Below are 72,089 nucleotides of genomic sequence, written 5' to 3' on the forward strand. Positions count from 1 at the left end.
AAAAGAATTGTATTGTCATCAAAAGAATTGCCACACGTCAAACGAATTTCGCACGTCAAAAAGAATTGTCACGCATCAAAAAGAATTGTCACGCATCAAAAAGAATTGTTTCTCATCAAAAGAATTGTCTCGTGCCAAAAAGAATTGTTGCGTGTCAAAAGAATTGTTGCGTGTCAAAAGAATTGTTGCGAAACATTTTCGCCGTTTGAAAGATTCGCAAATTTTTTGGCAAAGCAAAACAGAACAGATTCGTTCATCACTACTCATAACTACAACCTACAATAATCTACAATACAAAAAACCTAATCACGAATTGAGTGCTATGTGTTATTACTGCCCAGCTGCAAATGTGCTAAGTGTTTATAAATTAGAACCAATGAGTTTACCCATGCCTTTATTTTGACCTACCAATGGGGAGGAGATTTGGGAAAATTAGCCCTAGTTTAAAGGGCTCTTACAGCTGGTTAAAAAACAATAAAAAACTTGTTAGAGAATGTATCTTAGTACCATGGTACTTGTAAAAATTATGCAACGTCCTATTCCTCCTAATAGCTAATGGAAGAAAGTTAAAAAAAACATGGTGCCCAGATAGCTCCTTAGATAGATAGCGGAGGGTTAGGGTGGGCTTCAATTTGATTGGTTGATACGGAAGGCAAGCAATGCATAATAATGATGTCTGCCTTATATTTTGGTGCAAAATCATGTATTTTTATTTCATTTAACAAAATACATAGTGAAATTCTAGCATGGATTCATTAGAAATTTTCCCACTGGAAAAATCAAAATATCAAAATTTGTATCTCTGCAATTTTTGCACTTTTTCTACTTCGAATAATCTCAAACTTTTTAAAAACTCAAATGATACCTTATCCATTAAAGAAAAAAAAAATCTAAATGAAAAAAGGTTATCAAGTAAAACCATTAAAAAAAAAATCACAAAAAATCTTGGCTTTATCATTTTCCCATCATTTTAAATGGGTCATAGAGCATGATTTTTTTTTTTTTTTTAAAAACTCAAATTGACTAAATAGTTAAAATTTTGCCTAGAAAAGCTCCTATTAACTTCTGCGTGACCTCGCAAGCTTTCAGATGCCACATTTTTGCATTAGAATTTTTCAAATAAAATTTGCATTTTTTGAAACCATTATTCAAATTCCTTATTAGAGCAAAAAATTTGAAAATAAAACCCCTACCATTGGTTAAAAATGAAACTGTAAAGGTTCTCTCATCCCTACTGAACAACTAAGCGGCAACAGTATGGGGCACATTTACTAATCCACGAATCCGAATCCCGAATAGGAAAACAAAATTGGAAACGAAAATTTTTCGTATTTTGCGCGAAAAAGTCGCAAAATACTGATCATTACGGAAAAAACGCATTCGGACGCTTTTCGGACGTTCGTGGATTAGTAAATGTGCCCCTATGCTTCAAAGTAGATTGATCGGGCCTAAAAAGTTGGGATCTGTACCCAATGCTATATTAAAGATTAGTGAAGAGTGAATCTGTCATTTTGCTTCGCTGGCAATTTTACAAAATTGCTGAAAAAAATGGAGGAAAATTGTGACTTTTTATACTTATCTGATGCGACTGTGACATGCCCGTGACTTTTTTTCATGGATTTGCTGCGAAATTCTGCATATCTTATTGGTGAATTTTTCCACACTCAACAAATTTTTGTCACAGCAAATTCTTAGTGGCAATTTCTCGGAAAAGTACAGCAACTGCGAAATGCAGAATTTCGCAGCAAATCCATGCCTGCCGGAACAATTCACTCAACACTTCTAGATTATGAAAACTAGGGATGTAGCGAACCTCAAAAAAAAAGTTCGCGAACCTGTTCGCGAACTTCCGTCAAATTGCGAATATTCGCGAACTTTGCGAACCCCATAGACTTCAATGGGAAGGCGAACTTTAAAACCTAGAAAAGCCATTTCTGCCCAGAAAACTGATTTTAAAGTTGTTTAAAGGGTGCCCCGACCTGGACAGTGGCATGCAGGAGGGGGATCAAGGGCAAAAACTTCTCTGAAAAATTGACACACGCCGTTTTTCGAAATGATCGGTAATTTTGCGACTTTTTCGTAATTTCCGGCGCTTTCGTAAAGTTATCGTAAGTTTTGCGACTTTTTCGGAGCATTCGTAACGTTATCGTAAGTTTTGCGACTTTTTCGGAGCATTCGTAACGCTATCGTAAGTTTTGCGACTTTTTCGGAGCAGTCGTAACGTTATCGTAAGTTTTGCGACTTTTTCGGAGCATTCGTAACGTTATCGTAAATTTTGCGACTTTTTCGGAGCAGTCGTAACGTTATCGTAAGTTTTGCGACTTTTTCGGAGCATTCGTAACGTTATCGTAAGTTTTGCGACTTTTTCGGAGCATTCGTAACGTTATCGTAAGTTTTGCGACTTTTTCGGAGCATTCGTAACGTTATCGTAAGTTTTGCGACTTTTTCGGAGCAGTCGTAACGTTATCGTAAGTTTTGCGACTTTTTCGGAGCATTCGTAACGTTATCGTAAATTTTGCAATTTTTTCGGTGCCGGCGAACCCAAATTGCGAACATCACGAAAAGTTCGCGAATTTGCGGACTTGCGAACACCCGATGTTCACGCGAATTAGTTCGCCGGCGAACAGTTCGCTACATCTCTAATGAAAACAAGTGAAATGCTGTTCAGAATTTTAGAATTGCTGTGGTTATGCAGTGTGCTGGAGTTCACTACTTTCTGTACTTATTTTTAGAGATGCTCTGAATCCAGTATTCGTCTCAGGATTTGGCCAAGATTCAGCCTTTTCAGCAGGATTCGGATTCAGCCAAAACCACACTCCAGGCCGAACCAAATCATAATCTTTAAAATCACGTGACTTTTTGTCACATAAACACGAAATCTGGAAATTTTTCGCTATGCGCATGGTTATCGTTAACACTTTTCCACTCTTTTTGGATTCAGGAGAATCCAAAATCCAAGGGATTTGGGATTTGCCCGAATATAAACAGAGTGGATTTGGTGCATCCCTTCTCATGTTACTAGCGTTTGTGTGGATTACAAGAATATAGAGAGAAAACTACCAGCGATGAGCTAAATAATTTGGCAGGTGTTGATTCACAACTAATTTCCATAGGCTGATAATTTTGTGAAATGGGCAACAACATTCAGCGCAGGAAAATTTGTCACTCGACGAAAAATTGCAGCTCATGTCAAAAAATGTTTTTTGATGTGACAATTTTTTTTTGACCATGACATTTTCGCCGTTTCGCAAATCTTTTAAAAGATCTACACATTTTTGGTGAAGCAAAACAGGAGAAATTCGCTCATCACTAGTGATGGGTGAAATGTTTTGCCAGGCATGGATTTGCGGCGAATTTCCGCATTTCGCCATTGGCGGATTGTTTCGCAAAATGGATGAATAAAATTCGACGTGGAAAAATTTGCCGCACATCCAAAAATTGTCTCAAGAATAGTCGCGCTTCCAAAAATTTTGCAAGAATAGTCGCGGGAGTCAAAAGAATAGTTGCACATCCAAAATTGTCGCAAGAATAGTCACAAGAATAGTCGCAACCGTCAAAAGAATAGTCATGCATCAAAAGAATAGTCGCGGGTGTCAAAAGTATAGTAATTTGTCAAAAGAATAGTCGCAGGTGTCAAAAGAATAGTTGCGCGTCAAAAGAATAGTCGTGGGCGACATTTTTTTTCCCGCACAACATTTTCGCCGTTTCGCGAATCTTTTGAAAGATTTCCGAATTTATTGGTGAAATGGGGCAGATTCGCTACTCACTACTCATCACTAAAAACTACTTGTGTGACACCATCACCAGGGCCGGATTTCCCAATTGGCCACTCAGAGGCTGCCCCCCAGTCGCATGCCCCCCCCCGGAGTGCGCATGCGCGCGCGAACAAGGGGAGGCGGGGTTTGCGCGCGCAGACGCATGCGCTGTAGGCCAAACATGGAAACGGAGCAGTAGGGAGAAGTCCCCATTGCTCCGTATGGGGACAAAACTTTTAAAATTTTGGTGCGGCGGGGCGGCATGCCGCACCCAGGTTTCTGCCACCCTAGGCCCGGGCCTTTGTGGCCTCTCCACAAATCCAGGCCTGACGATCACGACAATATTCAACTTGTTGACAAAAATGTTGACTTCATTGTTTTCAGTTTTGGAAGAACTAGTTGGCCTTACCTTTCTCTATAAAGAACTCTAGTATTAAATACAACAGTTAAACCCACTTGAGTTTGTGCGGAAGCCACTATAATGACTGTTTGCTTTCTAACTTCCTGGCCGTTATCTATCCAAATTCAGATCATTTTCACTAATCACCTATTCCTTCATCGTAACCTTTATGGTAACCTCTAATTGTTTCCTCCGTTGCTTGTAAACACAGAAATCAGAAGATTATTAAGATCAAAAACGCGTTCACCAATATTTTAATCACCCCCATTAGTATTTATTTATTGCCTGCAAAAAGGAGCACAAAAAATGAGCAATTGGCAACCAATCTGTTATCTACCCCAGCTGTTTCCTAAGTAGGAGTTTAAAGCTCATCTGTTTAGATTTGCTACACTACAATACCCATGTTTCTCTCCTCATTTGCATTTAAATGCAAATATTTACACAGGTACAAAACGTTCGGCGCCGCTTATTATGTAATATTCTTTGTCCAGAGGTCTCGGAGAAATGGCCATTTATTCCGCGAAGCCGTTACAATCAAACGCTGTATTATTCTTTCGCTCACTCTGGGCTTATGTTAAAATACCTCATTCAAGTGTCAAACGAAATCTAAATTATTTTTTTCTGTTGGACCGCGGTATCGCTTTCGCTTTTTTTTTTTCTTGTTGTTGTGGTCGGTTTTGTTAGCCGAAGAAAGGGAAAAAAAAAAAAAAAAGGCGGTTGACATGTCAGCTTGAGATTTGCAAATAACAGGTGCGGTGTGATTCACTGATACCACAATGGGATATAGCTCTGTCACTTTTATTTACTAAATCAATCCAATAATGTCCACAAGGAAAACAACAGTTAAATGGCCATTAACTCTTGGCTGATGTGCAAATGAAACAATTCTCCAAGGGAACATAAGCCTTTGTTTTTTAACCTTTACTAGACCTCCCTAGCAGACTAATGGCACTTCATCTGTTTATTCAAACAGCATCATACTGCTTGCCCCGTGAGATTTTGACCTAAAATGTTTCTCTCTGCCTAACAACTGCACACTTTTTACTCCATTTGACACAACTACAACACCTTTACAGCCAGAGAGACACTCAACAAAAGTGACTGCATAATCTTTAAATCACCCAGACATAATTTAGCTTTTTCTCTTGTTCATCGACTAAGCCCTAGGACAATGTTTGTTGGAAGCCAAAAGGATTTGCGTTTAATAGTCTATAGATATAAAATTCTTAAAGCCCCTCAAAAAAAATCTGTAATCTAGATCAGTTTATATATGACTATGAAGATTTTCATTCATCCAGGTCATGGTATATCTAGTATAAATAAATCTAAAGCAACTGGACTTGTTAAGTAATCATTGAAGATGTTTCACTACTAGTGATTGGCGAAATGTTTTGCCAGGATGAAAGAATAGCCGCGGGCGACAAAAGAATAGCCGCGGGTGACAAAAGAATAGTCGCTGGCGACAAAAGAATAGCCGCTCCATAAAAGAATAGTCGCGGGCAACAAAAGAATAGCCGTGCAACAAAAGAATAGCCACGGGTGACGAAAGAATAGCCGCGGGTGACAAAAGAATAGCCGCAGGTGACAAAAGAATAGCCGCGGGCAACAAAAGAATAGCCGCAGGTGACAAAAGAATAGCCACGGGTGACAAAAGAATAGCCGCGGGCAACAAAAGAATAGCCGCAGGTGACAAAAGAATAGCCACGGGTGACAAAAGAATAGCCGCTTGACAAAAGAATAGCCGCAGGCGACAAAAGAATAGCGGCGGGTGACAAAAGAATAGCCGCAGGTGACAAAAGAATAGCTTCACTACAAAAGAATAGCTGCACTACAAAAGAATAGCCATGTGACAAAAAAATAGCCGCGCGACAAAAAATAGCCACGCGACAAAAGAATAGCCGTGGGCGACAAAAGAATAGCCGTGGGCGACAAAAGAATAGCCGGGGGCGACAAAAGAATAGCCACAGGTGACAAAAGAATAGCTGCACGACAAAAGAATAGCTGCACTACAAAAGAATAGCCACACGCAACAATTTTTTTTTTGATGCACAACATTTTCGCCCTTTCCCAAATCTTTTGAAAGATTTGTGAATCTTTTGGTGAAGCGAAACGGGACAGATTCACTCATCACTATTCACTACTCATCCGAGCAGCTTCTTCAGTTCAACTGACTGGTATGTGAAGTCCTCAGCATATCTACTCTTCCACTAATCCAATCACAATGGCACTTTGTAACTCTTCAGAGAGGTGACACCTGAAACTCACAGAGGTGAGTGATTACTTAACAAGTCCAGTTGCTTTAGATTTATTTATACTAGATATCAGTTTATATAGTTCTTTTTTAGGGACTACTAGAATGTACCTTGGGTGGATTTAATTCAAAACTTTCCCAGTTAAAAAAAAGATAGGCAATGATTTTTCTGGTTTTTGGAATTTGAATTTTCAAGCTTCAAAAAACAGGTACTGTTTTATTATTACAAAGAAAAGGGAATCATTTAACCATTAAATAAACCCAATAGGGCTGTTCTGCCCCCAATAAGGGGTAATTATATCTTAGTTGGGATCAAGTACAGGTACTGTTTTATTATTACAGAGAAAAGGGAATCATTTAACCATTAAATAAACCCAATAGGGCTGTTCTGCCCCCAATAAGGGGTAATTATATCTTAGTTGGGATCAAGTACAGGTACTGTTTTATTATTACAGAGAAAAGGGAATCATTTAACCATTAAATAAACCCAATAGGGCTGTTCTGCCCCCAATAAGGGGTAATTATATCTTAGTTGGGATCAAGTACAGGTACTGTTTTATTATTACAGAGAAAAGGGAATCATTTAACCATTAAATAAACCCAATAGGGCTGTTCTGCCCCAATAAGGGGTAATTATATCTTAGTTGGGATCAAGTACAGGTACTGTTTTATTATTACAGAGAAAAGGGAATCATTTAACCATTAAATAAACCCAATAGGGCTGTTCTGCCCCAATAAGGGGTAATTATATCTTAGTTGGGATCAAGTACGGGTACTGTTTTATTATTACAGAGAAAAGGGAATCATTTAACCATTAAATAAACCCAATAAGGCTGTTCTGCCCCAATAAGGGGTAATTATATCTTAGTTGGGATCAAGTACAGGTACTGTTTTATTATTACAGAGAAAAGGGAATCATTTAACCATGAAATAAACCCAATAGGGCTGTTCTGCCCCAATAAGGGGTAATTATATCTTAGTTGGGATCAAGTACAGGTACTGTTTTATTATTACAGAGAAAAGGGAATCATTTAACCATGAAATAAACCCAATAGGGCTGTTCTGCCCCCAATAAGGGGTAATTATATCTTAGTTGGGATCAAGTACAGGTACTGTTTTATTATTACAGAGAAAGGGAATCATTTAACCATTAAATAAACCCAATAGGACTGTTCTGCCCCAATAAGGGGTAATTATATCTTAGTTGGGATCAAGTACAGGTACTGTTTTATTATTACAGAGTAAAAGGAAATCAGTTTAAAATGATATATTATTTGATTAAAATAGAGTCTATGGGAGACGGGCTTTCCATAATTTGGAGCTTTCTGGATAATGGGTTTCCGGATAAAGGATCTCATACCTATACTGATTACAGATGCTGATCTGTGTTGATTCCTTATATATAGTAATCTATAGAACTTTTCTCACTCTCAATGTATCCAGTTCTCAGTCGGGGGGAAAAAAACCCTCCTCGTCTTCTCCACCTTTTAATGTAAAGCATTGCATACATTCACTAATCAATAACTGAGTAAAGAAAGGCAAAAATGTTGTTAATAACTACAATTGATTTTTTTACATTGCTCTCAGCAGGGATGTTAGCAGATGTTTTAAAATAAATCCATAATGGTTTCTCTCTCTAAGGGTTTCTGACAATGATGAAGTAGAGCCAATGGCAGACAAATACCCCGGGGAAGGGGGGACTTTTAATGAGTTACTTTATGTAAAGTATTGTGGCATTGACTTTTGTCTGCTTTAAATATGCACCTGATATACCATTTGTAATTAAACAATTGTATCCATGAGCCGGAGTCATGTTAATTAAACCTCGGCGCTTGAATGCAGTAGCATTTGAGTAATTTATAGAGGCCATACTATGGCAGGGACGTATATATAATAAACGATCATTTTCTTGTAAGCCATTCTGTATCTGGTCATATTATCGAAGGGTTAAAATTAGACTGCAATGCAGAAAATGAAAGAGAACATTTCACCTTCAGATTAACTTTTATAATGTTCTAGAATGGTCTGTTCTCAGCACCTATTCGTTTATTCTTTATTTTTTATCATCCTTCCGATTCATTGTCTTTCCAGCTTTTAGCTGAAAATGATATTGGATTGTTAGGAGTTACCAACCCAAGCAACCAAAATAATAAAAAAAAAAAAAAAAGATGTAAGTTTTATTATACAGGTATAGGATCCTTTATCCGGAAACCCGTAATCCAGAAAATTCTGAATTACGGAAAGGTCATCTCCCATAGACTCCATTATAGCAAATAATTCTGCAAATCAATATCTGTTGTTCGATTCCCACCATCCGCTGGAACACAAACTGGGTGTCATTAGAACTCTACACCACAGGGCGGAAAGTGTAACAACTGATACAGAGTCCAAGGACAAGGAATGTAAACATCTCAGAGGAGCACTGAAAGCTTGTGGCTACCCAGACTGGGCCTTTGTCAAAACAAGAGCAACTAAGCCCAACAGGAACACCAAAAGGAATAACCGTCCTGAGGCAGAGAGAAGGCGCAATATAGTCATCCCATATGTAGCAGGAGTGTCGGAGAAACTCAGGAGAATTTTCAGCAAACACCACATCCCTGTGTTTTTTAAACCTAACAACACACTGAGACAAAAACTTGTTCACCCAAAGGATTCAACACCAAAGGAAAAACAAAGCAATGTTGTATACACAGCCCAGTGTAGCGAGGAGTGCACCGACCTTTACATTGGGGAGACAAAGCAACTGCTCTCAAAGGGAATGGCTCAGCATAGGAGGGCGAACTCTATAGGCCAGGACTGTATTTCTACACCTAAAAGACAAGGGACACTCCTTTGAAAATAGCAACGTCCAAATTTTGGACAAAGAAGACCGCTGGTTTGAAAGAGGTGTAAAAGAGGCCATTCATGCCAAAGTGGAGAAACCATCTATAAACAGAGGCGGGGGACTTCGACACTATCTGTCTGCTACATACAATGCTGTTCTAACATCTGTACCCCGGCAGTTTCAGAACTCTTCACACATCCATTCATGCAACTCTAACAAGTAACACCTGTTTTGAAGAGTTGCATGATACTTTGGTAATCCTTTCAAAGTAACTCCACAGCATTCACACCTCTGTGAGTTTCAGATGTCACCTCTCTGAAGAGTTACAAAGTGCCATTGTGATTGGATTAGTGGAAGAGTATATATGCTGAGGACTTCCCATACCAGTCAGTTGAACTGAAGAAGCTGCTCAGATGAGTAGTGAAACGTCTTCAATGATTACTTAACAAGTCCAGTTGCTTTAAATTTATTTATACAAGATATTTTTTGATGTGAGGCAAATTATTCCGCAGTGAATTTTTGGGCCCATTTTGTGAAAAAATCCGTCAATGGCGAAACGCGGAAATTTGACGCAAATCCATGTCTGGTGAAAAATTTTGCTCATCACTAATTATGACAACTGGTGCCTGGTGGAAATGTAAATGAACCTTAGGAACTAGATAAGTAGATAATTAAGCATAAGAATTTGAAACATACTGAAGTGAGGTGGTGAAACCTGTAAAGTAAAACACTCGTAAGGAGTAAGTTGTACAATGAATTCAGTTTTGGAGATCTTTAGTTTAAGGGAGCACTATGTCATCCAGGAGAAGATAGTAGAAAGCAAACATGAGACGTTGGATTAAACATAAGCAGAGAGGTCTAATAGAACATACAAAATATGTAGGTGTCAACTGTGATCAACTGTGTCAAGGGCTGCCGAGAGATCTACAACAATGTATATGGTATAAGCACTTTTTGATTTTGCTAGAAGATGGTTATTGGAAGCTTTATTAAGGCAAGTCTCTGCTGAGTTTGTTGCCAGAAGCCAGGCCGAATGGGTTAGGTATGGAGTTGTACTTTAACCCCAAAAAGTTTTTTAAGTATATTAATAGTAAAAAGATGCAGGTTGAGGGTGTGGCCCCATTGAGTTATAATAACAATATGGTTACAGCGGATACAGAAAAGGCAGATGTGCTTAACCAGTTCTTTTCTTCTGTGTATACAGTAGAGGAGCCAGTGGGCCAAGTCCCACCCAATAGCTTCACTGTTGCCTCAGCTCCAACTATACAGTGGTTGGCACAGGATATGGTGCTTAAAGGGTTACACACGATAAATGTAAACAAGGCACCGGGGCCAGATGGAATACACCCTCGGGTACTGAGAGAGCTAGGGGCAGAATTGCAGTGGCCCTTGTTTCTGATATTCTCAGACTCGCTCTCATCAGGTATGGTACCTAGGGATTGGAAGAAGGCGAATGTCACTCCCATATTTAAAAAGGGAGTAAGATCTCAGCCTGGCAATTATAGGCCTGTAAGTTTGACATCCGTGGTGGGCAAGTTATTTGAAGGCTTGTTAAGGGATCACATTCAAAATTATGTAGTGGAGAATGCCGTTATGAGCAGTAATCAGCATGGCTTTATGAAGGACAGGTCATGTCAGACCAATTTAATTGCTTTTTATGATGAGGTAAGTAAGAAGCTGGACAGTGGGGGGGCAGTAGATATCATCTATTTGGATTTTGCCAAAGCATTTGATACCGTTCCCCACAAACGACTGCTTTCTAAGCTAAGGTCTATTGGTCTTAGTGAAGTCGTTTGCACATGGATAGAAAACTGTCTACAGGATCGGGTACAGAGGGTGGTTGTTAATGGCACATTCTCTACTTGGAGTAAGGTTCTCAGTGGGGTCCCTCAGGGTTCTGTACTGGGTCCACTTTTGTTTAATTTGTTCATAAATGACTTAGGGGAGGGTATTATGAGTAATGTATCAGTGTTTGCAGATGACACAAAACTCTGCAGACCAGTCAATTCTATCCAGGATGTGACATCCCTGCAGCAGGATCTTGGCCAACTGGCAATCTGGGCAGCTAAGTGGCAGATGAGATTTAATGTGGATAAATGTAAGGTCATGCACCTGGGATGTAAAAATATGCAAGCCCCGTATACCCTTAATGGGACTGCACTAGGCAAATCCATAATGGAGAAGGACCTTGGAGTCCTTGTAGATAATAAACTTGGCTGTAGCAAGCAATGCCAGGCAGCAGCTGCAAGGGCAAACAAGGTTTTGAGCTGTATTAAAAGGGGTATAGATTCACGGGAGGAGGGGGTTATTCTTCCCCTTTACAGAGCGCTGGTAAGGCCCCATCTAGAATATGCTGTTCAGTTTTGGTCTCCAGTGCTCAAACGGGACATTATTGAGTTAGAGAGGGTCCAGAGAAGGGCAACTAAGCTGGTAAAGGGTATGGAAAGTCTCAGTTATGAAGAAAGACTGGCCAAGTTGGGTCTGTTTACACTGGAGAAGAGGCGCTTAAGAGGTGACATGATAACTATGTATAAATATATAAGGGGATCATATAATAACCTCTCTAATGTTTTATTTACCAGTAGGTCCTTCCAACGGACACGAGGGCACCCACTCCGTTTAGAAGAAGGGAGGTTCCATTTAAACATTCGGAAAGGATTTTTTACAGTGAGAGCTGTGAAGTTGTGGAATTCCCTCCCCAAATCAGTTGTACTGGCTGATACATTATATAACTTTAAGAAGGGGCTGGATGGATTCTTAGCAAGTGAGGGAATACACGGTTATGGGAGATAGCTCTCAGTACAAGTGAGGGAATACAGGGTTATGGGAGATAGCTCTTAGTACAAGTTGCCCCAGGGACTGGTCCGATTGCCATCTTGGAGTCAGGAAGGAATTTTATCCCCTCTGAGGCAAATTAGAGAGGTTTCAGATGGGGTTTTTTGCCTTCCTCTGGATCAACTTGTAGTTAGGCAGGTTAGGTATAGGCATTATGGTTGAACTTGATGGACGTATGTCTTTTTTCAACCCAACTTACTATGTTACTATGTATGCAGGTGAGATGCTGGATCAGCCTTTTTCAGCAATTTGGAGGCAAATAAGTAAATAATTATATAGAAACTGATATCTAGGCAGGGTTTTTGGAGGATGGGAGTAATTAGCGCTTGTTTAAATGAAGCTGTAAAATACCAGAAGAAAGTGAAAGGTTAAATAGGTAAGTGCTGGGCAAAGTTTATTGGAATGTGGTTAGAGGAGATGAGAACTCAAAGCAGGTTAAATATATAGTCTGTTTTGTAGCAGTAAGGCCTGTATTTGAGAGATATGTCTTCTACTGGCATTTGGTTTACTGGGAGCATCATTAGACTTGGTAAAAAAATAATAAACCTAAGATTCTTATTTGAGTTTCCAAACATCATTGAAGAGTTCTGATACAACTGCTGTCTGTGCATAATATATGTGCAAAAAATTGGAGCAAAGTGTTTTTTTTTCACTCTGTCACTTGTCCCACAGGCTTGTGCAAGAAGGAACAGCACTTTGCTTTCTTAAATTGGAGAAAGCTGTGTCTTGCTCTGACTTCAGTGCTGCCAAGTTATAATTCTAAGTACAATAAGTGTCTGGCTGAAAAACTTTAGAAGAGTCAATGGCTTTGTCAATGATTGGTTGCCACTGCTAAATCTCTTCTAACACAGGTGACAAAACATCTAAAGATACCTTCTCAGTGGTGTCATTAAGTCTTCTCCTGCATTTTTCTGTGCTTATGCAATACGAATGCTTTACAGTCAATGATTGTCAGTGACACCAAGAAAAAGATATGTCTATGCACTGAAGGAGATTTAGAAAGGGCAACAAATTGTCCTGTGGGCCATTGTCCTAAAAGGCAAGAAAAGGAAACATTTCATCTTCTGGAATTTCTTCCAACAGAGAAAAAAAATGTGTTCACCTTAGATCTCACCCTAACTAACCTTAAAGCTCAGCTTTCAGAAGAATCTGAGCCCCCACAATTATTTTTCTAGGGGCCAACCATTCAGTTTGAAGACCATTACATCTGTAGTAAGTCAAATCAACTGGATTTGCTTTGTTTTTCTTGAAGATGTTTTCTCAGATGACTGGTGAAATGTTTTCAAGAAAAACACATCAAGTCCAGTTGATTTTGACTTATTACTACAGATGTACCATGACCAGGAGGAATGAGAATCTTCACAGTCACATTTTGGAGACCATGGTTCTACAGAAATGGAATTTTCTTCTAACTCACTATGCCTTTTGTATTGTGGGGTAAGTATAAAGTATATGCAGGGCCACATTTCTTAATTAAGAATTTGAAACAAACTCAAGTGAGTTGGTGAAACATGTAAAGTAAAACACCCGTAAGGAGTAAGTTCAGTTTTGGAGATCTTGAGTTTAAGGGAGCACTATGTCATCCAGGAGAAGATAGTAGAAAGGAAACATAAGAAGTTGGATTAAACATAAGCTGCCGAGAGATCTACAACAATGTATATGGAATAAGAACTTCTTGATTTTGCTAGAAGATGGTTATTGGAAGCTTTATTAAGGGAAGCCTCTGCTGAGTTTGTTGCCAGAAGTCAGACTGAATGGGTTAGGTATGGAGTTTTCAGAGAAAACACAGCAAGTCCAGTTGATTTGACTTATTACTACAGATGTACCATGACCTGGAGGAATGAGAATCTTCACAGTCACATTTTGGAGACCATTGTTCTACAGAAATTGAATTTTCTTCTAACTCACTATGCATTTCGTATTGTGGGGTAAGTATAAAGTATATGCAGGGCCATATTTATGTATCTAAGGTGAGAGCTTTAGGGAGCCCTCCTCAGCCCTCTGTTGGACACTTGTTGCTAATTCCAGTAAAAGTGTTCAGGGGGAGGTGGGTTCCCCTTTCTTCCACAACCAGTGAAATTCACAGACTATCCGGCACATGAACTGGCAAGAGGAGGGGATGGGTTTAGGTTCATAGTGATAAGCGAATCTGTCCCATTTCGCCAAAAAAATTGCGAATCTTTCAAAAGATTCGCAAAATGGCGAAAAATCTGCAAAACGGCCAAAATGACGCACGGCAAAAAAACAATTGTCGCCCACGACTATTCTTTTGATGCCTACGACTATTGTTGTGACTATTCTTTTGACGCCCGCGACTATTCTTTTAATGCCCGAGACTATTCTTTTGACGCCCGCAACTATTCTTGCGACCATTGTTTTGACGCTTGCGACTACTCTTGCAACAATTTTTGGAAGCGCGGCAATTTTTGGACGGGCAACTATTCTTGCGACAATTTTTGGACACGCAGCAAATTCACCAATGGTGAAACACGGAAACTTGCCGCGAATCCATGCCTGGCAAAACATTTCACCCATCACTAGAGGTTCAGTATCTAGGGCAGCACTGGACCAAAATGCACCCCTGAGTATATGCAGCCAAAAGCAGTCTATTTTGTACACAGGAATTTCCCCCACACCCCTCAAAAAAGTAAAAAACGTACAACAAAGGGGGCATTTACTAATGCTTAATGTTTTGGTTTTGGTTCTTTAACGGCAAAACCCAGAATTTTTTTTTTATTTTGTTGCGATTTATTACACAACAAAACCGCGACAAATTCGAATGCAAATATATGCCATCTAAAACCTGTTGAGATTATGTAGAAACCAAAGGAAGATGTCTCATTTACAACCGGAAGATCTTTCTTTGCTTTGTGGTTTTATAGGTTTTGTGGGGGTTTTGAAGCTGGCTGTTGTACGGCAATACAAAAAGGTTTTTGTGCGACAAAAGGAAAGAGTCACGGCATTTTTTCGCAACTTTTTTTCATTTGTTCTTTTTCAATGTGGATCTTTTGATAAATGACCGACGTTCGTAAAAATTAGCTTAGTAGTGGTTCAAAAGACGATAAAACCACGAAAATCCAAATGTTAATAAATGCCCCCCTAATTGTACAATTATTATGAAAAATCTGAGCCTGATTCATAGATAATAATGTAAACAATATAAGACATATTGGAAAAAAATGTCATATTCTTAAGTTGCAGAGATTCCCAAATCAATGCAGTGCAATTGATAAGGTACTTTCTTTTCTCTCCGCTCATTCCTTGCAAGTAAATGGTATCTCTAGGCCTGTTACAGAGTTCAATAAGGACAACTTTTGTTTTAATTCGCCTCTCAAACACCTACATGTTTAACAGAACAGCGGCTTCGGGACACTACGGAATTACTGAAGCGCCGCTCTTCAAACTCAATAAATCTGCGCCTATTGCATTTTATTGCTGAAAAAAAATTCAGCTTTTTACACCCAAGACATAATCAACAATAATTTAAAATCAATGCGGTAGCCGAACATAAATATTTCTCTTCCTTGGAAAGTTATTTTCTTTGCGTCACGCCTCATTACTCATTTTTTTTCTTTTTTTTGTTCAAGGCACAGAGTGTATTTTTCTAAGCGGTAAAGTATCGTATAGACGACGGAGACTATTTACATATTATAGAAAAAGAGCGACGAACTGCGAAGGAACACAGAGACCATTAAAGTAAACTCACACAAAATATATACGGCAACAGCACCTGGTAATCACTGTTCCCGTCGCACACTGTGTTTTTTCGAACGTCTCCGACACTTAGATACTTCTTTGACCAGAATGAAAAGCATTTTCATTGTATCAGAACAAAACTATTACGGAACGATTCCATGAAATATTAATATTTGTTTTGCGAGAATAGCGCTGACAATTGAAAGAGCTCGGCTGCCATGATCAATCTGTGCGTACGGGGATAAAATGTCTCGCCTAAAGAGAGCAGAGATTTCAAATGTATCCTCTTATTTGATATTTCATGTAGATAACACAATGGTTGTTAGCACTGTACCAAAGTATGTGCTGAGTACAGCGCACAACTGCCAAGGAATTCTTCAGAAGTAAGTGGGTGTGAACCTCCTGCACCAATGGTGTGAGGGATACTGGTCACTACTTAGGGGGAGATTTACTAAGGCACGAATGCTCCGAATGCGTCCGAATGCGGTTTTTTCGTAAATGTGCGTTTTTTTTGCGACAATTTTGTCGCCGTCGTGACTTTTTCATTAGAGATGTAGTGAACTGTTCGCCGGCAAACTAATTTGCGCAAACATCGGGTGTTCACAAGTTCGCGAACTTTTCACGTATGTTCGCAATTTGGGTTCGCCGCGTTTTTTCCGCTGCGTTTTTTCTCTGCCTAAAAACGCCGCACAAGCCACACATGGCGTTTTTCAGCCTAGTAACTGGTGTAAGCAAATCCCGTTTCCATGGTGCTAATAGGGCGAAATAGCAAAAAAACGCTGCAAATTTCCACTAGGTCTGCCAGCTGCCTTTGCGGTTTTACGCAATGCTGTGTCAACAAAGTATTTTTCAGAGAAATTTTTGCCCCTGATCCCCCTCCTGCATGTCACTGTCCAGGTCGTGGCACCCTTTAAACAACTTTAAAATCAGTTTTCTGGCCAGAAATGGCTTTTCTAGGTTTTAAAGATTGTCTTCCCATTGAAGTCTATGGGGTTCGCAATGTTCGCGAATATTCACGCTTTTTGGCGTAAGTTTGCGAACGCGTTCGCAAACTTTTTTTTGAGGTTCGCTGCATCCCTATTTTTCATATCTTGTGTGAATTTTTCGTCACCGTCGTGGCTTTTTCGTACTTTGCGACAAATTTATATTGTCACACCGAGTACGAAAGTTTGGGATTCATTCAAGCTTCAGTATGGTGACTTCCCTTGGGCCAGGTTGGAGTCGCGACGGTGGCAAAAAAGTTGCGCAAGATACGAAAAAGTCGCAATGGCGATGAAAAAGTCACGATCTTCAGAAATTATCGTATCCAATCCGAATTTTTCCAATTCGGGATTCAAACTCGTGTTTTAATGAATCGGCCCCTTAGTAGTTGGTTGTGTGTAGTGATAAGCAAATTTTTTCGACAGGCATGGATTTGCTGCGAATTTCCGCATTTTGCCATTGGCGAATTGTTTTGTGAAAATTCGGCGCGGAAAAATTCGTTGTGCATCAAAAAAAAGTTGTGGTCAAATTGGGCGTGGTCGCGTCAAAAAGGGCACGGTCACGGCGACAAAAAGAATCCTGCAACAAATGCATTTCACAAATTTTTCGCCATTTCATGAATGTTCTTGCCATTTCGCGAATTTTATGGCGAAGCGAAACGGGACAGATTGGCTCATCACTAGTTGTGTGCATTAATATTTCCTTGACTAGGCAGTTGAAAAGGGTGGCTCCATGTTGCTAACATGTCTAGGGGGCCATTTTGTTCCCCTTTGTTTTTTACTAACTTTACTCTTAGGCATTCTAGAATTTGATCCATGATATTTTAAGAAATACAGTAGAGTCTGCCATTCATTTGGGCTGGAGAGTTGAAAGATATAAAAACCTCTTAGGTCACCGACAGGTATAAAAGAATGGAAGGCACATAGGGATATAAAACTACAGTAATGGGCCATAGTCGATAATTACCATGATAGATGCTAAAGAAGGTAATGAAAGATGTTGCATGATGAAGATGTGTTGATAGTAGACTGCAGTTTTGGGGTTCAAGAATGGGATCAAAGAGTATTACTTAAGAGTAGTTCTCAGTAACTCCGACAAAGGTTATACATTAAATGTCTTATGCCAAATGGAGAAACCTGTTGTCTTCTAATCTCACCAGGAGTTTGTATTTTATAATATACTGATTGTCTACGTTGCTCTGTGATATCCAGATGACATGAACATTGGTTAATATGGGAGAATGGGGTTTTATGCATGACCTCATTTTCCACCTAGAGCTAGAGTTTGAAATACCCAAGGGATCAAGAGCTTAAATGGTGTTGTCCATGCCCATATACTCTAGAATTGCAAAAAACCCCCAAAAAAACAAAAAAGTTTGAGTTCCTAGTTAAACTATTTAGGCTGTTGTAGAATAAGAGATTCTCTTTAGTGATGAGCGAATCTGTCCCGTTTCGCTTCACCGAAAAACTCACGAAACGGCAAAAATGTCGCGCGTCAAAAAAAATGTGTCGCCCGTGGCTATTCTTTTGTCGCCCGCAGATAATCTTTTGTCACCCGTAGCTAATCTTTTGTTGCCTGCGGCTATTCTTTTGTCGCGAGGTTATTCTTTTGTCGCCTGCAGCTATTCTTTTGTCGCGAGGTTATTCTTTTGTTGCCCGCGGCTCTTCTTTTGTTGCGCACGGTTATTCTTTGGTCGCGCGACTATTCTTTTTTGACGCGGGCGACAATTTTGAGACGTGCAGTGAATTTTTCTGCGGTGAATTTTTTCATCCGTTTCTTGAAACAATCTGCCAATGGCGAAACATGGAAATTCACCACAAATCCATGCCTGGTGAAACATTTCACCCATCACTAACTCTCTTGAAACTGATACAAAAGGCATTTTTTTTTTTTTTACCAGATTTGTGTTACTCCTGACCATAACAATTTAGATCCACCTCTCTGTTTTAGATCTCCAGCCCTACACTCCATTTACTCCTTATTTGTTGAGCCTCCTATTTTTCTTAAATCCCTGCATTGCTGTATTTGAAAAAAAAAAATATATATATATATATATATTACAGAACAATTTTCAACAAATTAAAAACAATATTCCCAGTTTCCTAAGCTCTGTGCAAAAGTTTTGCTACGCAGATGGTTGTGAGGAACTCGTTCTGAAAATTAGTTTAGAGGTCTCAAACCGGCTATAATCAATAATAAAGAGCATCCGAAGATATGTAAGAGTTTCCATTGAATGCAGCAGTTTTTGGCAATCTTAGTTAAAAAGAAGCCAAGTTTTATATATGCAAAGACAAGCTCTTAGATTTAATGTGCTAAAGATTAGTCCCCGCGGCCCAAGGTTGAGCTACATTCAACGATGGAAGCAGAAGTCTACCTTCTGCCTGTCTATATTTAACCTGGCACGTGTGCAAGGAAACTAAATACTTTCCGTCTCCAGTGTTTTTTCCTTTCTTCCTCTTTACAAACACAAAATTTATCACCCACATTTTCGAAAAAAGGCAAACCAGCTGCTACAGTTATTACGGTTTGGAATAATCTATAATATCCCCATTAAGTTGCCTTGTTTTTTTAGGTCTACCGTCGGTCTGTAACGGTAGAAATGTTGACACACGTAGGGTTTTTACGAAAGTCCGGTTAATAAGACAGGTGGGTAACCAATAATGTGGAAAATTACCTGCAGACTGAGAATTTTGGGAATGACTAATGGTCCAAACTAAGCGAGCAAATTACTTACAAAATGATACCATTTGCAGTAGTGGTGTGAACTGGGGATTGGATGGCTCAGTGGCATGTGTTTGTAGTCTTATTAGATATTAGCTTGAATGCTGCCCAGATTCAGGAAAGCGTGCCCTCAACTTCTGGCCCGTTCCGTTCCTTCCGTTCCTTTCTGTAACATGTTTTTGTGCTTAATATTCACCATGAATGTTCTGAAAAATGATACCATTAAAGTCACACGGAAAGACATAAAAGCATTAAAAATTTCACCGTAACCTTCAGATATTTATTATGTAATTGATGCCCAGAGTTCTTGTATAAAATGTTTGTTCAAGGTCATTGGCCAGAACTGAGCTGCTGCATATATAGCGCTTATTATTTTGTATTTAATGCACCTTTCATGTATAAAATAATGTTTTCCAGGAAATGTACATGTGGTGTGTCAAAATAACTGAGACTCAATGTATAATATAGTTTACTTGTATTAAAATGGAATTTATGGAATTCTTGCACCTAATCTAAAACAGTACCTGTACTTGATCCCAACTAAGATATAATTACCCCTTATTGGGGGCAGAACAGCCCTATTGGGTTTATTTCATGGTTAAATGATTCCCTTTTCTCTGTAATAATAAAACAGTACCTGTACTTGATCCCAACTAAGATATAATTACCCCTTATTGGGGGCAGAACAGCCCTATTGGGTTTATTTCATGGTTAAATGATTCCCTTTTCTCTGTAATAATAAAACAGTACCTGTACTTGATCCCAACTAAGATATAATTACCCCTTATTGGGGCAGAACAGCCCTATTGGGTTTATTCCATGGTTAAATGATTCCCTTTTCTCTGTAATAATAAAACAGTACCTGTACTTGATCCCAACTAAGATATAATTACCCCTTATTGGGGCAGAACAGCCCTATTGGGTTTATTCCATGGTTAAATGATTCCCTTTTCTCTGTAATAATAAAACAGTACCTGTACTTGATCCCAACTAAGATATAATTACCCCTTATTGGGGGCAGAACAGCCCTATTGGGTTTATTTAATGGTTAAATGATTCCCTTTTCTCTGTAATAATAAAACAGTACCTGTACTTGATCCCAACTAAGATATAATTACCCCTTATTGGGGGCAGAACTGCCCTATTGGGTTTATTTAATGGTTAAATGATTCCCTTTTCTCTGTAATAATAAAACAGTACCTGTACTTGATCCCAACTAAGATATAATTAATCCTTATTGGGGGCAGAACAGCCCTATTGGGTTTATTTAATGGTTAAATGATTCCCTTTTCTCTGTAATAATAAAACAGTACCTGTACTTGATCCCAACTAAGATATAATTACCCCTTATTGGGGCAGAACAGCCCTATTGGGTTTATTTAATGGTTAAATGATTCCCTTTTCTCTGTAATAATAAAACAGTACCTGTACTTGATCCCAACTAAGATATAATTACCCCTTATTGGAGGCAAAACAAGCTCGTTGGGTTTATTCAATATTTAAATTATTTTTAGCACACTTAAGAAAGACTCCTTATCCGGAAAACCCCAGGTCTAGATAACAGGTCCCATACCTGTATATGCTTTGATATATGCTCCTGCATGGTTGCCACTAGTGATGAGTGAAATTTTTCGCCAGGCATGGATTCACGGAGTATTTCTGCTTCTTGCCATTGGCAGATTGTTTCGGAAAATGGGTACAAAAATTGGCACTGGAAAGTTCAGCGCGCAACAAAAAAAATGACGCTTGTGACCATTTTTATTAATTTATATGAATAGTTTACTTATTCAATATGTGTAGACTATTATATCTTGCAAAAAGGTTCCTTAACCGTTCTATTTAATTTAGAAAATACATTTAGAAAATAATAAGTGTTAAACTCCTAGTCAGGCCGTGTCTGGAACCCCATCTGGCACTATATTTACATGATCAAATTTAAGCACAATCGACAAACCTTTTAAATAAGTGAGCACAAATTTGTTGTCCACCATTGCTTATAGCTTTAGGGGTTGAACGTATGGATTTTGTTGAACCCTAAAGCATATCTTGGATTTGATGCAAGTCTAGTGTTCGTTCATATTGCCTGGAGTCCGTCTTTGGATGGATTTGAAAGAGTGGGGGTGCCAAATTTAAAAAAACTAACAAACCGCTGAACAAAATTTGCTCTGAAGTGTTCCTTGAGTGGTGTTTGGGGAGGAGCATGCAAAGTAGATGTAGACCCCAAATATTATGAGGTTAGACTGTCAGGGTTGGGGTTGGTTTTTCTGGAAAAGAGGCGCTTGCGAGGGGACATGATTACTCTGTACAAGTACATTAGAGGGGATTATAGGCAGATAGGGGGGGTTCTTTTTTCCCCCATAAAAATGATGAGGCCCCCTTTAGATTACAGGAGCATAACTGTCATTTGAAGCAGTGTAGGGTGTTCCTCATGGTGAGGGCAGTGAGGGGGTTGGGGAATGCCCTGCCGGGGGATGTTGGGTAGGGGGTTCCTCACAGTGAGGGCAGTGGAGTTGGGGAATGCCCTGCTGGGGGATATTGGGTAGGGGGTTCCTCACAGTGAGGGCAGTGAGGTTGGGGAATGCCCTGCCGGGGGATGTTGGGTAGGGGGTTCCTCACGGTGAGGGCAGTGAGGTTGGGGAATGCCTTGCCGGGGGATGTTGGGTAGGGGGTTTCTCACGGTGAGGGCAGTGAGGTTGGGGAATGCCCTGCTGGGCGATGTTGGGTAGGGGGTTCCTCACCGTGAGGGCAGTGAGGGGGTTGGGGAATGCCCTGCCGGGGGATGTTGGGTAGGGGGTTCCTCATGGTGAGGGCAGTGAGGTTGGGGAATGCCCTGCCGGGGGATGTTGGGTAGGGGGTTCCTCACGGTGAGGGCAGTGAGGTTGGGGAATGCCCTGCCGGGGGATGTTGGGTAGGGGGTTCCTCATGGTGAGGGCAGTGAGGTTGGGGAATGCCCTGCCGGGGGATGTTGGGTAGGGGGTTCCTCATGGTGAGGGCAGTGAGGTTGGGGAATGCCCTGCCGGGGGATGTTGGGTAGGGGGTTCCTCATGGTGAGGGCAGTGAGGTCAGGGAATGCCCTGCCAGGGGATGTTGGGTAGGCGGTTCCTCACGGTGAGGGCAGTGAGGGAGTTGGGGAATGCCCTGACGGGGGATGTTGGGTAGGGGGTTCCTCACGGTGAGGGCAGTGAGGTTGGGAAATGCCCTGCCGGGGGATGTTGGGTAGGGGGTTCCTCACGGTGAGGGCAGTGAGGTTGGGGAATGCCCTGCCGGGGGATGTTGGGTAGGGGGTTCCTCACGGTGAGGGCAGTGAGGTTGGGGAATGCCCTGCCGGGGGATGTGGGGTAGGGGGTTCCTCATGGTGAGGGCAGTGAGGTCGGGGAATGCCCTGCCAGGGGATGTTGGGTAGGCGGTTCCTCACGGTGAGGGCAGTGAGGGAGTTGGGGAATGCCCTGACGGGGGATATTGGGTAGGGGGTTCCTCACGGTGAGGGCAGTGAGGTTGGGGAATGCCCTGCCGGGGGATGTTGGGTAGGGGGTTCCTCACGGTGAGGGCAGTGAGGTTGGGGAATGCCCTGCCGGGGGATGTTGGGTAGGGGGTTCCTCACGGTGAGGGCAGTGAGGTTGGGGAATGCCCTGCCGGGGGATGTTGGGTAGGGGGTTCCTCACGGTGAGGGCAGTGAGGTTGGGGAATGCCCTGCCGGGGGATGTTGGGTAGGGGGTTCCTCACAGTGAGGGCAGTGAGGGGGTTGGGGAATGCCCTGCCAGGGAATGTTGGGTAGGGGGTTCCTCACAGTAAGGGCAGTGAGGTTGGGGAATTATTGGGGGACAATTTTTTGACGTGTGCAGGGAATTTTGGTGCCAATTTCACAAAAAAAATCTGCCGGCGGAGAAATGTGGAAATTTGCAGCAAATCCACACCAGCTGACAATTTTCAACCATACACATATACAGTATATGTACTTTATATATACTAAATAAACATTTTCAGCACATAGATATCAATTGAATGCAGTTGTTTCTAAGAAACTGGGCCAAACACAGAACATTATTTCGTCATTATTCTTTCAACATGATTTTGTCTCCTGCGCTTTAGACAAATGTATTCTATTCATATATTACTTAACGTGTCATGGTTTATCTATTTAATGCATTACTTTGTCTGTAGGATTTATCTGGTCGATTACAATGCTGCTTATTGATTATTGTTCTCTATCAAAGTAAAATACATGTGGGAAGCATTATTAATTATACATGTCTTGTTGCAAAGCAGAGATAAAAAAAAAGTTTCTAAACATATTGTTTCCTGATAAGAAACTAAAGAAGCTTGAAAACCATGTTTTGTTCTTTATGTTAAAACTAAAAACAAAATAAATATGTTTTTGTGTGTGTGTAAAGCTCTAATTAGTAAATTAATCATGACTGGTGATGAGTGAATCTGTCCCATTTCGCTTTGGAAAAATTCCACGAAACAACGGTAAAATTTGTGAAAAAGGCAAAAAATTCACAAAACATTATTGATGCGTGACTTTTTTGTCGCGCGCATCTTTTTTTTGCCATGACTGCACCTATTTTGCCACAACTGCGCCCAATTTGACGTAACTGCACCAAATTTGATGCGATTGTGACGCGACTGCGACTTTTTTTGACACACAACAAATTTTTCCATGGTTACATTTCACAGAAGTTTCGCAAAACAATTTACGAATGGCGAAATGTGGAAATTAAGCTGCGTGAATCAATATTTGTTGCAAAACAATCCTATTGGGTGTATTTATGTGGAGACCCAAATTTTGGGATCCCTTAGCCTGAAAACTAGTGATGGACGAAATTATTCAGCAGGCATAGATTTCTGCATTGGCGGATTGTTTTGTGCGGGGGGGACAATTTGTTTCTGCTGCGGGCGACAATTTTTTGATGCAGGCAGGCCCGGATTTGTGGCGAGGCCACAAAGGCCCGGCCCTAGGGCGGCAAACATTTAGGGGCGGCATGCCGCCCCGCCGCACCGAAGTTCTGCTCCCATACGGGGCAGCGGGAACCTCTCCCCGCTGCTCCGTATGTGTTCATATCGGCGCCCGCAAAAATGCGCATGCGTGCGCTGGGGGCGGGGTAAGTTGCGCATGCGTGCTCTGGGCGAGTTGCGCATGCGCGTTGGGGCGGCTGAGTTGGGTGGCCTCTGGGCGCTCGGATTTTAAATCCGGCGCTGGATGCAGGCGACATTTTTTTAGCAGTCCGGAGTGCTTGATGTTCCATTTTTGATATTGGTGATTTCTCACTTCAGCTACGGCAGGGGTGGGCAAACTACGGCCCGCGGGCCACATCCGGCCCGTTGGCCTTTTTAATCCGGCCCGTCGACTCCGGGTCCCTTTAAATAATTTCTGGGCCCTGATTGGTTGCGCTTTGTGCGTGCTGTATACGCAGGGGGCGCAACCATAAAATAGGATGCAGCGGGGAACCGGGGAACAGACGCAGCCGAACGATGGAGGGAGCCGCAGGTCAGGGAGATGGAGGATGCTGGGGGAGGGGGGAGCTGGTGGGAGGACGTTGGCCCGGCCTGGCCCGCCTGTGAGTCAATGTGGCCCCCGAGCCAAAAACTTTGCCCACCCCTGAGCTACGGGTTCGGGGCCTTGAGCACCCGGACCACTACTGGATTTCGGTGAGCACATTGAATTCTCTGAATTGAAAGCCGTATATGAGATTGGTTCTTGGACCTTAAGTGACAGACTCGGGGTTTTGGACACCCGAGTCTTAACTAATTACTTGGTATATAATTTAGTTACATATTCTTTAATACAATAATAATCTGTATAGACGGCGTATTGATCGTTTATCCATTCATTTAGATATTCATTCATTTACTTATATTTTTTCTTCCGTACTGAGAAATCAGATTTAGTTTTTGCTCTTTGAGCGTTTTATTTTGGTGACATTTTTCTTGTTGCGCCAAATTTTTACAAGGGGAATCTATTGACACGGGCAACAATTTTTTGAAAGATTTACTCATCCCTACTGAATACCCAAGGTCCCAAGTATTCTGAATAATAGATCTTATACCAGGTTTTTTTGTGTGTGTGGCTAAAAAACTCATACCGTATATACTCGAGTATAAGCCGATCCGAATATAAGCCGAGGTACCTAATTTTTCCTAAGAAAACTGCAAAAACTTATTGACTCGAGTATAAGCCTAGGGTGGGAAATGCAGCGGCTACTGCTAAGTTTCAATAATCAAAATAAATACCAATAAAATTACATTAATGCTATTGTGATACTAATATCTACAGTTAGTATTACTGGTTGTATATATATAGTTTATGTATGTGAGTGTATAGATTGGTTAGTATAGGTTGTGTGCTGGGTTTACTCGGATGGGTTGAACTTGATGGACAATGGTCTTTTTTCAACCCTATGTAACTATGTAACTATGTAACTATTAATGGAGGCATCAGTGGGGTATATGTTTTTAAACATTTATTTCAAAGAAAAACAGTAAATTAGCTCGGTAAGTGGAGAAGAGGGTCAACAAAAACAATATGGTATCAATAATGATACCTTAAGAGTACTACCCCCTTAGCTCAATCAGCAACCCAACTAAAACACAAAGAGTTAAAATCATTCAAAACTATAGATTATATAGAATATAAAGTGCAATGTCTAGTGCAGAATGGGACAGGTGAGAACGGTAGATGAAGATGAATTTGGGAGCCTAGGCCAGGGCACTGGATGGTCTGGTTGCGAGAGGCCTAATTTGCACACAAAAGAGAGAGGGTGCTAGTCTGGAGGGACCCATGGCACCCGACTCAAGTATAAGCCGAGGGTGACTTTTTCAGCACATTTTGGGTGCTGAAAAACTAGGCTTATACTTGAGTATATACAGTAGTTAGAGTGTATGGAAATACATAAATAAACCATCATGCCTCACTCACCCATAATAAGATTAGTGATGGGCGAAAAAATTAGGCATGGATTTGCATCGAATTTCTGTGTTTCACCATTTTCACAAAACAGCGATAAAATTCACCGCTACGATTTTTGGACGCGCAACATTTTCAACAGGGACAGATTTGCTCATCACTACCCTGTTTCCCCGAAAACAAGAAACTGTCATATTTTTTTTTAAGCTCCAAAATATGCACTATGTCTTATTTTCAGGGGATGTTTTATTTTTCCATGAAGAAGAATACAGTACACATTTATTCTCAATAGGGATGTAGCGAACCTCAAAAAAAAAGTTCGCGGACGCGTTCGCGAACTTACGCCAAAAAGCGTGAATATTCGCGAACTTTGCGAACCCCATAGACTTCAATGGGAAGGGGAACTTTAAATCCTAGAAAAGCCATTTCTGGCCAGAAAACTGATTTTAAAGTTGTTTAAAGGGTGCCACGACCTGGGCAGTGACATGCAGGAGGGGGATCAAGGGCAAAAATTTATCTGAAAAATACTTTGTTGACACAGCGTTGCGTAAAAACGCAAAGGCAGCTGGCAGACCTAGCGGAAATACGCTGCGTTTTTTTCTATTTCGCACTATTAGCACCATGGAAACGGGATTTGCTTACACCAGTACTAGGCTGAAAAACGCCATGTGTGGCTTGTGCGGCATTTTTAGGCTGAGATTTGCGAACATACGCGGAAAGTTCGCGAACTTCCAAACTTGCGAACACCCGATGTTTGCGCGAATTAGTTCGCTACATCTCTAATTCTCAAAATGCCGAGAGAATCGGGGGGGGGGGGATTACCATTTTAGTAACCCCTTCTGATCCTCCTGTGTCCGCATATCGCAGCGCGGTAGACGGCTTCCATCCTTGGGTGAGATTTATCGCCCAACCCTAGGTGGGTGTCTTATTTTCGGGGGGTGCCTTATTTTCCAAGGGGGGTGAAAAATCAGGGGGGTGCCTTACTTTTGGAGGATGTCCTATTTTGGGGGAAAAAGGGTAAATAAGATGGATCCAGCTCGTTCCTCCATTAAAAAATAGTTTAGATTAAAGAGTTAAACACATAAAATAACAAAAAAAAGTCAAAATGGAACAAAAATGTTTTTTTTTTTACAATAAGTAGAAATTAAATAGAGTTTACGATAAACGTAAACCAATTAACTTATACGCAATAAAGAATGAACGCAAAGATGTAAACACATCGAGAAAGAATTCTAACTAAAGAGCCAGTATTTTTGAAACATTTTTAAGATGTAAGTGGAGTAATTTTCCTTGTTCATATCCCACGGGGACAGCAAATCCAATGTTACAATCCATTTCAAGTCTCTTTGTTTTAATAGTTTAATTCTATTGCCTCCTCTAGCAAGTTGTTGAATTTGGAAATAAAAAAGGGTGAAATCTAACGTGGGAAGCAAAATGCCCTGTGTCTGTTAAATGTCCAGAGGAGACTTCAAATCAATCATGATTTTGTGTTTGTTAGACAAGGGGACCGATTCATATGAATCCCGAATGGGAAAAATTCCGATTGGATACGATAATTTCTTAAGATCGCAAATATCACGAAAATGCTTATGAAAAAATCGTATTAGTCACGATAATATCGTATTGGCGATCCGAAAGCCACAACATTTTCGTATCCGAACTATCATAAACAGCGGCAAAACCTTTCTGACTTTGAACCTTCAGTGCATGATTTTGGAAGCCTCCCATAGGGCTCAATGGCACTCTGCAGCTCCAACCCGGCCCAAGGAAAGTCTCCCATAGGGCTCAATGGCACTCTGCAGCTCCAACCCGGCCCAAGGAAAGTCTCCCATAGGGCTCAATGGCACTCTGCAGCTCCAACCCGGCCCAAGGAAAGTCTCCCATAGGGCTCAATGGCACTCTGCAGCTCCAACCCGGCCCAAGGAAAGCCTCCCATAGGGCTCAATGGCACTCTGCAGCTCCAACCCGGCCCAAGGAAAGTCTCCCATAGGGCTCAATGGCACTCTGCAGCTCCAACCCGGCCCAAGGAAAGTCTCCCATAGGGCTCAATGGCACTCTGCAGCTCCAACCCAGCCCAAGGAAAGCCTCCCATAGGGCTCAATGGCACTCTGCAGCTCCAACCTGGCCCAAGGAAAGCCTCCCATAGGGCTCAATGGCACTCTGCAGCTCCAACCCGGCCCAAGGAAAGCCTCCCATAGGGCTCAATGGCACTCTGCAGCTCCAACCCGGCCCAAGGAAAGCCTCCCATAGGGCTCAATGGCACTCTGCAGCTCCAACCCGGCCCAAGGAAAGTCTCCCATAGGGCTCAATGGCACTCTGCAGCTCCAACCCGGCCCAAGGAAAGTCTCCCATAGGGCTCAATGGCACTCTGCAGCTCCAACCCGGCCCAAGGAAAGCCTCCCATAGGGCTCAATGGCACTCTGCAGCTCCAACCCGGCCCAAGGAAAGCCTCCCATAGGGCTCAATGGCACTCTGCAGCTCCAACCCGGCCCAAGGAAAGTCTCCCATAGGGCTCAATGGCACTCTGCAGCTCCAACCTGGCCCAAGAAAAATCTCCCATAGGGCTGAATGGCACTCTGCAGCTCCAACCCGGCCCAAGGAAAGTCTCCCATAGGGCTGAATGGCACTCTGCAGCTCCAACCCGGCCCAAGGAAAGTCTCCCATAGGGCTCAATGGCACTCTGCAGCTCCAACCCGGCCCAAGGAAAGTCTCCCATAGGGCTCAATGGCACTCTGCAGCTCCAACCCGGCCCAAGGAAAGCCTCCCATAGGGCTCAATGGCACTCTGCAGCTCCAACCCGGCCCAAGGAAAGTCACCATACCCAAGCTTGAATGAAACTAGAACCATCGTACTCGTTGTGACAATACGATTTTGTCACGTTTTTTTTACGCACAGTACGAAAAAGTTGCGTTAAATAATGAAAAAATCAGCGGAAATGCGCAAGATACGAAAAATGGATCAAAGTCAGAAAGGTATTCCCGCCATTTCCGATCGCTCGGATATGAAAATTTTGTGAGTTTCGGATCGCCAATATGATATTATCGTGACCAATAGGATTTTTTCGTCAGCATTTTCGTGTTATTTGCGATCATCAGAAATTATCGTATCCAATCCGAATTTTACCCATTTCGGGATTCGAACTCTTACTCTGATGAATAGGCCCCATCACGTCGCCTATTGACTCGGGTTTCGCTCATTTTTTAGCACAGGACAGATTCACTTATCGCTTTTTATCGAATCAGCTAAAAAGAAAACCTGTTCAAGGGTCACTTAACTTTTATTGGAAATAAAAAGAAAGCTCAATGTCCCTTTCAATAAAACGATTGATCATTTTGCATTTACGCACGCATCATTTTCCCTAAACGTGAGGTTTTCTGGTTAGCCTCCTTTTGTATTTTCACTGTCTCGTCCTCGTTGCTTTGAAAACTCTAAAGACTCAAGTTATGTAAAATGTCAACATTTGCAATTCCTGAGCTTCATTTAAGCAATAAAAATAATAATTAAAAGGGTAAAACCTTAGAGAGACTTTTTCATTTTATCTGGGTTGCCAGAGATGATACACATTCGGAAAATCAGTAAAGGAATTAATTAGAAAGAGCGAAGCATAACAAGCATTGCAAGTTAATGATGCAAAGACAAAACTTCCAATGACTTGAACGCGGTATAAGTCCACCTTGTTCCCATAACTAAACCTATTTAATTTACCTTTAAAATTGCAATCTCAACACAATTGTTTTTCCGAGAAATTACATCATAAAAAGGTGCTCTCCAAGGAAGAGTAATGAAGCTAAATATGTCCACTTTATGTCTTCTGTTGATTATCCATTGCCGTGCTGTGTGTCCTCTTTTCAACAGTTTTTGTGTTGCTAGAGGCTCTGGTTTCTCTTAATTGGGTTAGTTTGTATAGCTGAATAAACTTGTACTGATTCTCATTATAGGGTAAGTTATGTAAACTAGTGATGGGCAAAATGTTGCGCCAGGCATGGATTTGCGGCGAATTTCCGCGTTTCGCCATTGGCGGATTGTTTCGTGAAACGGATGAAAAAATTCGCAGCTTGAAAATTTGCCGCACGTCAAAAAATTTTCGCCGGCGTCAAAATAATAGCCGCGCGACAAAATAATAGCCGCGGGCGACAAAAGAATGGTCGCGGGCGTCAAAAGAATAGCCGCACGACAAAAAAATAGCTGCGGGCGACAATCTTTTTTGCCGCACGCCATTTTTGCTGTTTCATAAATTTTTCGCTGTTTCGCGGATTTTTTGAAACGTTTCCCCATTGGCGGATTGTTTCGCGAAACGGATTAAAAAATTTGCAGCTGGAAAATTTGCCGCATGTCCAAAAATTGCCACCGGTGTAAAAAAAGAATAGTCGCGGGCGTCAAAAGAATAGCTGCGCGACAAAATAATAGCCGTGGGCGACAAAATAATAGCCGCGTGACAAAATAATAGCCGCGGGCGATAAAAGAATAGTTGCAGGGCGACAAAATAATAGCCGCGGGCGACAAAAGAATAGTTGCGGGCATCAAAAGAATAGCCTCGCAACAAAATAATAGCTGCGGGCAACAATTTTTTTGGCGCACAACGTTTTCGCCGTTTCGAAAAATTTTCGCATTTAGTGGATTTTTTTAAAGATTCGCAAATTTTTCAGCGAAGCGAAACGGAACAGATTCGCTCATCACTAATGTAAACCTTCCTCTGGTCTGGCTCGGTCAGGTTTTTCTTTGAAAAAACTTATGAAAAAGTAGGAATAAATACCATTTGTAAATTCTGAAATCCATTGGCAAAACAGTTTTTCTCTTTCCGCATCATTTGAACTCCTGGCAGGGGAGGAGGGACCAAACATTGATTTTACAAATTGTAACAACTTCTCCACAGCTTATTAAGGTCCCCATACACAGGGCCGATTGTAGCTGCAATATCGGTCCCTTAGACCGATTCGGCAGCTTATCGGGCCGTGTAGGGACAGCAACAGGCATGCCCGACCGATATCTGGCCTGAAATCGGGCAGATATCTCTCGGGCAGGTTAAAAAATTTAGTCGGATCGGGGACCACATCGGCTTATTGATGCGGTCCCTGAACTGACTGCCCCATTGCCACCGTTATAATTTGATCATTTGGGCCCAGGGCCAAATGACTGAATTAGACTAAATTCGCCCGATATTGCCCACACGTAGGTGGGGATATCGGGAGAAGATCTGCTCGCTTGACAACCTCGCCAAGCTAGCAGATCTTAAAGTGTATGGCCACCTTTACAGACAGCATGCAGGAACTACATAACCCACAATGCATTGCACTGTGATGTTCTTTTCCTTATTGACATCACGTGTGCAGCAGGGGATTGTGGGATTGCGGGAGGCAGGCTGAAGGCAGGCTGAGGACAGTCGACTACTGTTAGGTTTTATTTGAGTCTCAAAGTAGCCAGCCAGATCAGCAGGGGAATAGGGGGCGGGGTTTAGAGAACCGTCCCAAACCATATTAGGAAGGCTGCATATTGTTTAATTAATGTCTATTGCAAATTGTCTTGAAATTATGTTTACTTTTCAAAAAGCTTAAGTTGTGTTTGGATGCAGTTCCCCTTTAACATTATCATAATGATTGTTTTTGGTAGTACATACTTCCTTCATGCAAAACGGGTAAAAGAAAAAGATCTAAAAGCGTATCGTTACCTACGGTCCAAGACTATTAAAATAATGTACTTGCTTATAGACATACGGTCTATAAGCAAGTAGATTTTTTTAATAGTCTTGGACTATTTGCTTGTAAATGTATTCAAATTAGATTTTTTTTTCTGTAAATTGAGAAAATTCTATAACAATTAATAAGATTGAGAAAAAAAACCTAAGATGTATCTCACTGAAAGGTCCTGAAAATACTATACAATAATCAAACACATTATTCAGTGAGAAACACAACCATTTATTGGCTCAGAATTTAGATACAAATTTCAAAAAACAAAAAACAAGACATACTATACCAAATGGAAGGTACATCCCATGCTACCTGGCACCCTCTCTCCTTCCTAACGCGTTTCGCACACTAAGTGCTTCATCAGAGTGCTTCCTCCGATGAAGCACTTAGTGTGCGAAACGCGTTAGGAAGGAGAGAGGGTGCCAGGTAGCATGGGATGTACCTTCCATTTGGTATAGTATGTCTTGTTTTTTGTTTTTTGAAATTTGGTGGATTGTTTCGTGAAACTGATTAAAAAATTTGCCGCGGAAAATTTGCTGAGCGTCCAAAAATTGTTGCGGGCGTCAAAAGAATAGTCGCACATCAAAATAAATAGTCGTGCATCAAAATAAATAGTCGCGCATCAAAAGAATAGTCGCGGCATTAAAATAAATTGTCGAGTGTCAAAAGAATAGTCGCAGCATCAAAATAAATAGTCGCGTGTCAAAAGAATAGTCGCGGCATCAAAATAAATAGTCGTGCATCAAAATAAATAGTCGCGTGTCAAAAGAATAGTTGTGGCGTCAAAATAAATAGCGGCGTGTCAAAAGAATAGTTGTGGCGTCAAAATAAATAGTTGTGTGTCAAAAGAATAGTCGCGGCATCAAAATAAATAGCCGCGTGTCAAAAGAATAGTCGTGGCGTCAAAATAAATAGTCGTGTGTCAAAAGAATAGTCGCGGCGTCAAAATAAATAGCCGCGTGTCAAAAGAATAGTCGTGGCGTCAAAATAAATAGTTGCGTGTCAAAAGAATAGTTGCGGCATCAAAATAAATAGTTGCGTGTCAAAAGAATAGTTGCGGCATCAAAATTAATAGTCGCGTGTCAAAAGAATAGTTGGGGCATCAAAATAAATAGTTGCGTGTCAAAAGAATAGTTGCGGCATCAAAATAAATAGTCGCGCGTCAAAAGAATAGTTGCGGCATCAAAATAAATAGTTGCGTGTCAAAAGAATAGTTGCGGCATCAAAATAAATAGTTGCGGCATCAAAATAAATAGTTGCGCGTCAAAAGAATAGTTGCAGCATCAAAATAAATAGTTGCATGTCAAAAGAATAGTTGCGGCATCAAAATAAATAGTTGCGTGTCAAAAGAATAGTTGCGGCATCAAAATAAATAGTTGCGTGTCAAAAGAATAGTTGCGGCATCAAAATAAATAGTTGCGTGTCAAAAGAATAGTTGCGGCATCAAAATAAATAGTTGCGTGTCAAAAGAATAGTTGCGGCATCAAAATAAATAGTCGCGTGTCAAAAGAATAGTTGCATAGCACAAAAAAAATCTCGCACAAGAAAAAGTGGGTGCACAATGTGTATATGGTAAGTTTACAAAATGAAAAAATAGAAAAAAGTACACAAATCTCGGCACTCAAATCTCGGCACTCCACATAGTGGAGTGCCGAGATTTGTGTACTTTTTTCTATTTTTTCATTTTGTAAAAGAAAAAAAAAAATTAGTCAAAAAATTAGTCGCGGATGCCAAAAGAACAGTCGTGGGCAACAAAAATTTTCGCTGATTCGCAAATTTTTCACCGAAGTGAAACGGGACAGATTTGCTCATCACTATTCACAACCATGGGAAAACTCTGTTGAATCACAAAATTGATATCAGCCTCAAATAGTTGGAGAATATGAGCATGATTACTACCATTCATTTTCTTGTTCTCGGCACAACTGAGCAAAGAGGAAAATCTGAGCAGTCACATCTTAAAATGTAGTCTATGGTTGTCATCATTTTTAATGGTTAAAAACTGAAACTGTTCTACTTTGCAAATTTCCATGCAATTTCGTACTGGAATTTCCCTCCGTGGAAGGGAAAATAAATTAGTAGTTGGGGGGACAGGAGCACCCACTTGACATATTCATAATGTATCTACTCAAATACCGATGTTTATGAGATACTGTAAAGGATTCATAGAAAGATCAGTAAAACCTGAGTGAGAAACATCAAATGTGTCAAACTCAGCACTTTGTGTTAAAACCTTTAGCAATGATTTAAGATCAGTTAGTCTTAAGTACTTGGTTTCCTGTAGGAAACTGGATAGGACATTTGGGAGCAATATTGTCTTGAATTGCTGTTTCCTAAAATAGCATTATAGTAATAATGTGTGAATTACATAGCACATTTCCCCCAAGGGACTCCAAGAATTTTCAAGTAGTTGAGTCCTTTATGACTTGTCTATATAAAGTGTATATTTACACTAAGGATGGAAGGGGAGATAAAAAAAAAAATCTTGATTTTATTTGAACTAAAAAAGAATCTAACATCTCTTATTTTCAAATTTTAATTTAGATTTGGGGTTTAAATTTGCCCAAGTTATCAGCCTATTCAGTCTAAAGACACTTTCTCAGTTGCACTAAATCAAATTGTTGCCTTTGTGCTCTGAGTGTAATGTTTAACTTGTTCACTAGTGATGAGCGAATCTGTCTCATTTCGCTTCGGTGTAAAATTCGTGAAACAACAGGAAAATTTGTGAAACAGCAAAAAATCTGCGAAATGCGTTTGTTGCTCGACTTTTTTGCATGTTTTTTTTGCTGCGATCGTGCCAATTTTGACGCGACCACATCTATTTTGATGCGGCTGTGCCCAATTTGACACAACCGCAACTTTTTTTGACACATGCTGATTTTTTCTATGTCAAATTTTCGCTGAAGTTTTGCAAAACAATTCGGCCAAGCATGAATGAAAAAAAGTAACACAAATCGCACAAATGTTGTAAAAGGGACATCTGCCATTGACTTATATAGGATCTTGATAGGTTTCAGATGGTGCATTTTTGCTTTTGGATTTGTCGTGGTTTTGTTGCATAATAAACTGTGAAAAAACCTCAGTGTGAGAGAGCCACACAACTAGAAGTTCTTTGACCTGTGAAGCACTGATTGTTCTTCTGTAGTGATGAGCGAATCTGTCCTGTTTTGGTTCGCAGGAATGCGGAAAAAAGAAAGACGTCATGAAATTTTTTTTACGTGCGCAGTGACTTTTTGATGCACTTGACAATTATTTGTTCAATAATGAATTTTTTTTTGCTGTTTTACAATCCATGCCTGGCAAATTATTTTGCCCGTCACTACCCAAAACTATTAGTACTTAAAAAGGGTTGGAAGGCCGGAAAAAAGCAATTAGCCATGAAGAAGACCTCTGTATAGCTCTATATAGGACTCCAATGGATCCAACTTTGGCTTAAGGACTGAAGGAACCCATCAATTTGATTTGGCCGGAAGCTTGGGTGAGAAAATATCTACTAATTTTCAGCTTGGCCTGGCAAACATATATGCCATGCAGAAGACCTCTGTATAGCTCTATGTAGTACTCCAATGGATCCAACTTTGGCTTTCACTGTGTACTACTTGACTACTTGACTTGAAGGAACCCATCAGTTTGATTTGGGCGAATGCTTGGGTGAGAAAATATCTACTCATTTTCAGCTTGGTCTGGCAAACATATCCACCGTGCAGAAGACCTCTGTATTGCTCTATATAGGACTCCAAAGGATCCAACTTTGGCTTAAGGACTGAATGAACCCATCAGTTTGAGCAAATATCTACTCATTTTCAGCTTGGCCTGGCAAGCATATCTGCCGTGCAGAAAACTTTTGCATAGCTCTATATAGGACTCCAATGGATCCAACTTTGGCTTAAGGCCTGAAGGAACCCATCAATTTGATTTGGCCGGATGCTTGGGTGAAAAAATATCAACTCATTTTCAGCTTGGAGTGGCAAGCATATCTGGCGTGCAGAAGACCTCTATATAGCTCTATATAGGACTCCAATGGATCCAACTTTGGCTTAAGGACTGAAGGAACCCATCAATTTGATTTGGCCGGATGCTTGGGTGAGAAAATATCTATTCATTTTCAGCTTGGCCTGGCAAGCATATCTGCCACGCAAAAGATCTCTGTATAGATCTATATAGAACTCCAATGGATCCAACTTTGGCTTAAGGACTGAAGGAACCCATCAATTTGATTTGGCCGGATGCTTGGGTGAGAAAATATCAACTCATTTTCAGCTTAGCCTGGCAAACTTATCTGCCAGTGTATTTGTAGCTTTAGCAGTATTGAGGGACATTTCCCAATTCAACAGAGACATCTACTGTACCTAAATGAAAGGCAAAGCAGAGGTACTGCCTTTTAGAAAAACTTTCTAAGAAGCAACTCACAAGATACAGACTTTTTCTTTTTTTCATTTTTACTGATGTGCAAATACTTTCTTCACAGATGAAGATCAAATTTTACAGCTTTAATGTGAACTCTGTTGAAGACTCCTTATAAATATGTACTTGCTTGAAGCGATAGCCATAAAATGAATCCTCTGCACCTGAGATGAAAAATATTAAAATAGGAATAAGAAGTCGTTTCTGAAACTCCTGCAGCTTTGAAATAAACTCCGTGTAAATATTTATTCTGGTTTTGTGGCCTTAAATTAGCTGGAGAATTTTATCTTGAAAAATATACACCTTTATTTTTGTTCTAAATATATTGCTGTACTAACACATTATGAAACATTTTAGAGGGTAATTTCAGGGACAAAATATACACATACCGGAGTTGAACATTTTGTCATATGTTGAAAAAAAAATCACATTCGGTCCTTAATGGATAAGATTTATTAAAACACGAACGGTCTGAGCGTATTTTGCCGAATTTTTTGGCGCTTATGTGATTTTTTTGACGCCCGCGCAACTTTTTCATACGCTTGCGCAACTTTTTTGTACACTTCCGCAACTTTTTCGACGCCCGTGCGACTTTATCATACGCTTGCGTGACTTTTTCATACGCTTGCTTGAAAAAATCGGAAAGGTTTTCCCGCTGTTTACAATCGTTTGGTACGAAAATTTAGTGACTTTCGGATCGCCAATACGATATTATCGTGACTAATATGATTTTTTTTATAAGCATTTTCGTGATATTTGCGATCTTCAGAAATTATTGTATCCTATATGAATTTTTCCCATTCGGGATTCGAACTCGTGTTTTAATGAATCGGCCCCATAAGGTCTGATTAGGTTGACTGACCTAAAAAAAATAGAAAGACACTGAAGTGTTAATACACCTGAAGTTCTATAAAGGTACCTTCTCCACTGCATATAAATCTCTACTAGACAGGCACCTACATTCTTAGCTATATGAGACAACAAGAAATACACATTACCCCGAGAAAGGCCTGTAATTCCCTCCATAGCTATATCATAGCTCAATGCTACCTGAGACTAGATGTCTCTTAGCTAAATGTGACCCTCCAAAGTGTCCTAGACTTTAGTGTTTAGCAAAAAAACCCAACATTTTATTTTGATATAGTCCAAGTACAGGGATCAAGTACAGGTACTGTTTTATTATTACAGAGAAAAGGGAATCATTTAACCATGAAATAAACCCAATAGGGCTGTTCTGCCCCCAATAAGGGGTAATTATATCTTAGTTGGGATCAAGTACAGGTACTGTTTTATTATTACAGAGAAAAGGGAATCATTTAACCATGAAATAAACCCAATAGGACTGTTCTGCCCCAATAAGGGGTAATTATATCTTAGTTGGGATCAAGTACAGGTACTGTTTTATTATTACAGAGAAAAGGGAATCATTTAAACATTAAATAAACCCAATAGGACTGTTCTGCCCCCAATAAGGGGTAATTATATCTTAGTTGGGATCAAGTACAAGTACTGTTTTATTATTACAGAGAAAAGGGAATCATTTAACCATGAAATAAACCCAATAGCGCTGTTCTGCCCCAATAAGGGGTAATTATATCTTAGTTGGGATCAAGTACAGGTACTGTTTTATTATTACAGAGAAAAGGGAATCATTTAACCATTAAATAAACCCAATAGGGCTGTTCTGCCCCCAATAAGGGGTAATTATATCTTAGTTGGGATCAAGTACAGGTACTGTTTTATTATTACAGAGAAAAGGGAATCATTTAACCATTAAATAAACCCAATAGGGCTGTTCTGCCCCAATAAGGGGTAATTATATCTTAGTTGGGATCAAGTACAGGTACTGTTTTATTATTACAGAGAAAAAGGAAATCATTTTAAAAAATTAGAATTATTAGCTTATAATGGAGTCTATGGGAGATGGCCTTTCCATAATTTGGAATATTCTGGATAACGGGTTTCCAGATAAGGGATCCCATGCCTGTACAGCCATAAACTGAAAACCAGAAAAGCTGGTTCAAAGCTATTAAAAGAAAGACAGAATTTATTCTCTTCTTTTTTGTATTCATGTTCTTCTGTGTCAGACTTCCTGCTCTCAGAAAAATTCTTCATGAGTCTGCACAGTTTGCTTCCCTCTCCCCCTCCCTTCTCCTCCACTCCTCCCATCTCATCTCTCTCCCCCTCCCAACCCTGCTGTGTAATCTGAGCTACCAGCAGCCAAAGCTGCAGCACGGAAGCTACTGAGACCAAGCTAAAATGGCAGCTGCTATTTTAAACAAACAAAGAGGAGCTTCTAGGACTGTTTACTCAGGTATGGTAAAGCTTTCTACAGCATAAATATTGTGTTTTAGCTTGCACTATTGTGACTAATCTATTGAAAATAAAATGCCGTTTGCTTTGTAGTGTGATCTTCATTAAGAGTGCTTTCTGGGACCCCTAATGAAATCAAATTTGTGACCCAAAAATGTAGTCTTCATTTCATTGATAATCCATCTTGTTTATTAAATACCATTGTCAATTCTATAAATACATTTCCTTGTATTAAAGAAAAATAAGAAGCGAAACTCCCTACTGCCACTAAACAAAAATAAAGTCGATAAAATAAACTCCCAACATGGCTGGAGGTGTTTGATTACAGAAATCTGCCCATAAAGCCTATTGCAGAAAACTATGAATAATATATGTAGGCTTTTTAATTGTTTAGGTATAAAATAGTTATAAAACTATTAAACTGGGGAAAAAAAAAATTCTACAATGAAACACAAACATTTACTTATTTGTATTATACTTTGAGTTTTGTAGCACTTGAAATCAGTAAAGGTTCTTTTTTTTTTTGTATTAAAAATGTGAAACTGAAAGCGTGATTCTACCAAATAAAAAAAAAAATCTGAACAAGGGCCAGGTGGCATATAAATTACAACAAGTATTAGATGGAATGAGAATGGAACAGTGACAGAATGACTCTCTAAGGATGTTGTAGGCAGATGGTCCAACACAGACAAATTATAAAATATCCAGCCTGGGACAAATAAAAAAAAAAAAAAAATCCCCACCATCTTTGTGAGAAGACGACTGGAAAGGAAAGAAGTTAAAGTAAAGAACAATGGGATTAAGAGTATTATCGAGGGAGAGTCAGCTTTAATTAAGGACATAAAAATCAAAATCCCTCTAGAAGCCTGCCATAGGTCATTAAAGATACAACAGTACCGGCTCACATCAATATCTGTATGAGCGCTGCCTCGTACAAATTATATGGAGATGTTTCAGGATTTCAACAAAAAAAAAAATAAAAGTACTAGAATCCGAGGCAGGAATGTTGCTATCCAGCTATTCCCTAATGCATAAGCACTCTTGGCAACGGGAATAACAAGTTCTCCGTACAAACCGTAATGCAAAGTGAGAGCTGTGTTTTATTCATGTATTTAGTTCTGTTTTTACTGTATTTGTCAGTTGCCTGTGTTGTAAAAATTCTAATATTCCGAATGAGGGCAGGTCGGCAACTTCAAAATGTTTCTAAAATAGATGCTGGCGATACACTGAAAAGCCTGGGTGACAACACGGTGGCATATAACAAGCAAAAGACTAGTGATGGCTGAATCTGTCCCATTTTGCTTCGCCCCAAAAATTTGTGAATCTTTGAAAAGATTCACAAAACGGCAAAAAATTCCCAAAACAAAGGAAAATTTTGCCCATCACTAGTAAAGGCCACTTAGTGAGCCATATGCAAGGCTTCCATATAGACCCATGCTATAACATGGAAGGTGACTACTGACATGAGCAAAAAGATTAGGCTAAACTCTCTAATAGTGATGGGCGAAATGTTTAGCCAGGCATGGATTTGCGGCAAATTTCCACGTTTCGCCATTGGCAGAGAAATTAGCGGCACGTCCAAAAATTGTCGCAAGAATAGTCGCGGGCGTCAAAAGACTAGTCGTGCGTCCAAAAATTGTTGCAAGAATAGTCGCACGGGCAAAAACTTCGCATGAATAGTGGCAAGTGTCAAAAGAATAGTCGCGCGTCCAAAAATTGTTGCAAAAATTGTCGCGGGTGTCAAAAGAATAGTGACATTTTTGTTTTGCAAATCTTTTGAAAGATTCGAGAATTTTTGGGGAAGAGCGGCCAAAAATTGTCTCATGAATAGTCGTAAGCGTCAAAAGAATAGTCACGCATCCAAAAATTGTCAGAAGAATAGTCGCGGGTGTCAAAAGAATAGTTGCGGGCATCAAAAGAATAGTCATGTGTCAAAAGAATAGTCGCGGGCGACAATTTTTTCAGCAAAGCAAAACGGGATAGATTCGCTCATCTCTAGTCTCTAATTTAAAAAGATAAGAATCTCCCTACCAAAAAATAGCAAACCTGCTGTATTACCTGATATTTTGGCTTAACCCACAATTTCTTGCCACCCAAACATTTGGATACAATTTTCATAGAACAAGCACAGCAAGTAGTGATGAGCGAATTTTTTAGTCAGGCATGGATTCACAGTGAATTTCCAAAATTTGGCATTAGAAAGACGTGGGCAAAAAAAAAAAAAATCGTGCGACAAATGCGAATGTTCTTGCCGTTTTGAGAATTGGTTGAAGTACTTTCATGGACAGTACTTAAGTGTGCTTAAATGAGAGAAAATTTGCACCTTGCACTAGAGATTAAATACTCAGAAACTCAGAAAACACATGATTCAGTAGTTCCTTGGTTTCCATTTCTTCTCCAGACACCGCCTCCTCCACATAATAAATCATAATTAAAAAACACATTGTGGTAGTGCCACAAAACATTAATCATGTAACTACAATGAGCTACTGCATAAATAATTCCCCACACTAGTCATTCATAGTCACGATATAAAATTAAGAATAATCATCACTTTAAGGAGATTGGTTGGGTGTTCTTGCCAATCCCACGGCATTAACGGGTTTGAAGGCCCAAATGAAATCTGGAGTGAACTATTTTGGGTTTATTTAATGTTTAAATGATTTTAGTAGACTTAAGGTATGGAGATCCAAATAACGGAAAGACTCCTAATCCAAAAAACACCAGGTCCCGAAAATTCTGGATAACAGGTCCCATACCTGTATTTGGTTTACACAGTAGATGGAGGCAAATAAAAGATATACAGTATGCTGCACCTTAACAGTGATCTTTTTATTGATTCATTCACCAAACTTTCAAGTGCAGATGATATTGAATCATCACCAGTGAGTCCTACCCGAAGGCATGGACTCCGATGCTCATGTGTCCAAGGCACCAGCCAATGGACAGCATTGGTAGGTGGGTCCACCTTTGACTTGCAGCTAGGGGGAGTCCTCATCTACTCTGGGTTCTGCAGAAGCTTCCCCTTGGGCGTAAGTCTTGGTCTGGGGTCAAGCCCAAAGGACTATGACACTCATCCAGGGTGCAATGCCATTGATGCAGATCATATTGAATCATCACCTGTGAGTCCTACCCAAAGGCATGGACTCTGATGCTCATGTGTCCCAGGCATCCGCCAACTAATAGCATGGACGGGTAGGTCCACCTTCGCCAAAGCTAGGGTGAGCCCCACCAGGTCGTTGGACTCCCCTTCACCTTGCAGCTAGGGGGAGTCCATGTAAATCTTGGCCTGGGGTCAAGCCCAAAGAACTATGACACCCATCCAGGGTACACAAATCAAACACAAAAAAGGTGCTGAAGTATGCGGGTGAAATGTCATTGATTGCCTTGGTAAGGCTCCAGCTGGCGGTCAGAAAGAAAAAAGAAAAATACCTCCCTCCCGCCTAATGGCTGGGGCAAAGTGAGTGGAGCATGATTAGGTAGAAGGTGCAAAGCCCCTAACTAAAAATAAGTCAGGCACTCTCCCTTATGGGAACACAACTCCTCCACTTTCATCAAGCTTCTGTTTGGCAATCTAATGGCCAGAGGAACAAGATACTAGCGATCATTGATGCAGATATTATACTTCATAGTCTTTCCAGTTAAAGCAGCACATTGAATGTAGAGTCTACAGGACTTTTGTGTTTGTACCTCATCATCAAGGTTAATGTGACTATTGCCCAGCACCTTTTAGACCTTGATAACATCAGTGAGGGGGCCAAAGGGGCTCAAACAAATGTACTAAACACATTTACCAAACATTTACAGACAATTTATTGTAACAGACTGAGTCAACAAAATTAAAGAACATGTTAATTCTATTTCAATGGGGAGGTGGCAAAATATTAGCGCCCAGCCCCCAATGAAATAGAAGTTTTTTTCCCCATGCTGGTGTTACTGTTAGGAGAGAACTGCACCAGCCAATGGAAAAAACTTAGCAATCTATTTCACTGGGCAGTCTCCTTGCATCACTTCTTAGTTCCCTTGGTGCTTGGCATTCTGCACATACTCAGCAGAGTAAAATCTCAGGTATACTCAACTGAGCATGCATGAACAGGAATTTGCATAGGGGACACCTGGGACCTATGGGACACCATAGGGGACACCTGGAACACTGGTAGAAAGGCAAACAAAATGGTGGCATGGCTCTCAGACAGTTTTCACCAGCCTGGGAAAAACTTAGCAACCTATTTCACTGTGGGGTGCCTAACATTTTGGAACCCACCCCAGTGAAATAGACTTAACATGTCCTGTAAAAAGTAGGCTTATTGTGGTTTAGGTTTTTTATATTTATAGCTCAGCATTAAACTTATTTCTAATGTTTTTCAGTCTCTTTATAGAACTGTACAAGTTTTTCCCACTGGCTTCTTATATTATATATTTCTGCACTACAGTTCCATAACTCCTACCATTCTATTAACAGTTTTCTGGATAATTACGCTCTTCCTGTTGGTCATGTCCCTCCTGAAATGGAATTCTTCCAGTAGAAGTAACTATAACTAAGAGCAAAAGCTTGCAGCTGCCAAAGATTCTCTCTCTAGACAATAAGACTGACGACACTGCAGAAGATGTGCACATACACGGGTAAGAAATGCTTGCAGGTACAATAGACTGATGGTGAGAGGAGGTGTTGGGCATGATGCCACCAAGTAGGAGGAATGGAAATGTATTGCAAGTGCTACAGAGTTATTTAAACTAAACTAGTCCTTTTAACTAAAATATGGTCTGTTGAGGCCATAGTCAACCTTAGCTAAGAAGGATTTTCTTTGTTTTTGTTGTTAATTTTATTTTTTTGTTTTTGAACAGACAGTTCCTGGTACCTCTTGGGAAAGCCTTACATTTAACTGTTCTGCTTAGACCAGAGATCCCCAACCTCTCTTACTCGTGAGCCACAGTCAAATGTAAAAAGACTTGGGGAGCAACACAAGCACCATAAAAGTTCATGGAGGAGCCAAATAAGGTGATTGGCTGATTAGTGATTGGTGATTGTGATTGGCTATTAGGTGCTTCTATGCACACTATCAGCTTACAGGAAGCTTTATTTGGCAGTAAATCTTGTTTTTAACTCCAGTGACCTGCAGGTTGTTGTACAGTCTCTACCACCCATAAATTTTCACATGGTAAACAATAAAATAATGTTTCTAATGCAAATGAGAGGGCCCATTCATTAAAGTCTAACTGAGCTGTGAGTATTTTCTGAGATTTTTTCGCTAAGTTCCGCTACTTTTTCGTACTTTGTGGCAATTTGTGTGACAAAATAGTATTTGTTGCAACGAGTATAAAAGTTTCGTTATTCATTCAAGCTTCAGGATTTCCTTGGGCGGGGTTGGAGCTGCAGAGTGGCATTGAGCCCTATGGGAGACTTTCCTTGGGCCGGGTTGGAGCTGCAGAGTGCCACTGAGCCCTATGGGAGACTTTCCTTCGGCCGGGTTGGAGCTGCAGAGTGCCACTGAGCCCTATGGGAGACTTTCCTTGGGCCGGGTTGGAGCTGCAGAGTGCCACTGAGCCCTATGGGAGACTTTCCTTGGGCCGGGTTGGAGCTGCAGAGTGCCACTGAGCCCTATGGGAGACTTTCCTTGGGCCGGGTTGGAGCTGCAGAGTGCCACTGAGCCCTATGGGAGACTTTCCTTGGGCCGGGTTGGAGCTGCAGAGTGCCACTGAGCCCTATGGGAGACTTTCCTTGGGCCGGGTTGGAGCTGCAGAGTGCCACTGAGCCCTATGGGAGACTTTCCTTGGGGCGGGTTGGAGCTGCAGAGTGCCACTGAGCCCTATGGGAGGCTTTCCTTGGGCCGGGTTGGAGCTGCAGAGTGCCACTGAGCCCTATGGGAGACTTCCCTTGGGCCGGGTTGGAGCTGCAGAGTGCCATTGAGCCCTATGGGAGACTTTCCTTGGGCCGGGTTGGAGCTGCAGAGTGCCATTGAGCCCTATGGGAGACTTCCCTTGGGCCGGGTTGGAGCTGCAGAGTGCCATTGAGCCCTATGGGAGACTTTCCTTGGGCCTGGTTGGAGCTGCAGAGTGCCATTGAGCCCTATGGGAGACTTTCCTTGGGCCGGGTTGGAGCTGCAGAGTGCCATTGAGCCCTATGGGAGGCTTTCCTTGGGCCGGGTTGGAGCTGCAGAGTGCCATTGAGCCCTATGGGAGACTTTCCTTGGGCCGGGTTGGAGCTGCAGAGTGCCATTGAGCCCTATGGGAGGCTTTCCTTGGGCCGGGTTGGAGCTGCAGAGTGCCATTGAGCCCTATGGGAGACTTTCCTTGGGCCAGGTTGGAGCTGCAGAGTGCCATTGAGCCCTATGGGAGACTTTCCTTGGGCCGGGTTGGAGCTGCAGAGTGCCATTGAGCCCTATGGGAGACTTTCCTTGGGCTGGGTTGGGGCTGCAGAGTGCCATTGAGCCCTATGGGAGACTTTCCTTGGGCCGGGTTGGAGCTGCAGAGTGCCATTGAGCCCTATGGGAGACTTTCCTTGGGCCGGTGTCCATTTTGACATGACCACAACTTTTTTTGATGTGCAACAAAATTTTTGGCGGATGACTTTCTCCATGCTAGGCGAAAAAATTCGCTCATCACTAATTATTATTATTATTCAAGTGTGACATAATAGTCTACAAAAAAACTTACCGGTACGGATGTGGCAGTGGGTTAAAATACGGCATTCTGAGCCAATAGGAAGTCTAGTGCCAAAATGGCGCACTATTTATTTTAATTAGCCTTTATTTTGATAAATAACTCATACTACTTCTTTCTTTCCCTCCCTTGATGGAATTACTTTCGACAGCGTCGGCCTACCATAATAAATACTGTAACATTTCCCACACCTTTTTTTTTTTTTTTTTGTATGAGTGGAATGGAACATAATTGAATTTAAATTACATTTTGGTCGGCCCCCAAAAAAACAGCGTATACAACATCTAACTTTTGATTAGAAAATAATGATTAGTTGTGTGCACTAACGCATATAATTCAGGAGATAAAATGCAAACTCTGGGACTTCTAAATTTACCATAATGAAAACAAATGGTGACTTTGATTAAATAAATATCACAAATAGGGCACGTTTTAATATGAGGCTGAAATTTAATTATGTCATTAAGAAGGAAAATGCATTTAACTACTTAGAAATAAATGATTCATTTTAGGTTACCAAAAAAAAAAAAAAGAAACAAAAACAACAGAGTGAATAATCCAGTTCTGCTGTTGTTGGAAAGTTTCCTTTGACATTAAATAATATATCCTTTATTACTGACCTCATTATGATGGATTAGTTAAATTACAGTAGGCCTCCTTTTAAAAGGTGAAGGATAATGTACTTGTAAAGACCTATATTTGGCGATTAGCCGGCGCCGAGTCCCGCTATCATTGGAAAATGTTATCTGCAAAATAATTAGGTTTCAGTAATTTCAATGTAATTATTTTTACTTTTTCTCTATGAACGAGTGGTAATGGGTACAATGAACAATTCCCTCACTGACATCTACATTTTCTGCCTCTGTTATTCAGTAATATCAATGCTGTCAACTGAAACCACTTTAATCATTCTACATAACCTTTTTTATGTTTGCTTTTCCTTTGCCTGGCTTTGATAGCGGATCTACTGATGATGATCAAGCACATTACACAAGAACGGCTCTCACATCATTTGGAATCCACGGTATATAAGGAAGACGTATTTGCTTTTATTGTATCTAATGATGAAATTAGCACATTACATGGCATAGTGATGTCAATAGGACTATACAGTTTAACCCCTTGCATGGACATCACAAACTTAGGTCATGGACATCACAAACTTAGGTTGACAGTATCTAGTAGAATTACAGTAAGTATAAAACAACTGGACTTTTCAGAGTTTTTCTTGAAAACGTTTCACCACTCGGATGAGTGGTGAAACGTTTTCAAGAAAAACTCAGAAAAGTCCAGTTGTTTTAGACTTCTGTGAAGAAGCAACTCGGATGAGTGGTGAAACGTTTTCAAGAAAAACTCAGAAAAGTCCAGTTGTTTTACACTTCTGTGAAGAAGCCACTCGGATGAGTGGTGAAACGTTTTCAAGAAAAACTCAGAAAAGTCCAGTTGTTTTAGACTTCTGTGAAGAAGCAACTCGGATGAGTGGTGAAACGTTTTCAAGAAAAACTCAGAAAAGTCCAGTTGTTTTAGACTTCTGTGAAGAAGCCACTCGGATGAGTGGTGAAACGTTTTCAAGAAAAACTCAGAAAAGTCCAGTTGTTTCAGACTTCTGTGAAGAAGCCACTCGGATGAGTGGTGAAACGTTTTCAAGAAAAACTCAGAAAAGTCCAGTTGTTTTAGACTTCTGTGAAGAAGCCACTCGGATGAGTGGTGAAACGTTTTTAAGAAAAACTCAGAAAAGTCCAGTTGTTTTAGACTTCTGTGAAGAAGCCACTCGGATGAGTGGTGAAACGTTTTTAAGAAAAACTCAGAAAAGTCCAGTTGTTTTAGACTTCTGTGAAGAAGCCACTCGGATGAGTGGTGAAACGTTTTTAAGAAAAACTCAGAAAAGTCCAGTTGTTTTAGACTTCTGTGAAGAAGCCACTCGGATGAGGGGTGAAACGTTTTCAAGAAAAACTCAGAAAAGTCCAGTTGTTTTATACTTCTGTGAAGAAGCCACTCGGATGAGTGGTGAAACGTTTTCAAGAGAAACTCAGAAAAGTCCAGTTGTTTTAGACTTCTGTGAAGAAGCCACTCGGATGAGTGGTGAAACGTTTTCAAGAAAAACTCAGAAAAGTCCAGTTGTTTTAGACTTCTGTGAAGAAGCCACTCGGATGAGTGGTGAAACGTTTTCAAGAAAAACTCAGAAAAGTCCAGTTGTTTTAGACTTCTGTGAAGAAGCCACTCGGATGAGTGGTGAAACGTTTTTAAGAAAAACTCAGAAAAGTCCAGTTGTTTTAGACTTCTGTGAAGAAGCCACTCGGATGAGTGGTGAAACGTTTTTAAGAAAAACTCAGAAAAGTCCAGTTGTTTTAGACTTCTGTGAAGAAGCCACTCGGATGAGGGGTGAAACGTTTTCAAGAAAAACTCAGAAAAGTCCAGTTGTTTTATACTTCTGTGAAGAAGCCACTCGGATGAGTGGTGAAACGTTTTCAAGAGAAACTCAGAAAAGTCCAGTTGTTTTAGACTTCTGTGAAGAAGCCACTCGGATGAGTGGTGAAACGTTTTCAAGAAAAACTCAGAAAAGTCCAGTTGTTTTAGACTTCTGTGAAGAAGCCACTCGGATGAGTGGTGAAACGTTTTCAAGAAAAACTCAGAAAAGTCCAGTTGTTTTAGACTTCTGTGAAGAAGTCACAGTCTAAGCCACATTATGGAGTTGACCAGCCACTAGAAACAATAAAAAGCCAGTATTTGTACACAGAAAGGAGAAAGATTGTCGGTGCTCAATTTGCTTAACCCTAACCCCCCCCCCCCCCCAAAAAAGTGTTAGTACAGGTATGGGATCCCTTATCCGGAAACCCGCTATCCAGAAATTTCCGAATTACGGAAAGGCCATCTCCCATAGACTCCATTATGAGCAAATTATAATATAATTACCCCTTATTGGGGCCAGAACAGCCCTATTGGGTTTATTTAATGGTTAAATGATTCCCTTTTCTCTGTAATAATAAAACAGTACCTGTACTTGATCCCAACTAAGATATAATTACCCCTTATTGGGGCAGAACAGCCCTATTGGGTTTATTTAATGGTTAAATGATTCCCTTTTCTCTGTAATAATAAAACAGTACCTGTACTTGATCCCAACTAAGATATAATTACCCCTTATTGGGGGCAGAACAACCCTATTGGGTTTATTTAATGGTTAAATGATTCCCTTTTCTCTGTAATAATAAAACAGTACCTGTACTTGATCCCAACTAAGATATAATTACCCCTTATTGGGGCAGAACAGCCCTATTGGGTTTATTTCATGGTTAAATGATTCCCTTTTCTCTGTAATAATAAAACAGTACCTGTACTTGATCCCAACTAAGATATAATTACCCCTTATTGGGGCAGAACAGCCCTATTGGGTTTATTTCATGGTTAAATGATTCCCTTTTCTCTGTAATAATAAAACAGTACTTCCTAGTCATCTGTCCCAATGGAGTAAAAACAACTACAAAGAGAAATGCTGTGTTCTGATACAATACTCTGGCACCGAAGATGAAAATACACCAACTCTTATTTTAATAGCCCATTTAATCTGCATTCCTATTCTATTGCATATAAATATAAGGAATCATCTTCTCCCTTGCCTCTTTCTGTCGGGGTTCCCCAAGGCTCTGTCCTGGGCCCCTTACTATTTTCTCTCTATACCTCCTCACTTGGCAAACTAATCAGTTCTTTTGGCTTTCAGTACCACCTCTATGCTGATGATACTCAGATCTATCTTTCCTCTCCTGATCTCAACCCAGAGCTTCTAACTCGCGTCTCTTCCTGCCTGGCCGCTATCTCCACTTGGATGTCCCAACGTTCCCTTAAATTAAACCTCTCTAAAACTGAACTGGTTCTCTTTCCCCCATCCAACGCCCACATTGTTCCCGAGGTATCTATAACGGTTAAAATTCTACCATCACCCCATCTTCCCAGGCCCGGTGCCTTGGGGTTATCCTTGATTCTGCCCTGTCCTTCACCCCTCATATCCAATCACTTATCAAATCATGTCACTTTCACCTAAGAAATATCTCCAAAATCCGATCATTTATCACCCAAGATGCTGCCAAAATTCTTATTCACTCTCTTATAATATCTCGCCTGGACTACTGTAACTCCCTATTAATTGGCCTTCCCCTCCAAAGACTGTCCCCTCTCCAGTCCATAATGAATACTGCTGCCAGGCTCATACACCTCTCCAACCGCTCCTCCTCTGCCATGCCACTCTGCCAATCCCTGCACTGGCTTCCCCTACCATCCAGGATAAAATTCAAACTAATGACTCTCACATTTAAAGCAGCTCATAACTCTGCCCCACCCTACATCTCTGAACTCATCTCTAGGTACCATCCAACCCGCTTGTTACGCTCCTCTACTGACCTGCTCCTCAACTCCTCTCTCATTCCCTCCTCACACGCTCGCATTCAAGACTTTGCAAGGGCTGCCCCCCTTCTCTGGAATTCGCTCCCACAAACTGTCAGACTTTCTACCAATCTCTCTGCCTTCAAGAAATCTCTAAAAACACATTTATTTAGAGAAGCTTACCCTAATCTAGTTTAGCAACACCCTGTGCCCCCCCTCTCACAACTCTGGTCATGCCCATTCCCACACCTTGTGTCTCAACCCTTTCTCCTTGTAGATTGTAAGCTCTTTTGGGCAGGGCCCTCTTCACCTCTTGTATCGGTTATTGATTGCTTTATATGTTACTCCTTGTAGAGTGTAAGCTCTTTTGGGCAGGGCCCTCTTCACCTCTTGTATCGGTTATTGATTGCTTTATATGTTACTCCTTGTAGATTGTAAGCTCTTTTGGGCAGGGCCCTCTTCACCTCTTGTATCGGTTATTGATTGCTTTATATGTTACTCCTTGTAGAGTGTAAGCTCTTTTGGGCAGGGCTCTCTTCCCCTCTTGTATCGGTTATTGATTGCTTTATATGTTACTCCTTGTAGATTGTAAGCTCTTTTGGGCAGGGCCCTCTTCACCTCTTGTATCGGTTATTGATTGCTTTATATGTTACTCTGTATGCCCAATGTATGTAACCCACTTATTGTACAGCGCTGCGGAATATGTTGGCGCTTTATAAATAAATGTTAATGTAATGTAATGTAAAAAATCCTGCCCATGACTTCTGTGGTTTCTGTTGAGGCAAAAGAGTCACTTCTGAAGGTCTAATCAAGCATTTTAAAGTTTTGGATAGAAATTTTAAACCAGTGTTTTGGCAAAGCAAATGTAAACGGTTCGTCAGCACCACTGATATTTCTAGATTTATTTCCATTGCTTATACAAATCAATTCACACTGTGTATATCACCTTTCATTTTGTTAGATTTGAGAAGCGGGAAATCCGTCCCAATTTTCTCCTCTAATGTTATTGGTCTATAGATTCGCTCAGCAGCTGTTTCTCTTAAACATGGATATAATTCTCTTCATTGCAGTTCTGGCAACAATGACAGAGAAAAATACGCCCGTATTCTGACAGAGATATGCCCAGCTAAACAGAAGCAAAACATATTTGGATATGCATTAACTACAAAGATTAATCACAACCTGCAGGCTGTAGAAGTAAGCTGAAATGAGAAAAATTAACCAGCTGGAGCCAAAGATTGGAACATCTTTAACACATTAAAAAAAGGGGCTATAAACAGACTTTTTCTAGGAATGCTGGTTTAAGTTATTAAAAAAAAAAGAAAGGAAAGCAAGTTGAGTCTAGTAATGTCTAATATAAACACATTCTGCCATATTTCTTGTATTTTAGGAAAATATATTCCGTAGAGATCTTTCATGTGTGAATGATATCCATCTTGACCCCAAAAAGTCAGACTTTTGGTGCCGTCCTATTGCAATTCTGTGAGAACCTGCCCTGCTTCACTTGGCTGAAAAATTTGCAAAACAGTTAAAAAAAATTGTGAAATGGAGAAAAATTCAGTAAAAATTAGGAGCGTTAGAAAAGAAAAGGTTTTTTTTGACGCACGCAACTTTGTCGTCTAGCGCATTTTTGAAAATGTATGGAAATTCACTGCGAGTCCATGCATGTTGAAAAATTTTGCTCATTACTATTGGCTTATAGTGATGAGCGAATCTGTTCCGTTTCGCTTTGCCGGAAAAATTCGCGATTCTTTCAAAAGATCCGCGAAACGGCGAAAAATTTGCGAAACGGCAAAAATGTTGTGTGACAAAAAAAAATTGTCATGGCTATTATTTTGTCACGCGGCTATTGTTTCTTTGCCCGCGGCTATTATTTCTTTGCCCGCGGCTATTATTTAATCGCACGGCTATTATTTCGTCGCACGGCTATTATTTAGTCGCACGGCTATTCTTTTGACGCCCGCAACTATTCTTTTTTGATGCCGACGACAATTTTTGGACGTGCTGCGTTTTCGTTTTCGCGAAACAATCCGCCAATGGCGAAATGCGGAAATTCGCCGCTAATCCATGCCTGGCAAAACATTTCGCCCATCACTATTGGCTAATGATGAACACCTTTTTTCACCAGGCATGGACTCGTTGCGAAAAATTGCTGCAATAAATATTTGCAGAGGGGGGAAAAAGCTGCTGTCGTGTCCAAAAAAAGTCTCTCTTGCATCAAGGTTGCGATAGCGTCCAAAATGTCATGGTCATGTAAAAAAACAAGATTTAGTTGCATCAAACAAAGTTGCTGTAGCATCAAATAAGTCCCGGTAAAGTAAAAAAAAATTGTGGGCGCGTCAAAAAAGTTGTGTGGTAGCCATAAGTCGTGAATTTTCTAGCAGTTTCATAAATTTTTTGGCTATAGATTTGTTCATCGATAACGTTGGCCAAAAGTTTTATCTGGTGAACTCAGGGCCGGAACTAGGGGTAGGCAGAAGAGGCAGCTGCCTAGGGTGCAACGATTGAGGGGCACCAGGCAGGAGCCTCTCCTGTCTACCCCTAGTGTTACTTTGTCATTGCCTCTGCCGCTTGTCATTAGCGGCGGAGGCAATGACCGATCTAATCACCCGCCCCCCCCCTGCACCGCCTCGCGTGCTTTGGCGCGCATGCACCATTCGGGGGGGCAGGGAGGTGGGCGAACTTGCCCTTCTATGTAATCTTGGACCTAGTGGTCAGGAGCAGTCTGGTTAGGAGTGCTCTGCATCTTGGCCAAGATGGCCCATGGCTTCAATGTCACATCAGTGGTCTGCATAGTGACACCTCACTGGATGATGTCATTGCATTGTGCTTCGACATAAAAATTAAAAACAAAGAGATGCTGAAGACCCGTGTTCAATGCCCAAATACAGGTGTTGTCCAGCTCAGTAGGTGCTTCCTCAGTAGGGTGTATCCCCGAAGGTACTGTCAAGGCCCAACAGCCCCTCCAAGGTTGAAGTCAGGACCAAGGAGGAAACTATCTGCAGAGCAGGCACCAATCAGTATAGCCACGAAAAAGGAGAAAGTCAGGAGCCAGTAGATCAAGTCAAAAGTAATTTAAAAACACCCAGGAATTTCAGAGGGCGAGGCCTATATTCAGACATTGAACCCAAGTCTTTAAAATCTTTTTATTTTGCATTTTCATGCCGTAGCCCAACGCTCGCTACTAACATGATGCCACTAACATGATGCCACTCAGTGATTATTAAAAAGATACAATGCCACAACTTGGGTGTGATTTACAAACGCAGAAGGTAATTTGAATCAACATGTTCAAAACCACATGCAACTTGTGGTAGAGAATCTTTTGTTCTACACGATTATTGCAGTAAAATTCTGGGGATTTAGAAAAGTGCCATTAGTGATAAATGAATCTGTCCTGTTTAGCTTTGCTGAAAAAATTGTGAAACTGTTGAAAAATGGAAAAATGGCAAAAAAATTGCAAAATTAGACTACTGCGCAACTTTTTTGACGTGACTGCACCTTTTTTTCCTCAACCGCAATTTGACACCATCATGACTTTTTTAATGCAACTGGAATTTATTTGACGCGACTGCTACTTTTTTGACATGACCACAATTTTTTTTTTTTTGTGGCTGTTTCGAGAAAAATGTTTGCCACTGGCGAAATGGGGAATTTCGTGGGAAATCCATGCCTGGTGAAAAATTTTTCTCATCACTAAGTGCCATCTGTATTATAAAGAAGTAGTGATGAGCGAATCTGTTCCGTTTCGCTTCGCCGAAAAATTCGCGAATCTTTGAAAAGATCCGCGAAACGGCGAAAAATTTGCGAAGCGGCGAAAATGTCGTGCGACAAAAAAAAATTGTCGCCCGCGGCTATTATTTTGTCGCGCGCAGCTCTTGTTTTGTCGCACGGCTCTTGTTTCGTCGCGCGGCTCTTGTTTCGTCGCGCGGCTCTTGTTTCGTCGCCCGCGGCTCTTGTTTCGTCGCCCGCGGCTCTTGTTTCGTCGCGCGGCTCTTGTTTCGTCGCCCGCGGCTCTTGTTTCGTCGCGCGGCTCTTGTTTCGTCGCCCGCAGCTATTATTTTGTCGCACGGCTCTTGTTTCGTCGCCCGCGGCTCTTGTTTCGTCGCGCGGCTCTTGTTTCGTCGCGCGGCTCTTGTTTCGTCGCGCGGCTCTTGTTTCGTCGCCCGCGGCTCTTGTTTCGTCGCCCGCGGCTCTTGTTTCGTCGCCCGCGGCTCTTGTTTCGTCGCGCGGCTCTTGTTTCGTCGCCCGCGGCTCTTGTTTCGTCGCCCGCGGCTCTTGTTTCGTCGCGCGGCTCTTGTTTCGTCGCGCGGCTCTTGTTTCGTCGCCCGCGGCTCTTGTTTCGTCGCGCGGCTCTTGTTTTGTCGCCCGCGACTATTCTTTTTTGGCGCCGCGACAATTTTTGGACGTGCGGCGAATTTTTCCGCGGCGAAATTTTTCATCCGTTTCGCGAAACAATCCGCCAATGGCGAAACGCGGAAATTCGCCGCGAATCCATGCCTGGCTAAACTTTTCGCCCATCACTATAAAGAAGCTGAAATAATAAAATGTAGTAGTTCAACAAGAACAGGTCCTACTAAGCTGGGGTCTTCGAGTAAGAACTCACGGAGCGAGTTAGTTGCCTGCGATAGGTCACTGCTACGAGTAACCGATTCGAAAAGGCTTTCCACCAGACACAATAGGAGTCACTTGTGGAAAGTCCTTCGTAATACTTCATTTTCCAAAGTTCCACGAAGTTGCCTGCAGTAAGAAACTTTCCAAAGCGAAGGTCCAGCTATGTTAAGGTCTATTGTTGGTGGTGGAAAGCCTTTTCAGAGCAGTCAGTCACAGCAGTGATCTATTGTGGCCAACTAACTCTCTCAGTGGGTTCTTGCCCTTAAGCTTCTTGCATTGTGAGGACTCTGCCTGCCTTTATCTTCAGCCCTGCATATAAAGTACTACATAGCCGGCTAATTCTGTTTGTAAATGTATAGAAAATAGAAACCTTATTTTTTGATTGATGCTAGACACTTTAGGTGGGGCTCATTGATCTCAAATGGCAGGGCTAGTCTTTCTTTGTCAAAGACTCTTTCCAATACAGCTACTTGAAGATGTTAAACTTTGATGTTTCAAAGGCTCAATTATACAGGTAGCCTAGAACCGCGCATTGTGTGTCTACCATTGAAGCATTTAAGAGATTTGATGCAGAAGATGTCATTTTTGATGTCACTGTGACTTTTTGTGGCTGTTTCGCGAGAAAATTTGCCACTGGCGAAATGGGGAATTTCATGGGAAATCAATGCCTGGTGAAAAATTTTGCTCATCACTAAGTGCCATCTGTATTATAAAGAAGCTGACAAAATGTAGTAGTTCAACAAGAACAGGTCCTTCTAAGTTGGGGTCTTCGATTAAGAACTCACGGAATGAGTTAGTTGCCTGCGATAGGTCAATGCTATCGTGGACGAGTAACCGATCCAAAAAGGCTTTCCACTGGCAACAATAGGAGTTGGTGTGGATAGTCCTTCGTAATGCTTCATTTTCCAAAGTTCCACGAAGTTGCCTGCAATAGGAAACTGCAAAGCGAAGGTCCAGCTATGTTAAGGTCTATTGTTGGTGGTGGAAAGCCTTTTCGGAGCAGTTAGTCACTGCAGCAATCTATTGCGGCCGACTAACTCTCTCTGTGGGTTCTTACCCTTAAGCTTCTTGCATTGTGAGGACTCTGCTTGCCTTTATCTTCAGCCCTGCATATAAAGTGCTACGGAATGAGTTAGTCACCTGCGATAGGTCGCTGCTATCATGGACGAGTAACCACTGGGAAAAGGCTTTCTACTTGTAACAAGAGGAGTCCCTGGTGGAAAGTCCTTTGTAATACTTCAATTTCCAAAGTTGCACGAAGTTGCCTCCAGTAGGAAACTTTCCAAAGCGAAGGTCCAGCTATGTTAAGGTCTATTGTTGGTGGTGGAAAGCCTTTTCAGAGCAGTCAGTCACAGCAGTGATCTATTGCGGCCGACTAACTCTCTCAGTGGGTTCTTGCCCTTAAGCTTCTTGCATTGTGAGGACTCTGCTTGCCTTTATCTTCAGCCCTGCATATAAAGTACTACATAGCCGGCTACTTCTGTTTGTAAATGTATAGAAAATGGAAACCTTATTTTTTGATTGATGCTAGACACTTTAGGTGGGGCTCATTGATCTCAAATGGCAGGGCTAGTCTTTCTTTGTCAAAGACTCTTTCCAATACAGCTACTTGAGCGTTTGAAGATGTCAAACTTTGATGCTTCAAAGGCTCAATTATACAGGTAGCCTAGAACCGCGCATTGTGTGTCTGCCATTGAAGCATTTAAGAGATTTGATGCAGAAGATGTCATGTTCTTTTTCAAAGTCTCCCAGTGATTGAAATTAAGAGATGACCCTTTCATTCGGCGGGATCTTTAGAAGTTGACAGAACATGTATTGTTCTTACACCCAACGACACAATTAACATTTGGTTGCAGCCGACACATCACACGGAAGGAAGAATTGCGGCAGTTTGAAACGGGAAAAAAAACCTTGAATAATTATTTTGGCACACTCCGTAGGATGGGAAAGGGAAGCCTTGTGATCTCAGTGTGAAGTTGGGCTTCAGTGATTTATTCAAATATGAATAGCTGCATTTTACATGATTGATGATGAGTCAACCAGATTACTAACTTTCCATTTTAAAGTACCTTTCAGGTAAACCTGGAGTATGAAATTGATTTTTTTTTTTCTTTAGCCAAAAGCAAAGGAATTGATGGGAGATATTTTAAGCATTACTTATCAAATGACTTCTTTAAAGCAGTGTCTTGGTTAATGTAGTTAATTTAATATATAGCTGATTGCAAGGTATAAGGTAGAAATGAAGCTTTATGGGAAATTAAGATCAGGCCTGTGGCTGTCCGAATGATAATAAGAAATAATGGGATAATAAGGAAATACAGTATGGTACTGTGACAGTGTAGTTGGAAAACACAGGGAAGTGTGCTATAATGTGCATGATATGGGCTGCAGAAGGAAGCCTAGTTAAAGAAGGGTTAATATTCTACTCAGGACAATAGATGCCAGCTGAGAATAGAGTGGCTTGTAGAGATAAAAGGGGGGCCCTCCAATACCTGATGGTTCTGGCTGATCCTAGTATGCAAGAAAGCTTGTGAAATAACCAAGGAGCCTGTGGAGCCAGAGACAAAAAAAATATACTAATAATTAATGTATAGTGATGGGCGAAATGTTTCGCCAGGCATAGATTCGCTGCAAAAATTTGCAGCGGAAAAATTCGCTGCACGTCCAAAAATTGTCGCCAATAGAATAGCCGCGGGCAACAAAAGAATAGCCAGGGGAGACAAAAGAATAGCTGCGGGCATCAAAAGAATAGCCGGGGGCGACAAAAGAACAGCCGCGGGCGACAAAAGAATAGCCGGGGGCGACAAAATAATGGCCGCGGGACAAAAGAATAGCCGGGGGCGACAAAAGAATAGCCGCGGGCGACAAAAGAATAGCCGCGGGCGACAAAAGAATAGCCATGGGCAACAAAAGAATAGCCGTGGGCGACAAAATAATAGCCGCGGATGACAAAAGACTAGCCGTGGGCGACAAAAGAATAGCCATGCAACAAAAGAATAAAAAGATTAGCCGCGCAACAAAAGAATAAAAAGAATAGCTGCACGACAAAAGAATGGCCGCGGGACAAAAGAATAGCCGGGGGTGACAAAAGAATAGCCACTGGCGACAAACGAATAGCCGCGGGCGACAAACGAATAGCCGCGGGCGACAAAAGAATAGCCGCGGGTGACAAAGAATAGTCGTGGGCGACAAAATAATAGCCGCGGATGACAAAAGACTAGCCGTGGGCGACAAAAGAATAGCCATGCAACAAAAGAATAAAAAGATTAGCCGCGCAACAAAAGAATAAAAAGAATAGCTGCATGACAAAAGAATGGCCGCGGGACAAAAGAATAGCCGGGGGTGACAAAAGAATAGCCACTGGCGACAAACGAATAGCCGCGGGCGACAAACGAATAGCCGCGGGCGACAAACGAATAGCCGCGGGCGACAAAAGAATAGCCGCGGGTGACAAAGAATAGTCGCAGGCGACAAAGGTTGTATTTACTAACCATGCCATTATTTTGGGTTCGCCTAATCCACCGCTGTGGTAGGTAAATCACATAGCATGCTGGGATATAGGTGTCCAACACACACAAATATACACATACAATACTAACTGCCAAGGAATTATCCAAGTCCCTTTTAAAGGCATAAATAGAATCTGCCACCGCAACATCACCCAGTAGGGCATTCCCCAACTTCACTGCCCTTAGTTTGATAAAAATTTACCTCCTTTCAGGAAGCAACTTCTCAATGAAAACCTGCAGCTCTGAAGCACATCATTTCACCAAAGAGGTTAGTATGAACAGTATTCTTAAGTAGAACTTGACATTATCACCATGGCCAATGGGGAAGGTATGCTCAACCATAAGGACCTCTTGATTTCTGTAGTCTTCCCAGAAAGCACTTACCCAAACCTAACAGTTTAGTAAATTAGTGTGAGATCCCTGGATCTTCCTCCATCTGCCTAGGAGAAAGACATCCCATGTGCCATATGACTTATTTGCATGGTCAGAAATCCTGTAACTCACAGAACACACTAAAATATAATTTAAAGGAGATGGAAAAATTCAAACTAAGTAAGCTTTATCAGAAAGGTCTACGTAAATACAGCCATAAACAACTCAAACCTCCAGGGCTTGCTCCTCTCTGCCTCTTTCCCCTCCCTTCTCCATCTCCCTCTCCCCCTCCCTTCTCCCTCTCCCTCTCCATCTTCCTTCTCCCTCTCCCCCTCCCTTCTCCCTCTCCCCCCCTTCTCCCTCTCCCCCCTTCTCCCTCTCCCTCTCTCTCCCCCTCCCTTCTCCCTCTCCTCCTCCCTTCTCCCTCTCCCTCCTCCCCTCCCTTCTCCCTCTCCCCCTCCCTTCTCCATCTCCCCCCCTTCTCCCTCTCCCCCCTTCTCCCTCTCCCTCTCTCTCCCCCTCCCTTCTCCCTCTCCTCCTCCCTTCTCCCTCTCCCTCTCCCTCCTCCCCTCCCTTCTCCCTCTCCCCCTCCTTTCTCCCTCTCCCTCTCCCCCTCCCTTCTCCCTCTCCCCCTCCCTTCTCCCTCTCCCCCTCCCTTCTCCCTCTCCCCTCCTTTCTCCCTCTCCCTCTCTCTCCAACTCCCTTCTCCCTCTCTCCCCCCTCCCTTCTCCCTCTCCCTACCTCTCCCCCTCCCTTCTCCCTCTCCCTTCTCCCTCTCCCTCTCCCTTCTCCCTCTCCCTCTCCCTTCTCCCTCTCCCTTCTCCCTCTTCCTCTCCCTTCTCCCTCTCCCCTTCCCTTCTCCCTCTCCCTCTCCCCTTCCCTTCTCCCTCTGCCTCTCCCCTTCCCTTCTCCCTCTCCCTCTCCCCTTCCCTTCTCCCTCTCCCCCTCCCTCCTCCCCTCCCTGCTGTAATCTGAGCCCAGAGCTAGGAGAGAGACACAGATGGGAAAGGGAAGTGAAGTCACACCTGCTAATATGGCAGCCGGTTTCTAAAACAAACACAGAGAGATTCTAGAGCTGTTTACATAGATATGGCAAAGCATTCTACAAAATAAATATAGCATTCTTGCTTGCCCTATTGTGGCTAATCTATTGGGAAGATATTGCATCAGTTGCTTTCCTTCTCCTTCATCCTATCTCAAAGGCATACAGTACCTAGAATATGTAGCCACATTGCAGAACTCTATTTAATGAAAAAATATGGCTGGAGACGGAATTTCTAAAAATGGCTGCTCTGCGGCAATCCTCCAGCCCGTATAAACAAGCAGTAAATCATCTTGGAATTAATAATTAAGTAATATTTAAATAGCAAATCAGAAAGTACATTCCATTACTCACAGGAAACTTATTCAGCTTTTTTGACATTTCAAATGTTTCCAAGAATATATTACTCCGATTTTACTTTTCTATTTATTTATGTAGCGGCGTTATTTTTCCCCCCTAGAAATGTGCTGGATCAGAAACTGCCTACAAAGAAAATCAAGATCATATTGTCATGACCCTTGATAATTAGACTTTGCCCAAAATGCTGGCACGAGATATTTTAACAATATTGCTATGGTAATTTCTTTGTCTGTTCTGGAGTGATAGAATGATATCAGCATAATGCTGTTTCAAGTGCTAATGAGGTAATTATTGCAGGTCGTCACCCTAACGAGCTAAAAACTTGACAAATGCTTCCTGGAAAAAAAAAAAAATTAAATGTTGTGCCATTTATTGTAATATCGGGAAGGGCTGATAACTCGTTACCTATCACCTATATCAGATCTTGTCGGCAAGGTTGTTACCGTGGTAACATAATAATATTGAATATTAACTTTAGATCCCAAAATGTCGATATTTTATAGTAATATTTGTCATCTGTAACTGTCAGGTTTCCAAAAACACGTCTGTCAGTTGATAATTGAAGCAAAGGAAAGGAAAGAGGAAGGGCGGAAAGGCGGCTACACATGAGGTGTGGGAGGGTTCCTTGGGACTTTTGGTTGGGTATTAGTGGTAATTATTACAGACGTAGACAAAAAAAAATCTCACTCACCCATATTAATATATTCAGGACGTTATGGAATTGTGTGCATTAAGCTACCAAACAATGCCCCCCCCCCCCTTCCTTTGAACCAAACAGGGATTGTTTGTCCATATATTGCAATATATTCAAGTTGGTCATCCCTGTAATGGCCCCTCCTACACTGGTTCAATATTGCTCCTCCCAGTGTCCTTCAAGCAGGTGACCATTTTTTAATTTCTGCCTTGGAGACAAGTTTTGGAGACACAGTTCTACTTCAAGGAGAGTCTCCACATGGGCAAATCACAGCCCTTGTTTTGTATCTTCAAGGAACTTGAGGCCATACACAGGTTGATTTCAGCTGCCCATATCGGTCCCTTAAGGTGGCCACACACGGGCCAATTCTAGCTGCCAATATCGGTCCCTTAGACTGATTTGCCACCCGTATAGGATCACAAAGGACGAGCCTGCCCAACCAATATCTGGCCTGAAATTGTCCAGATATCGATCGGGCAGGTTAAAAACTTTAGTCGGATCGGGGACCGCATCGGCTCGTCGATGCGGTCCCCAAACCGGCTGCGCCTATTACTGCTGTTACTGCTAGTTCGATCGTTTGGCCCCAGGTCCAAACAACTGAATTAGCCTAAATTCACCCAATATCGCCCACCCATAGGTGGGGATATCGGGAGAAGATCCACTCGCTTGCCGACCTCGTCAAGTGAGCGGATCTTGAAGTGTATGGGCACCTTTAGACTGAATTGGGTGCTCAGATGCCCATGTATAGGCACTGAAGATGTGCCTCACTGAATGACACATGGCCTGAAATTTGCCAGATCTCAATTGGTCAGGTTTGATTTTTCCGTTGGATCGGGGACCACATCACCTTGTTGATGCGGCCCCTGACCTGATGGCACCTATGGCCGTCATTTTGGGCCAAACAAATTAGCCCGATATTGTCCTTTAAACCAATTTGCCAGCTTATCTGCCCATGGGCACCACAGATTGGCCTCCCTGACCGATATCTGTCCTGAAATTGGTCAGATCTCGATCGGACCCGTTTTACTTTTCCATCGGACCGGGAACCGCATTGGTTCTTTGATTCAATCCCTGATCCGATTAGCCCAATATTGCCCATATTGGTAGAAGATCTCCTGCCTTGGTGACTTTGCATATCTTACAGAGTAGGGCCACCTTTAGTGCTTTTTTTTTTTACATCACCCCCCCATTGTGTACAAATATAACTAACTAATATAGATACTGACCCTACTAAGCACAATTCCTCAAGGTAAGGTTAACAAATAGCAGCCTTTACACTTGCCGTCTGTTCTTCAGACATCTGGCTAACGTCTGGCCTGAAATCATCCAGATATCAATCAGGCAGGTTAAAAACGTTAGTCGGATCTGGTCCCCAAACCGACTGCGCCTATTACTGCTGTTCTAGTTTGATCGTTTGGCCCCAGGGCCAAACAACTGAATTAGCCTGAATTCACCCAATATTCGCCAGCTTATCTGCCCATGGGCACCACAGATGGGTCTCCCTGTCCTATATCTGACCTGAAATTGGCCAGATCTCGATCGGGCCAGTTTGACTTTTCCATCGGACCAGGAACTGCATTGGTTCTTTAATGCGATCCCTGATCCAATGGAACCTATGCCCAATGTTTTGAGCCAAATTATAATTAGCCCAATATTGTCCATATTGGTAGAAGATCTCCTGCCTTGGTGACCTATTCCCCCTTTAATAATGAAAAACTCGAATTTGCCCAGGTGCAGTAACTTGATCGGGCCGGTTTGACTTTTCCATCGGACCAGGAACTGCATTGGTTCTTTGATGCAATCTCTGATCTGATTAGCCCAATATTGGCCGTATTGGTAGAAGATCTCCTGCCTTGGTGACTTTGCATATCTTACAGAGTAGGGCCACCTTTAGTGCTTTTTTTTTTTACATCACCCCCCCATTGTGTACAAATACATAGTAACATAGTAACATAGTAACATAGTAAGTTGGGTTGAATAAAGACATACGTCCATCACGTTCAACCATAATGCCTATATATAACCTGCCTAACTACAAGTTGATCCAGAGGAAGGCAAAAAACCCCATCTGAAGCCTCTCTAATTTGCCGCAGAGGGGAAAAAATTCCTTCCTGACTCCAAGATGGCAATCGGACCAGTCCCTGGGGCAACTTGTACTGAGAGCTATCTCCCATAACCCTGTATTCCCTCACTTGTACTGAGAGCTATCTCCCATAACCCTGTATTCCCTCACTTGCTAAGAATCCATCCAGTCCCTTCTTAAAGTTATATAATGTATCAGCCAGTACAACTGATTCGGAGAGGGAATCCCACAACTTCACAGCTCTCACTGTAAAAAATCCTTTCCGAATATTTAAATGGAACCTCCCTTCTTCTAAACGGAGTGGGTGCCCTCGTGTCCGTTGGAAGGACCTACTGGTAAATAAAACATTAGAGAGGTTATTATATGATCCCCTTATATATTTATACATAGTTATCATGTCACCTCTTAAGCGCCTCTTCTCCAGTGTAAACAGCCCCAACTTGGCCAGTCTTTCCCCATAACTGAGACTTTCCATACCCTTTACCAGCTTAGTTGCCCTTCTCTGGACCCTCTCTAACTCAATAATGTCCCGTTTGAGCACTGGAGACCAAAACTGAACAGCATATTCTAGATGGGGCCTTACCAGTGCTCTGTAAAGGGGAAGAATAACCCCCTCCTCCCGTGAATCTATACCCCTTTTAATACAGCTCAAAACCCTGTTTGCCCTTGCAGCTGCTGCCTGGCATTGCTTGCTACAGCCAAGTTTATTATCTACAAGGACTCCAAGCTCCTTCTCCATTATGGATTTGCCTAGTGCAGTCCCATTAAGGGTATACGGGGCTTGCATATTTTTACATCCCAGGTGCATGACCTTACATTTATCCACATTAAATCTCATCTGCCACTTAGCTGCCCAGATTGCCAGTTGGTCAAGATCCTGCTGCAGGGATGTCACATCCTGGATAGAATTGACTGGCCTGCAGAGTTTTGTGTCATCTGCAAACACTGATACATTACTCATAATACCCTCCCCCAAGTCATTTATGAACAAGTTAAACAAAAGTGGACCCAGTACAGAACCCTGAGGGACCCCACTGAGAACCTTATTCCAAGTAGAGAATGTGCCATTAACAACCCCCCTCTGTACCCGATCCTGTAGCCAGTTTTCAATCCATGTGCAAACGACTTCACTAAGACCAATAGACCTTAGCTTAGAAAGCAGTCGTTTGTGGGGAACGGTATCAAATGCTTTGGCAAAATCCAAATAGATTATATCTACTGCATCCCCACTGTCCAGCTTCTTACTTACCTCATCATAAAAAGCAATTAAATTGGTCTGACATGACCTGTCCTTCATAAAGCCATGCTGATTACTGCTCATAATGCCATTCTCCACTACATAATTTTGTATGTGATCCCTTAACAAGCTTTCAAATAACTTGCCCACCACGGATGTCAAACTTACAGGCCTATAATTGCCAGGCTGAGATCTTACTCCCTTTTTAAATATAGGAATGACATTCGCCTTCTTCCAATCACTAGGTACCATACCTGATGAGAGCGAGTCTGAGAATATCAGAAACAAGGGCCACTGTAATTCTGCCCCTAGCTCTCTCAGTACCCGAGGGTGTATTCCATCTGGCCCAGGTGAATTCCATCTGGCCCAGTAACTAAGTAATATAGATACTGACCCTACTAAGCACAATTCCTCAAGGTAAGGTTAACAAATAGCAGCCTTTACACTTGCCGTCTGTTCTTCAGACATCTGGCTAACGTCTGGCCTGAAATCATCCAGATATCAATCAGGCAGGTTAAAAACGTTAGTCGGATCTGGTCCCCAAACCGACTGCGCCTATTACTGCTGTTCTAGTTTGATCGTTTGGCCCCAGGGCCAAACAACTGAATTAGCCTGAATTCACCCAATATTCGCCAGCTTATCTGCCCATGGGCACCACAGATGGGTCTCCTTGTCCTATATCTGACCTGAAATTGGCCAGATCTCGATCGGGCCGGTTTGACTTTTCCATCGGACCAGGAACTGCATTGGTTCTTTAATGCGATCCCTGATCCAATGGAACCTATGCCCAATGTTTTGAGCCAAATTATAATTAGCCCAATATTGTCCATATTGGTAGAAGATCTCCTGCCTTGGTGACCTATTCCCCCTTTAATAATGAAAAACTCGAATTTGCCCAGGTGCAGTAACTCGATCGGGCCGGTTTGACTTTTCCATTGGACCGGGAACTGCATTGGTTCTTTGATGCAATCTCTGATCTGATTAGCCCAATATTGGCCGTATTGGTAGAAGATCTCCTGCCTTGGTGACTTTGCATATCTTACAGAGTAGGGCCACCTTTAGTGCTTTTTTTTTTTACATCACCCCCCCATTGTGTACAAATATAACTAACTAATATAGATACTGACCCTACTAAGCACAATTCCTCAAGGTAAGGTTAACAAATAGCAGCCTTTACACTTGCCGTCTGGTTTTCAGACATCTGGCTAACGTCTGGCCTGAAATCATCCAGATATCAATCAGGCAGGTTAAAAACGTTAGTCGGATCTGGTCCCCAAACCGACTGCGCCTATTACTGCTGTTCTAGTTTGATCGTTTGGCCCCAGGGCCAAACAACTGAATTAGCCTGAATTCCCCCAATATTCGCCAGCTTATCTGCCCATGGGCACCACAGATGGGTCTCCTTGTCCTATATCTGACCTGAAATTGGCCAGATCTCGATCGGGCCGGTTTGACTTTTCCATCGGACCAGGAACTGCATTGGTTCTTTAATGCGATCCCTGATCCAATGGAACCTATGCCCAATGTTTTGAGCCAAATTATAATTAGCCCAATATTGTCCATATTGGTAGAAGATCTCCTGCCTTGGTGACCTATTCCCCCTTTAATAATGAAAAACTCGAATTTGCCCAGGTGCAGTAACTCGATCGGGCCGGTTTGACTTTTCCATTGGACCGGGAACTGCATTGGTTCTTTGATGCAATCTCTGATCTGATTAGCCCAATATTGGCCGTATTGGTAGAAGATCTCCTGCCTTGGTGACTTTGCATATCTTACAGAGTAGGGCCACCTTTAGTGCTTTTTTTTTTTACATCACCCCCCCATTGTGTACAAATATAACTAACTAATATAGATACTGACCCTACTAAGCACAATTCCTCAGGGAAAGGTTAAGAAATAGCAGCCTTTCAGCTTTCCGTCTGTCCTTCAGATAGAGTTTCCCTTTCTCCATTTCGTAGCTGCGTCCTTCAATAGCCAGCAAAGGATCATTAATGCAATCTATTGAACTGCTCCGTTTTATTCATCTCTGGGAAAAAAAAACAAAAACCCAAGATGTTGTTTTTCTCTGTGTTCTACAATCATAAAAGTATTGATCTACTGTAGCCAACTGCGCAATATTACCGTACTCATCGGCAGCGCTCTAGACAAATTAAGATCGGACGGCAGGGCTATAAATCGTGTCCCTTCGGATGTATTTAAGATGGCGTGCCGGCCACTCTAAATAAAGATGAGCTTCTGTCGGTGTCTTCCGCAAATCTGTTAGCGGTTTCTTTTCTTGAATAGTAAGCACAATGCTCGGGAGCGCCATATGGGGCTTTGTGTTTATTGCTCGACAATTTGCATCCGAATGTAAATGATGGGGATATATTATTGCGTGTCAGTTATTTCCCTGTCACGCCGCGCATCTCATTCCACTATATGTCAGTATAATGTATCCACTCAAACTAATCCTTGGCTCCATATGTCGCAGTATGGCGGCCATGTTACTTCTTCGCTGCCTCTCGTAGTTCATAAACCATGTAGTAACGCTCTCACTTCTCTCCTTCGTATCGTGTGGATCATACGGCAACGCAACTTGACTAAATAAGTCAGAATCCCATTAAGTAACTCTTAAGGGCTCATTTAAAGGGGAACTAAACCCTGTGGCACAGCACGGCTCAACCAAACGTTATTCAACTGTTGCTGGACTACAAATCCCAGAACAATGTAACATATAATGATGGGTAGAGATGTAGCGAACTGTTCGCCGGCGAACTAATTCGCGCGAACATCAGGTGTTCGCAAGTCCGCAAGTTCGCAAGTTCGCAAACTTTTCGCGTATGTTCACAATTTGGGTTCGCGTGGCGTTTTTCCGCTGCGTTCTCTCTCGGCCCAAAAACGCCGCACAAGCCACACATGGCGTTTTTCAGCAAATCCCGTTTTCATGATGCTAATAGTGCGAAATAGCAAAAAACACTGCGTATTTCTGCCAGCTGCCTTTGCGGTTTTACGCAACGCTGTGTCAACAAAGTATTTTTCAGAGACATTTTTGCCCTTGATCCCCCTCCTGCATGCCACTGTCCAGGTCGTGGCACCCTTTAAACAACTTTAAAATCAGTTTTCTGGCCAGAAATGGCTTTTCTAGGTTTTAAAGTTCGCCTTCCCATTGAAGTCTATGGGGTTCGCAAAGTTCGCAAACTTTCGCAAACTTTCGCACTTTTTGGCGTAAGTTCGCGAACGGGTTCGCAAACTTTTTTTTTTAGGTTGGCTACATCCCTAATGATGGATGAGGCATGCTGGGAGCTGTAGTCCAGCAACAGTGCACAAAAAACTTTTACAATACTTACCCACAAATCCCCAGGGCCAGCTGCATTAAAATGCAAGAAATCCTCCAATGAGAATCGCAGCTGATCTGGTAAATAGTAATGAGCGAATCTGTCCTATTTTGCTTCGCCATAAAATTCTTGAAACAGCAAGAAAATTTGCGAAACGGCCACGTCTCTTTTGTCGCCAGCGTACTTTTTGACGCCTGGGGCAATTTTTCTTGTCGCCAGTGCTTTTTTTGACGTGACCATGCCCGATTTGACGCAACTGCACCCTTTTTTTACACGACCGCGCACAATTTGATGAGACTGTGCCCAAAATGACGCACAACAAAAAAATTTGCACAACAAATTTTTCCGTGGCGAATTCTCGTGCAAGTTTCGCGAAACAATTTGCCAATGGCAAAATACGCAAATTCACTGAGAATCAATCGGCTCGACGATGTGGTCCCCAAACCGACTGCGCCTATTACTGCTGTTCTAGTTTGATTGTTTGGCCCCAGGGCCAAACAACTGAATTAGCCTGAATTCACCAAATATTCACCAGCTTATCTGCCCATGGGCACCACAGATTGGCCTCCCTGATCGATATTTGGCCCGAAATTGGCCAGATCTCCATCGGGCCGGTTTAACTTTTCCATCGGACCGGGAACCACATTGGTTCTTTGATGCGATCCCTGCTCCGATGGCACCTATGCCAAAATTCTTGAAACGGCAATAAAATTTGTGAAACGGCAAAAAATTCGCAAAACTCATTTGTCGCACTTTTTTTTGCCGCCCGCGTCTTTTTTGTTGCCAGCGTACTTTTTGTCGCCCGTGGCAATTTTTTTTTGTCACAGTGCTTTTTTTGACGTGACCATGCCCGATTTGACACAACTGCACCCTTTTTTAACTTGACCGCACACAATTTGACGAGACTGTGCCCGAAATGACACACAACCAAAAAATTCTGCACGACAAATTTTTCTGCTGCGAATTTTCACGCAAGTTTCGCGAAACAGTTCGCCACTGGTAAAATGCGGAAATTCGATGAGAATCCAGAATATTTGCTCATCACTACTGGTCAAATCCGGCTCCCTGTTCTCTGTTCCTGCAATTGGAGTTGGGAGCAATAAGCACAGTTTCCCAGCACTGAACAAGTCTGTCCCTTTATCCCCAATGTCTGATTCCTGTGCCATATAATGACGGGAAAATGCCATCATTATCTCTATATGTAAGGTACCAGCAAGGGGCCTGACACCGTGCTGGGAATCAGCATTCTCATTGGTCACTTCTCTTGCATTTATAATGAGATTTTTGGTAGTAGAATGCTCAGTGGTGAATTTTCTTGCATCTATAATTCAGTTTTTCAACAACGTCTATAGCAAAACCAGGGGGCGCAGTGGGGCAGCGTTATGATTGGCAGCAGGCAACGTGTGATTTCCCCCTCATAGAGGAACATCAGATGGATAATGTAAAAGCAAAAAGGGTTTAATTTCTGGTGTCAATATCTTTTTAAAGTAAAAAAAAGTCTCTTTATTGAGAAAAATTGTGTTTTCAGTCTCGGGGGCCCGTCCAGGATTTGTATTCTAAAGATAAGTGCGTACTAGTAGTGATGAGCGAATCACTACTGAATTTGAAAAATTTGCGAATCTTTCAAAAGATTTGCGTGGCAAAAAAAATTGTCGTCCGCGACTATCCGCAACTATTCTTTTGATGCCTGCGACTATTCTTTTGACGCCCGCGACTATTCTTTTGACGCCCGCGACTATTCTTTTGATGCCCGCGACTATTCTTTTGACGCCCACGACTATTCTTTTGACGCCCACGACTATTCTTTTGATGCCAGCGACTATTCTTTTGACGCCCACGACTATTCTTTTGATGCCAGCAACTATTCTTTTGACACCCACGACTATTCTTTTGACGCCCGCGACTATTCTTTTGATGCCAGCGACTACTCTTTTGACACCCACGACTATTCTTTTGACACCCACGACTATTCTTTTGATGCCCGCGACTATTCTTTTGACGCCAGCAACTATTCTTTTGACACCCACGACTATTCTTTTGATGCCAGCGACTATTCTTTTGATGCCAGCAACTATTCTTTTGACGCCAGCGGCTATTCTTTTGACGCCCATGATTTTTCTTTTGACGCCGGCGACTATTCTTTTGACGCCCGCAACTATTCTTTTGACGCCCGCGACTATTCTTTTGACATCCGTGACTACTCTTTTGACACCCACGACTCTTCTTTTGACGCCTGCGACTATTCTTTTGACGCCTGCGACTATTCTTTTGACGCCCACGACTATTCTTTTGATACCCGCGAATATTCTTTTGATGCCTGCGGCTATTCTTTTGACACCCATGATTATTCTTTTGACGCCCGCGACTATTCTTGCGTCAATTTTGGGTCGTGCGACTACTTTTTTTGCAGCAAATTTTCACGGAAGTTTCACAAAACAATCCGCCAATGGTGAAACGCGGAAATTCGCCGCAAATCCATGCCTGTCGACACATTTCGCCCATCACTACGTACCAGTGATGAGTGAATTTTTTCAACAGGCATGGATTCGTAAAAAAAAACGCTGTGACAAAAAAAGACGTGGGCGACAAAAAAAATTGTGTGACAAATGCATTTCATTAATTTTTCGCCGTTTCACAAATTTTCTTGCCGTTTCGCGAATTTTATGGCGAAGCAAAATGGGACAGATTCGCTCATCACTAGTGTGTACCTAACCAAAGGGTATTACATATATAACTCAGGAAGGACACTGGTATTGAAGTGGCTATAACTCTGCACCTTGTGAGAATAGAATTACTTCATAATTGTACAACTTTAATTCATGACACCCACAATGCATTTCCCAATATATATCGTCCTGACCTTAAAGATAATAGATTTAATATCAAAAAGCCAGTTGAAAGGTCCCTTTTTTCCCTGTTTATTTTGGTAATAAGAGTTAAACCATTTCTTAAATAAATCCTGTATATTTAATACAATTTGTCGAAGTCTTTTTTCATCAGACTGTAAATGTCACATTGATTTTATCTTTAAAAAAACAAAAAACAACGGTGGGGCTTAAAAAAGAAATAATATAAACCAATCACAACTACAACGCTCTGGCAATTCTAATTCGGTCGCCACTATCTCGTACAGAAAAAGTAAATAAATAGACAATTTTGTTGAAGGATGGAAAAGAAGCTTTATCACAGAACGGCAATATTGACAAGAAAGTATCCCAAATTATAAGTACTGTTTCTTGAAATTGCAGATGGTGTATGAATAGTAACTATAACATTGGACAATGTCAATGTTTTTCACCCAATCGCACAAATACCATCGGGTTGAGTTATCAAACAGCAGATGCTAAAGCGACTTTGGTCATTTTATTTTTTTTGCGGCCCAAGTTGATGTTGGAGAGAACGAAGGTCAGAAACACCTGATGAAGGGAACGGGGAGAGTCGAAAGAGGATAATAAATGTCAATGGAACATGATAGAAAAACATGGAAAATGATCACTTTGGCAGAAATTCTTCATAGTTCATAATATGATTCTTCAGAGAAACCCTTGTTTTAGCAAGGTTCTTTGTTCTCCTTGTAGTTTATGGGGGGACCCAATGTTCCGAAACCAGTTTCTGGCTGCAACAAAGTTTCAGCTGCAAAGTCGCAAGTATGAATGATAATGGGCCTAAATCAGGCACTTCTCTTCTGTATGGGGCACATTTACTAATCCACAAATCCGAATGGGAAAAATTCGGATTGGAAACAAACATTTTGCGACTTTTTCGTATTTTTTTGCGGCTTTTTCGTAGCCGTTACGACTTTTTCGTAAATTGTCGCGACTTTTTCGTAGCTGTTACGATTTGCTCGTATATTGTCGCGACTTTTTTGTATTGAGCGCTCATAAATGGCGGCCAAACCTTTCAGACTTTGCATGATTTTGGAAGTCTCCCATAGAGCTTAATGGCACTCTGCAGCTCCAACCCGGCCCAAGGAAAGTCTCCCATAGGGCTCAATGGCACTCTGCAGCTCCAACCCGGCCCAAGGAAAGTCTCCCATAGGGCTCAATGGCACTCTGCAGTTCCAACCCGGCCCAAGGAAAGTCTCCCATAGGGCTCAATGGCATTCTGCAGCTCCAACCCGGCCCAAGGAAAGTCTCTCATAGGGCTCAATGGCACTCTGCAGCTCCAACCCGGCCCAAGGAAAGTCTCCCATAGGGCTCAATGGCACTCTGCAGCTCCAACCCGGCCCAAGGAAAGTCTCTCATAGGGCTCAATGGCACTCTGCAGCTCCAACCCGGCCCAAGGAAAGTCTCCCATAGGGCTCAATGGCACTCTGCAGCTCCAACCCGGCCCAAGGAAAGTCTCCCATAGGGCTCAATGGCACTCTGCAGCTCCAACCCGGCCCAAGGAAAGTCTCCCATAGGGCTCAATGGCACTCTGCAGCTCTAACCTGGCCCAAGGAAAGTCTCCCATAGGGCTCAACGGCACTCTGCAGCTCCAACCCGGCCCAAGGAAAGTCTCCCATAGGGCTCAATGGCACTCTGCAGCTCAAACCCGGCCAAAGGAAAGCCTCCCATAGGGCTCAATGGCACTCTGCAGCTCCAACCTCGCCCAAGGAAAGTCTCCCATTGGGCTCAATGGCACTCTGCAGCTCCAACCCGGCCCAAGGAAAGTCTCCCATAGGGCTCAATGGCACGCTGCAGCTCCAACCCGGCCCAAGGAAATCTCCCATAGGACTCAATGGCACTCTGCAGCTCCAACCCGGCCCAAGGAAAGTCTCCCATAGGGCTCAATGGCACGCTGCAGCTCCAACCCGGCCCAAGGAAATCTCCCATAGGGCTCAATGGCACTCTGCAGCTCTAACCCGGCCCAAGGAAAGTCTCCCATAGGGCTCAATGGCACTCTGCAGCTCCAACCCGGCCCAAGGAAAGCCTCCCATAGGGCTCAATGGAACTCTGCAGCTCCAACCCGGCCCAAGGAAAGTCTCCCATAGGGCTCAATGGCACTCTGCAGCTCCAACCCGGCCCAAGGAAAGCCTCCCATAGGGCTCAATGGCACTCTGCGGCTCCAACCCGGC

This window comes from Xenopus tropicalis, chromosome 1, assembly GCF_000004195.4.
Source record: "Xenopus tropicalis strain Nigerian chromosome 1, UCB_Xtro_10.0, whole genome shotgun sequence".
NCBI lineage: Eukaryota > Metazoa > Chordata > Amphibia > Anura > Pipidae > Xenopus > Xenopus tropicalis.